This window comes from Gavia stellata, chromosome Z (assembly GCF_030936135.1).
Source record: "Gavia stellata isolate bGavSte3 chromosome Z, bGavSte3.hap2, whole genome shotgun sequence".
NCBI classification, from domain to species: domain Eukaryota; kingdom Metazoa; phylum Chordata; class Aves; order Gaviiformes; family Gaviidae; genus Gavia; species Gavia stellata.
This window is the reverse complement of record NC_082637.1, coordinates 84,124,804-84,196,892: the sequence shown is the minus strand read 5'-3', so window position 1 is coordinate 84,196,892 and position 72,089 is coordinate 84,124,804. Positions and strand designations below refer to the sequence as shown.

The 72,089-nt window shown below is 40.0% G+C and overlaps 1 protein-coding gene and 2 non-coding genes across 4 annotated transcripts; all 3 read right to left on the bottom strand.

Moving 5' to 3' along the window:
• Positions 1 to 41,044: 41,044 nt before the first annotated feature.
• On the bottom strand, positions 41,045 to 43,685 carry LOC104254253 (cytochrome c oxidase subunit 7C, mitochondrial). Of its 2 annotated transcripts, none has more exons than XM_059833774.1 (3): positions 43,521 to 43,685; positions 42,238 to 42,383; positions 41,045 to 41,134 (listed from the first exon to the last, which is right to left on the bottom strand). In XM_059833774.1, the coding sequence occupies exons 1-2, from the start codon at positions 43,593 to 43,595 to the stop codon at positions 42,267 to 42,269; spliced, it is 192 nt and encodes a 63-aa protein (XP_059689757.1). In that variant the 5' UTR covers positions 43,596 to 43,685; the 3' UTR covers positions 41,045 to 41,134; positions 42,238 to 42,266. The 2 variants fall into 2 exon arrangements, with proteins under 2 accessions (XP_059689757.1, XP_059689758.1); XM_059833775.1 differs by having other exon boundaries at positions 42,246 to 42,383.
• On the bottom strand, positions 41,790 to 41,851 carry LOC132320804 (small nucleolar RNA Z39). Its single transcript, XR_009484602.1, has one exon. It is a non-coding gene; the product is annotated as a small nucleolar RNA Z39 (small nucleolar RNA).
• On the bottom strand, positions 42,804 to 42,866 carry LOC132320805 (small nucleolar RNA Z39). The gene has a single exon (XR_009484603.1). It is a non-coding gene; the product is annotated as a small nucleolar RNA Z39 (small nucleolar RNA).
• Positions 43,686 to 72,089: the final 28,404 nt, after the last annotated feature.

Sequence of the window (72,089 nt, the reverse complement as noted above, 5' to 3'; positions counted from 1 at the left end):
GATGAAATTCATTTTGATATCATCTACTTTCTCCCTGCAGTTTCACGAAAAGTGGAAGTTGTGTGTTTCTTGGTGATTTGCTATTGTCTGGCTCTTCTGAAAACTCCAGATTTTAAACAGAGGTGGACAAAAAAGAAAATAAATTTCCCACATGTGCAAAACATAAGAGCTATAGTCAGGTGTTGCATTGTCTGGTGTGTGACTGGACTGCCTTGCCGTCTGAAGTTACTCCATAAACTATCAATTTTCAAGAAGGATTACTCAAACTCCTTGTAACATCCAAAGAACAAGTGAAATATATTTTTATTTTTTTCCTAGCTGATGTACTTACTGAAGTTTCCTGTCTTGTTTCAAATTAATGATATAAAGTAATTTCCTGATAATTATTTTCTTTAAGGTAAGAAGAGAAATAGCAATTTTGGGGTGATATTCGTTTCACTTAACTTTAATCTGAAAGTGAGCTATCTAAGTCTTAAGTTCATAGTCAGAGACTTCTTTACAGTTGATAAAAAGAAATTGATGAAAGCTGGGTTAACTTTTCTGACTAGGAATTTAGCCTGACTTTAAAATATTTTGCAAAGATTTGTCTTATGTAGTATCATACCTAGATTTTTCCATTTTGATTATTTTAGGGACTGTTGTGCATGAATTTACTTTTAAATGTGTAGTGGACCAACAGGGGTTGAGACACATATCCTCAAGCTAAGAGAGCTGGATATGAAATAGTATCCCTTGCATTCTTTCCCAGCTAAACAAAAGTATCAAAATAAGATAGTTTCTCAGTTGTTATTATCAAGATGTATGCCAAAGAATGCTAATGAAATAAATTTAAGAGCGATGAATATATGCCAAAGCTGACCGCGCCAGGTAGCTTTTTTTTTTAATAGTGCCTTGAAATGCTTGTTTCATTAGAGATAAATGAGAAACATGGTGCTTGTGTTACCACTGCCTCCTTCTCCTTCCTCCCATCTCCTGAATCTTTTCAAGTTACTTTGATGTTTATTTTTGGTACAATGTGAAAGGATGTCTGTGCTTTAGAATAACCCTTATCTACACTTAGGCGACATCTGGATTATGATCTTCCCCATCTGGATCAAAGATTTTATTAAGAAAATATTTATTTTGTAGACTTGCTTTAGGAGTGATGTTTCCTACCAAGTCACAAATCCATGTTCTCCAGAACATGTATACATCATATTTGGAAATCACCGCAAATTCCGTATGAACTTAGATTATATCTTTTGAATACTGTGAAGACATTTCTCAGACTAAGGCAACAATGTTTTTGGTACCTAATTAAACAAAATGATGGTATTTTAAAGTAAGCGTAAGCAGGAATAAGGATACATAGCTAAAAATATTTATTCCTAAAATATCTCCTAGCTATTTTAGAAGCCTCCGACTGCAATATTGTGTGTACTGTTCAATGCACAACACTACAAAGAAAGAAGTCTAATTTATACCTAGCTGTGAAGTTCCTGAACATTTTTTTTCTTGCTTTGTCTGTGCTACTATTCATGCAGTGCTCATCTTAACTGGCTTTTAGTTGGTTTCTCTAAAACCAGAGTTCTTTTTGGAATAAAGCAGCAGTCTGCCTATTAACTTCTTCTCCCTTTGGATATGCTTCCAACAGGTCTTATCCTTGGGATTTTGGCATTGTTCTGTCTCTGTCTGGATCAACTAGCTCCCTGGTATGTAATGTGTCCATTTCTTAGCAACTATTTGAGCACACCCTTAATTTCATTAGCATCAGTGTAAGCAGCTCCAGACATCCCCAGGCATGGGAATTCAGTGGTCTAATTTTGAAACATTCAGTATCAGTGAGTTGGATTTTCCTATTGCAAGTGACAAGAGAAGCAGCAGAATTATTGGCAGCAGTTTATGGTCCTGTAAATAAAATAAATATCTTCTCATTGAGACCCATTTAAGTCTTAGAGGTAAATTTTTATTCTCCCAAAAGAATTCATACAGACAGAAGTGGTGGAGAAAAGTGCAAACTTGCTGCTAATAATGTTCTAGACTTTGTACTACTTTTGTGAGTGGAAGTAGAAATCTGCCAGATTTTAAAACATCAGATTGGTAGCTAGTGTGGTATAATACAGTAACAGAGGTTCATTAGAAACAGAACACCTTGGTCATAAAGTCTCAATTTTTTCCTGAAATGAACAAAGTCATGATTGAGAGGCAATTTTTAAGTTTCATTTTGAAGTATTAAAGACTATTCAAGTACAACTTCCCCCCCCCATAGTGCTAACATCGTCATTTGTTTTAATGTTATACCTTTAGCAAATGAAGTGCTGCCTTCAGGGAAAGGACAGGCTGTGCCTTTACTTGCGGAAGTAGGGAGGATGAGAGAAGAAGTAAAATTACGTCATAGATTTTGATGTACTTTGTCTTAATAAATCACCAAACAGTGATTTGAGATGTGAACAAAAATCCAAAGCCTGGTTTTCAAAAGTTTGGAGAATTTTAAGAGCTTTGAAAATCAGACAACTTTATTTAGGGGCTTAATTAAGTTTCACTGCCTTTGGCAGTCTAACACAAAGGTGCTGGTGCTGGGTCAGAATATCAAGCCAGTTGTAAACACTTTCTTATCCCTACTTGTTTATGCTGTGTGACAGTGTTCACTGATGATAATGACTGCTGCAAAGCCTTCCTTTTTGAAAATCAATTGCTGAATATGAAAGCAATTACCACAAATAGATGTAGTCAATTAGCACAAAAGGGTGGAGGTGTTTGAGCTAGAAGCTGCTAGATGATGCAATTCCATGACACGTGCAGTTTCTTACTCTTCACCAGCAAACATCCCATAACCACATAACAAGGACCTATGCAATATGGGAGCTGTTGCTATCTAAAACGGGATGATGAAAAAGGGATCCCTACCCTGATGTTGGTATCTGCTGCTCCTGGTATTTCTTATTGTTGCTTTGAAAGGGACCATACGTTCCTTTGTCATCGTTTCAAAAGTGCTTACAATTGAACAGAGCACACAAAGACATGCTTACAATGTGTTTCAACAGAAATTGTTATTAAAGCCGACTCAAGAACCTGTAGCATAACACAAATCCTTAATACCAAATTGTACAGCACACCTAGTGTAGATGTGCTGACATATATAATAATATACTATATGATTTCATCAGAAATATGAGTAACCTTAAGCATGAGGAAAAGGTTGTTTATTACTCAGTCTTACAGGATTGTGTCTTTACTCTCATCATGAGCATCCCATGGTTTCCAAGTACAACTGCTCTGTGAGCGATTTCTCAACCAAGCATTAAAGAAATTAGAGGGAGGCCATTAGTGTATGTTTAAAAGCACAATCTAGAGTGAAAGCTACTGCAATTTAATTGTCTTACTGTTCTTACGTCTAATTTGCTGCCTAGTGGTACAATCTGTTTCTTAAACTAATGAGTTTTAACGTAAAATGTAGGTCAATCCTGAGAGGCAAGTAATGCTCATTTGTCAGGCAAATGCGGTTCACAGTCTGAACAGCTATTTGGGATTGAGTTGTGCTGTATTATTTTCATTAAACAGAGAATGCTCGTTTCTTTCTTTTGCTTCTTCTGAGTTAAATCTTTTGACTTCATTAATTTTATCCTTGATGGCCAGTAGTTTCCAGCAAGAACTGTACTGATACTCTGATAAATACCGCTGTGACACTGCAACATGCACATCACAGTTTTGTTTTAGGATAATTGCCACCTCTCTACCAATTATTCAAACAGGACAAACCTTACTGCAATCACTTTTCCATCACACTCCAGTTGGAAACTACAAACACAAAATGGTCTGCACTCTGGTGTTGCCCTACCACTGTTTAGACCTAAACATCTATAGAGCTCTCCAGAAAAAAAGTGCAACTATTGTATTAGGTTTATAAAGGACAGTAAAGTACGGCTGATAAAGTAATTAGCAAGCCAAATGTTAATGTTAAAGGAGAAGTTAATGATAAACTTATATAGGATATATATTTTTATATCTGTTTATATATATATTTATATTAGCTTAACAACTGCTGGCGTTGGATGATTTGAAACCTCTGAAACAGATGAACTCTTCAACAAAACTTACTCAAATCTGAATCTTCATTGCAAATGCATTTTCATAGCTCCTGATTTCTGATGAGATGCTGATACTCTATAGAAATTACATTTGGTAGTCAGGTCTTAATTCCTGCTGTGTTGCAGTTCACAACTGATGTAAGAAATCAAACTGTTCAAGAACACGAGTCACAACATTTCTTCAGATATGTCAAGTTGTCTGTCAAGATATCAAAACACATTACACCAGGTTGTTTTTTTTTTGAAGGCGGGTGGTAAAATGAACATTGAACTCTATTTGCTGTCTGATCTGCAGTAGCTGCAGTTTCAGACTGGGGTGTGGTGGAAACAGCTGGATGTCACTCGGCTGAAGTGAATATTACCCCAAAGAAACTCAGCAGTCCTGCATCCCAGCGGGATGTTTTCCCAGATGGTCAGGCCACTGGGAGAAGGTTACATTGCTGAAAAGGTAGACTTTACCTCTCCCTGTGTGAGTGCTTTGTTTATTTTAAAGGCTTTTAGGGTAGCCTTAAAAACACTTGCAGACAACACAAAAACTTTAGGTAGCATTCCTGAAAGTGTTTAAAAACAACTGTGTGTTGAATTTTATGCACAAGACTTTTTCAGAAAGCTATGCCAGCTAAACCTCTGGTGGAGGCGTCGTTTGCAAGATGCTGGATCCACTCATCTCTCAACGGAGTATTGCATCAGCACATAACCCATCAGCTCCAACATCTTAGCACATAAACCGAGTTCACCTGAATTCTGCGTATTGTGCCAAGAGCTGGAATAGTTCATGGGGATTAATAAAGGGATTAGAAATCTGCCGTGCTCTGTGGGGACAGGACAGATGTCTGGCTGCTGCTCATCTACCTCCCAGGAGTCCGAGTGATGCTTATTTTATTTTGATATATCAACCGAAGGAGAAGGAAACTGTGCCAAAATGGACTAATGACATTAACTGTGGTAAGACCTAAAGAGACAGTTTTAAGTGTTGTAAAGATTTCTCTTATATTTTCACCTGTCTCTGTGGGAATATATCTCTGTTCTATTCATTCTCCACTTACTAGACAGTCTGCTGGTAGACTTTCAAAAAATTAGGTAAGTGATGAGGAGGCAGAAATAACATCTTTGAAAATGCATTTTTTCCATCTTCCGGGGACCCCAGTTATCTGTGTGTGTTTTCTCTTTTCTTTGCTGGTCTCTTTTACAAAATATCAGTTCTGTAGCTTCATGACCAACAGGTTTTCTCTTTTAAAATGTGTCTTTTTGTCTATATTCTAAACTGAGACAAGTGAGTTAATTTGAGGAACTGTTTAAATGAAGACTAGCTTCTTTGAAGCTTAGCAACTAGCTTCATGAAACATGAAATTCCTGTCAATGAAAAGCTTCTTGTGTGATATGTTCTCACTGTGATGATGCATTTTAAAGCAGGTTTAGTGTCCTATCACAGCAAGGCAATTATTACAATGTCTCTTCAGCTGATTAAACGCAGTACTTTTCACTATACAAGTGCTACAAGGAGTTGTCCTCTGCTCCCTTCTTAATATGTAAAACTTTCTTCTCTGTTGTGCATTATTTTTTGTGTATTCAAAAGAAAGAGAGCTGAATTTAGGTGTTGGTAAATTCAGTCAGTGATTTGTGGGCTCTAATCTACAACAACCTTATAAGCAAAATTAGCTTTCTAAACAAACATGTCTATTTACAAAAAAACAATCAAACACACAAACACCCCCCCCCAAAACTTAAAAATGGCCATTAATAAATGACAGTGTGCCTGCTCTCATTTCCTTCTAGGAAGATCTTTTATTTTTTGTTTCTTTATTATCTACCTAATAACTGCAGTTTCTGTCTAGCTTAGCCAATTTATGTGGCCATTATTGAATGAGTTAAATTGATGTCTTTCAGGAAGTGAAGATAAAAACTTGTCTGTAACCACACAAGAACAATAGGAAGAAAGTAATTCATTAATATAGAAAGTTCTAGGCATACTCAGAATACTCTCCCATTGTGTGATAAAAACCCACTTCGCCAGCTGGAAGAGCAGAGGCAGAGATACTATTTCTCTCTGACATCTGTAACTTGAGAGCAGAAGTTGCTGCTCAGCCACCAAAGCAATATAGGGCTTAAAATAGGTGGGTGAAGGGTATTTTTACTTCGATTTTCCCAGCAAGTATCCTCTACACTGGTTATAGTTGAGTCCATACTTTCATAGCTTGGGAGGACTAAGTGGTCCTCCTCCCATACCCATATTCCTGTAAGGAGAAAGTAAGGAGTCATGTGCCACTGGAAGAGTAACACTGAGGTCCAGCCTGTGGCATATATCTGGGAAGACCTGTAGACCTGTGTTTTGTCACTGCCAGTGCAAGGTCTTTCGTCTTAAAAGGTTTTTGTGTGGAGGTCATGATACCCCACTGCAAACTAAAGGGAATTCTGTGTTTGGACCTAGGGAGAGACCTGAATGTAGAGAGGACCTGCACCCTCTCCCTCTCTTATCTTTTCTCTCCAGAACACCTAGGAGTCTTATCACTTGTCTGCATGAGTCAGGGGGAAAGGAGGAAATACACAACGGAGCAGGCTGGAGGATTGTTCTTTCGTACAGTTCACCTGCTTCATGAGTCCCAGAAGAAAAATGCCTCATTCGCAGGCAGGAATTAAGCTCTGGGGATGGATGGAAAATGCCTGGGTTCTTGTTGAGATACTGGTTTTATGTTAGATAGCTTTTCTCTGCAATAAGTCAGCGTGACAGACTGTTCCATGTAGGACCAGGACAAACCGTAGATCAGGCTACTCAATTAGTTTTGTTTGAAGTCTAATAGATAACTTGCTTGAAAACAGCATACTATGTATGCTGCCTTTATGTGGATGGAGGCAGGACACAACTGTTTTCAGAAAAAATCGATTTCACCCTCCTCCAGCCTTCTCCCACCCTGATGTCTCAGACATGTTGATGTGGCCCCAGAAAAAGGTACTCCTAGTCTACAACTGTGCTAAAGCTGTTCAAGAGGCAGAGTCCATCTTAACCCTTGGTAACAATTTCATTATTTCCGTTGCATCTCTTTTTTGTGATACCCCTGCACATTTTTTTCTGGTTACTGAATAAGTTCAATGTCTAAGTCAGCTTTAAAATTAAGAGGAAGAGAAAAAAAAGGTTTGGTATAAAGCTTAGCAGAGCTTACAACACCTGCCTATTGCCAGAATCATCATCGGTATTACAGACGTATCTACAGGACTCTGCAAAAGACTTAGAGCTCTTCACACTCACTTGCTCATTATTGTTCTCATGATGCCTTAAAAATAAAAAGTATCTCTCAATCTCTTTATCAAGACTCCAAAGTTTTTAATGCAGGTCATTGGAAGACTGGATTGATTTGAAGCTGTAAGTTCTGTGAACCTTAATTTTTAAGTGTACTCCATGCAGAACACCTGAAATTAAATTTTAAGTAGTATTTACGAAGAGGGAGTAAATTCAAGTCTCAGCAGTGACATAATTAAGGCAGATGAATAGGTTTTTTTATAGGTAACTATGAAATCTGTAAATGAACTTGTCTGGTCTTAAAGCCTTACCTTGGTTAAATATATGGCTCTTATTAAAGACAAATTCTAATACATATACTTTTATTACCCATACGTCCACAGGAAGAGATTGATAGATGAAACCATATACTATGTCCATAAAATCCTGCTTGAATAAGGTTGAACCATTAAATGGAACATTTTTATTAAATCCTCAAATATGAAGCATTTGTGAAAATCACCTAAGTAAGAACTTATTAAAGGTATCAATACAATGACTGTATTACTACAATAAACTGAAAGAACTCCAGAATTTATCCAATTTGTTCTGTATCCATACAAATGGGCAAAGTTTCTCGCACAAGAGTTATGGCGGAAGAAAGGGTTGTAATCAAATGATCCCATTGAAACACATTTTTAGTCATTAGAAAGCATGTGACAGAAATTTTTGCATTTTAACTTTCTTTTTATCCTCCTCAGATCAATGCTGTAACACTCAGAACATGTCCTGCACAGCATCAGTTTTGCTTTTCCCTCTGTTCCACTTTCACCCTTGATTCATTCACCTCTAAAAATGCAATGAGGTATGAAATACAGTTACTGGTTCACCACTGCTTAGTGGTGACATGTCCTTTTTTCAGAAGAGATGCAGAAGGCAAGACAATGCAGATGCAGGAGGTGATGTATTGTTGGTGCTGTGGGTGAATTTCCACCTAGGAAGCCCTGTTCTTCCATCACTGCCTCCATGTATCTCCTTCTGCTGTGCTGGGCAGGTTTGGGGATAGAGGCATCCCTTCCAGCTGAGAGCCCGAGCTTGGACCTTCCTACTGGGACCAATCTTCTCTGTGCTCACTGTCCTGCCTATGATGAACACAAACTCAGTGCTGTTCCAGTGAAGAAAACTTTCCAGTAACGTGGCATCTGTCTGGGCATGTCCCTAACTTTTCCCAACGAACTGGACCCAGTACAATATGAATTTTTTTAAATCCCTTTCGATAGGTCTAAACAAGACTGAACAGGCATGCAAGCAACATAGGTGTCTTCGAGGTCTTGGCCTCATTGTCATAAAAAGCCAAATGCTCCAGCTGAGCACTCCTGGCTGTACAGCAGGATAACACAATTCCTCTAAAGGTCAGAAGCCTTTAAGAGTTCCTTGGGCTAAACAGGAAAAATATGTATAAAATCAATCAGCTTTCTTAGTTTATTTTTGTTAGCTGCCGTTAATTACAGGCAGCAAGCAACTCATCTAGGAGTGATGATAATTCAGGCTCGCAAGGTATTTCCAGCAATTAGATTTGTGTGAACTGAGAGGGTTCAGTGAATCTACTAATTTTCAGGCATTAACTGCACAAAATGTATTTATCCCTTAGGAAAAAATAGAGGCCTGATGTCAAACATGCTACAAGCTTAAAATGTCTTTTATTATTTTCTTCTTCTTGCTCCTTTTCTTAAGAATATTTTAGAGTGGTTAAAACTAAAGGTTAAGAGTAAATTTTCTCCTATGTCTCTAAGTATATCAAAAGCAAATATCATGGATAAATTGGATTTCTGGTAACTTTACATCCTGTGGGTTCTTAGCTTTTGCCTAGCTTTGTATACCTGGTCCAAACAATTTTAAAAGAGCCTTGCCTAACTAATGGAGATCTCAGCAGCCCACCTGCAGCCCCTTTGGCATAGCAGCGCTATGCAGAGTCCCTGAACTTCGAAGCACCGTGGTGGTACCTGCTCTCCCTGCAGCATGCTTCACCTGCATTTGCTGTCCCCACCAACACAAGCTTATGTGTCGGTCTTGGTGGTAGCATCTTCCTCCTGGAGCACTTGTTGGCCTCAGGGGTAATCCTTCGTGCCCAGAGAGAGAAACTGTGCAGCTTTGTCTTGCTACTGCAGAAGGGGAGTGAGAGGGATGGAGAAATCTTTTGTCTGAAGGAGCGGCATGTCCTGGTTAGTGTTGGTTGTGGAATGAGAAACTGAAGGACTTTTTCTCCTCTCTAACTGTTAGAGCTTTCTTCTCTTTCCCTCCTCCCTCTCTCCCCACTACACCTTTCTCTTACTCCCATAGCCCAGTGTCTGTTTTCCTCTGGCCCCTGGGTTTGTGAAAGTTGTACTAATTTCAGTCTCAGTGGCTGTTTTGCCCTTGGTAGTTAGTTTGGCATATGCTGCCAGTCTTTTATTTCATCTTTCTTGTTTGATCGGCTTAACTGCATTCCTGTGGACCTGCATCGCTGATGTCTTACAATCAGAATCTCGTGTTCCAGGAAAGAGTGTACTACTGTTGAAATCCACCTTCTTGAGGCTACAGACCAGCTGTGATGCTGTACAACAGCTTCAGTTGTATGTCTTTATCCTTTCCCAGCTGGCCTCCATGCTGTCTTCCTTGGAGGAAGCCAGCCCAGGGCTTCTCCTGCAAATACGCGTTATGGTGAACAGATGGGAACTATATCACACTTGCTCTCCAACAAATATGTCCAGGGCAGATGTTTTCTTCTATGAATCCACCATTGATAAAATAAACGCACAGTATGACATATAGACTAGTCCTAAATGTAGCACATCTTGTTGGGGGAGACCATTATTGTATGTCTTTTATGTGCAGTAAAACCATGCAGTTTTTTTATTTTTCAGTGCCTTGCTTAATACAACAAGTACATTCAGACTGAATTGGGAGGGTAAGAATACAAAAATGAATGTGGTATCATGGTTGTCTTGGGAAAAATACAACTCAGTTACCTGAATAGATAAAGACCTTCCTAAAAAAATCTCAGAGAAAATCCATTAAAAATTCTCAAAATTACAAGTATTTTTGAAAGATGTACGTACAATATGAAAAAGTATTTATTCAGCTCCATTACAATTCCTTTATCTACTTGTAGGCCCCAGCCTAATCTAAGAAAGGAAGGATAAAGAAGGAACAATCTGAACAGCAATGATTCATTCAGTGCTCATCTTGTCCCTCTTCCTCATGCCCTTGACCTCGCATTACATGCTACAGCATCGGTAACTGCACCACCGATGCTCATTTGATTTTCAGGACATGACAGAGGAAGTGGCATTTTTTCTCCACAAATGTATATTCATGGCTGAAAATTCAAGTTGAAAATATCTTCCCTTGAATTACAGGACCAAACACCCTGAAATGTCAATGACTTTGGGATATTTTACTACACTAACTTTTTCCCAGTGTTGCTTGCTGATAGACAATTTTGATCACCTGGAGGTGGGTGAATAACTCACAGTCATTTCTTCATGTTACAATTTTTGTCTCTCATTTAGTGAACTGTTTGAAAGTGAATGAATTATCAAACCAAACAGAAAAAATTGGTCCAATCCTGCAAGTTAAAGTAATTGCAGCTTTGCTGGACAGGAAGGGAAAAGGATGGACTTGTGTAGCTATAGTAATTTATAGTGGCTTGGACTTCTAATATTCAGAGAGGGAGTCAGGGAAAAGACTCCACCTCCATTTCCTTGAGATTGAATACTGAACTAGTACGTTATATATGTTATATTAATATATCAGGCTGGAGATGTGAGGGAGATGAGACTTACAGATCTGTTACTGCCCATTATTTTAGCAATTACCTACCTCCAGTGAGATCAGACCCTCCCATAACAGTCAAACAGTATCTGCAGCCATGTCTTGCAAGGATATGAACAAGATTGCATTGCTTTAAAATATCATAATACCTTCTTATGCTGCAATGAGAAGAAATGCTAGTAACTGAGTTGTGGTTGCAAAACACAGGGTAATACTGTTTGTCAGTCTTTCAGAGATGTTAAACCACATCCCTATTAGAAGTTCCATAGCTATATAGTACTTCTTGGTGGTGATATGCCAAATCTCCTGGAGCACCTACCAATGAACCATGCATGTCTTATTTTACTGGCTCTGACAGAAAAGGGAAAGTTACAAATATTTATGGTCTGTAGCTGCATTTCAAGTTGAGATACTGCTTTTCCTGATGTGGCCCTATGAGTCATAACACGACCAGCCCAGTGACTCAAAACAAAAAGGGTACCCAATGACCAGTTGAGGCAACCAGGGGCTTTCCTGACACTCTTGGTCTGGGGTGTACCTGGGAGAAGGGCTCCATTTTCCACATTGCTATCGCTACATATGTCAAGTTTTGTCAGGCATTTGATAACTCTCTTCCCCCATGTTTCTCCTCAGTCCTTATCATTCCCACTTCGTGGCTGAAGAGGACTGTCCTCTTACAGGTTGAGTAATTCTTCTCTGGATCTTACATATATTCAAAGCATATTCACTCTTTCTCTGCTTGTTCTTCTTTGAGCTCTCCTCTAGTAAAGGACCCTAAAAAGACCCTGGCCTGTCCAGCACTGTGAGCACACCACAGCTGTGGCATGTGGCTGAAACACTTGCAGAAATGCCTGAAAATACTTTTACCGTGTCATTTCAGGTTCCAGTGCTATGTCTGAGGCATATTCTGTGCAGAGCTGCCATGAGTCTCCTACAAAACTCTAGAACAACAATTCCTCCATTTCTGAGCTCAGTGCTTTGTCCTTAACGATGTTCTGTGTTGGTTTTTGGTTGCAGGGCTCAGTCAATCTCTGCTCTTCTTCTCCTCAAATTTTGCACACACTGCTATATAGATGAATTCACTGTGCTGAGCACGACTGGCCTCAGCTTCTCCTCTTGTCAGCAGTTTATCTCCTGCCTCTGCTCTCAGTGCAGCCTGCAGCTTGCCCAGATCTGCCCTCCAATTCCAGCCTTGGGCGATGCTACTGCAGACCTCCTGCACAGAGGAGGTCCTTGGTCTGATGATGCATGCTGTGTTCCCTTCCTCTGCTGAGTCAGAAAAGAAAAATCTTGTTTGCTTTCCTGCTCTGGAGGACTGTGTCCAGGTGGGGAATCCTTCCACAGCAGATCCATCACTGCTCGTTGTCTACATTCTTGTAAAAAGGTCACAGACTTAGCAGACTTCTTAGCTGTGCATGAAACAAACATGGAAATACCAAAGTGCTGTGACGCGTCTGAAGTTGGGAGTTGGATGAAATCTCCTCAAAATACAAGAGAGATTAAATGCTTAGCTCCCCCGCCTCTGACATATACAGAAGCATTCTGGGGAAAGATGACCTTCAGGCAGTTCCAAATTTGCTGCTGTAGCAGAAGGATACCTAGAGTTGAAGGTCAACCTGTAGATTTAATGTTGTAACTAGGGGTGGCACTTGAATATATAGATAACCAAGCCAGATTTTAACAAAGTCACGGAAGCAGTCAAGATAGTGCAGCATTCAGTTCAGTGCCATCCAATCTATGTTGCTTTTTAGATGAAGTCCATATCCTAGGTCTGCCTGGCAATTCACTTGTAATCTCTCCTCATGTATGTATAATAACAGGTCTTCAGTAGGGACGCTCGTGTTGGTCTTTGCTGTAGCAGAATGCCACAATAGAAAAGAAAAGACGTCTTATCAAGCAAAGTTTTTCATGCAATAATAAAAAATGGGACTGGAAAACAAAGCTGACCTCATGATGTCACCTAGTCAATATTCTGGCCCCAATTATAGCTAAACAATTCCTGACAGATGTTTGTCTAGCTCTTATTTTTCTCATCACAGCATGCCTTTATTCTCTGGCTGAACTTACTCTATTATGAATCAGGCACTACCAAGTCCCCATAAAAGACTGAAAGTTCTCTTTGAATAAAAGACTGTACATTGTAAGACAAATTATGTACAGCAGACAAGGGAGAATTTCAGAAGAGAAAATTTCTGACCTAGAAACTGTTGTCATGACTAAAAGGTTTTCTTTAAAATTAATTTGGGATTTAATAGATAAAATAAACATTACAGCATACACTGAGATTTTAAAAAATGCTTAATAAAAAAAAGCAAAATTTTTAAAAAAAATTATTAGACCATAAATGATGTTAATAATGTGCCCTGTGTCCTACAAAAATCTCACAGGAATAAATAGTTAATGCTTATTAAATGAAGCCCTTGGCTGAAAGACACCATGCAAATGCGTGCTATTACTACTAGAAAGAATCATATATAGGTTTACCAAATTATATTGGTATAACTGCTTTAATGAGCAGGTTTTTTTCTTCACATTTGTCTAGCTTTTGCCTTCCTTACAGATGCTGTCTCTCTCACAGATCCAGAAATCCTTTTCTTGCTGCTGACTGCAGCCTGGGAAACATTTAGACCTCCAGCATACAATGCAAAGCAACACAAGAGCTATGTAGGTTTTCTGGAATGATGTATTTTTGGCACAATGTCGCTCGCCTGTGATGCATTAAGGGTCAGTCAAGGAGTGCATTGTACTTAGAACCTTGTAGAAATTGAAGGCGTGCTGCAGAGGGCACTATTTACTAAGAAAATTAAAATAGGTACACGATTGGGGTTAGGGAGTGAACCACATAAGGTGCTTTGATCCATCTATTTTCTTACTCATTTTAATCAAGTATGAAGTATGGATTCAATTCCATCCCCCCCCCCCCCCCCCCCCCCCCAAGTTCATAGATCTGGGAATGACTGCACTCTGAGTTTTCTCATTTTTCAGGAAAAAACAATACTAAGATGGTATTATCTGACACAATCTTATGTCTGCGACAGGCAGTTTTTATAAGCTGAATTTATTCTGGTCTGCAATAAATCACTGGAAAATGAAGGAAAGTCAAGATATAATCTCACAAAGACTAACATTATACTGTAGTTTTCCACAAAAAACCCCACCACTAATAAAGTGACTGAAAAAGATAAGATGGTCAAGTTCACTGTTTTAATGTTCTCAGAGAAGATGATCATATCACTCTCTGTCTGTACACAAGGTATTTCGTATGTTAATTTAAATGCAGCCATCCTACTGGTAATAATCTACATATTGTAAACTCCCTGATGGATGTTATACAATAAACAAATTCAAAATTTTCATGGGAATTAGAAGGGAGGTGGGAAGATGTCAGGTAAGAGAATGAAAATGTGTTGTAAGACATGGAACTCTCAGTATCAGTATATCACAGTATTCGAGTCAGAGCCTGGCTGCATGCTTTGTCACAGTAGGTAGCTTTAAAAATTATTTATGAGACTTGCAGAACACTTAGTGTACCAAAGAAAGGACAAATCACTTCTGCTCAGTATATACTTATGCTAAATTCTCACTGGTCTGTAGCAAGTTTAAGATCGAGCTTCTCCTCTTTTCTTTCGAGGAAAGCAATAATGTGATAGCAACAAGTGTGAGACATTTAGTGGTTCAGCACCCGTGCATTTGCACAGGGCTGGGAAAGAGTTTTCTCTTCCAGCTCCGCAGCCATGCAACAGCAATGCAAGCTACCCCATTTTGTCAGCAGGAACTGTTTCCAGCAGGTTATTGGGTTATTGCTTGATTGAATTAAAAACAGGGAAACTTGCAATCAGATCAATTTTACGAGTGTTAGTTTGAAAGGAACTTTTATCTCCAAATCAGGTTACATCGGTCAGATCTTTAGCTGCTGCTAATAAACTCTGAGAATGAGATTTGATCTTAGCCTGGAGACTGAAGCAGACTGACTGTCTTGGGATGTTTGCATTATATTAATCAGGAAAATCTGAACGTTGATCCAGTCACAAGACATAACCTCCACAACCAATTTCCACGCTTGCTGCAAGTCCTGTAAAGCAGCCAAAACCAAACACGCAGTTAAGATACCCTGGCCTCACAGGAGACCATGTCACTTGCTTCACGTCGCTGGCAGTGTGATCGGATTAACCGCCTGCATCTGGTGGGTCCTCTGCTTGGGCTGGAGATGGAGGACTCATTTCTTCAAGCAATGCAGTGAGAAGTGCCAGCTACATAACTCATATAATTTGTTGCATTCAGTTAACAGGAGTAATTCAGCAGCTGAGGAAAGGAAGCCAGCACAAAATCATATCATTATGTTACTGGAGCACAATGTAAGTTCCCCACACCTCACAAAAGTTTACTACTTCTTGTTCATCCCTACTCCATCAAATATAGGGATCTACTACACACGTTCACCAATTTCTTCCTCACTTTGTGTTATATGAAGATAATAAAGTGTTATATGCTTCTCTTCATATGAGGATTTCTGCTGATTCTAGTGGCACTAAAAAAAAGGTCAAACTGGCTGGGAAATGTGGTGGTTGTTATAAGGAAAATAAGGTGATTTGCCTCTGATGAGGAAAGGATTTCCTTTTTGAATGTTGCAAAAAGCAATAAAAACTTTTGATGTCCTGACTTGTTAGAGTCAAACATGTCTACATCTAAGAATGTTTTCAGCAGATACTTGTAAGATCATTTTGACACTGACAATGGCATAAATATGGAAATGATACAACAGTAAGGTAGCTGATTTTTAAGCAGTGGAATAAAAGACCCTAAACGCCTAAGAGTGATAAATAAGCCTTTGCACATATGAAAAATAATTTTTCCATAGATACTTTAGAGGAATGGCTGCTTTGCAACTTCCTCCAGGATGAAACCTTTCACATAGTTTATTTGTTGTGTCCTGCCAGAATGAAGGACTTTGTGAGAATGACAGACAGCAAAATGCTTGCAAGATTTCCCTTTGTAACAATGCAACTTCAGTTTTAGTAATAGAGTGCTGATGTCTCCTTTTTATTTCTGCTCTAAACTCTGACTGTCTGTAACAATAGACTTTCTGAGCACTGTGAGTGCTCAGGAATGAGGATAGGAAGGTTTCATCCTGTATAACCACAGCCTAAGCTGACAGTCAACAATATCTACAGTACCTTTTTGCATGTCCTTTCTGTGCTCTATGCAGCTGAAATAACTTGGTCAGGGATTTATAACTCAAATTGTGAATATATTATTACTTCAGGAGGAAATGAACCCATATTTAAACTGCAGAACTAAACCATTGTCACAGTACAGGCAAGGGAATTAAAAGAGGCCTTCGGAAGTCATCTAGTCATTGCTCCTAAAGCAGGAGGTAAGAATTTCATCCACAGCTGTTAACAATGAAGATAGCAGGTCTGCCAGTTCCTGACCAGTGTCCAATAAATGTTAGTTGCATTCAGCCTCGCGTTAAGTTAGCTGGGGAAATCTTTGCAGAGATTGAACAGTTTTATTTGTTGAATGTGAGTTGGCTTTGTATCACCTTTTTTTGTTTTTGCAATCTTTGTAAATAAGGGGTTACGATGATTCTAATTTTTATAAACTGTCATTGAAGCAGCAAGATCGGTGGTATAGAGTCAGTGATAATACCATATTTCCTTTCCTTTTGCAGGAGTGAGAGAAGAACAGACTTGCACAGCCCTAGCTTAGCAGCAAAACCCCCAGAGGTCCCTGGCTTTGTGAAGGCAGACATCCAGGCCATTTTACTGTCTCATTCCAGAAGGGTGGTTGGACATGCTCCCAGCATTTAGCGCAGGCTACTAATTGCCTGGAGAAGAAATTCTGTGGATAAATTTTATATACAATGGCAATAGCTCAAGTTTGACAGTGATATCTTTGACACATTCTGACATCTAAATTACATACTTTATGCTCAGTCTTTTACCACCATTTCTCCCTTCACTTTTAAAAAGTGCATTTGCTAATAGCTGTCCTAGTACTGACACACTCCACTAGCCACTGTTGTTCGTAAGACAGATCTCCTTGTTCTCTAATCTAACGTTATGATGAAAACCAGTGAACGCTCATGGGTGCTGCAGAGCATGTTCTTTTTATTGTATTATGTGCTTTCCATGCAATGTGTGCTGCTACAATCTTTAAGCAGGCTCCTTGCTAAGAACAAGCCATTTCTTTATGCAAGATGGAAGCCCAAGACTGATGAAACACATAGAACCCAAAAAAAGACAAAGAGCAAAACTCAGTGGTTCAGTGAACTGCAGATGGCATGACAGTGTCTTTAAAAAGGTGCAGAAGGAAATGTTATCAGTTAATACAGCTCAGCAGGGAGCCCAGGATAAGATTAGATTCTCTGAAAGTACAATACTAACCTTTAAACCAGATACTAAGTTTGTTTCCTATTATTTTATTAAAGTAAACCTAACTATGATTGCAGGCTCGAGAGAGATGAAACAAAATCTAGCCATAAATAATTTCTTATAACCATTTGTCTTAGCTCCCTTAGGTCTTCTACTGCAGTCAGGTTTGCTATAGCAAAATAGCAAAACATACTCTTTTGTTGCCTGTGTAAGAGCAGCACCAACACATTCACTGGTTCCTGAATTGAATCCCTCGCTGGAGTTAAGAGAACTCATTTTGCTAATTTCAGTCAGTAACAAAGCATTATCTTACAGAGGAATCAGTGTGATTTTTGGTGAATTGTATCAAGAGATGTTTTTGCTGAACATTTTTTAGTGTCTTGAATCCATAAATAGATTTTCTTTATGGAATCTCTTGAGTTGTATGTGCACCTTCAGCATATCTGCTTCCGCAGTTTAAAAAAAAAACCAGCAAATTTATTTTATTTTATCTTTGTCTTATCCACACTGCTCTTTGAGTAGTGAACCATACTGCTTTAGCCATTCAGCATGGCAAACTGGTTGGATTGGCAAACGCAGTTCTTGGCACACTGTGACGGTTCCTTCTCACCCAAGCCTGGACCAGATATGCAGGCTGCAGTTTGTGAAATAGAGTTGCAACTTGTAAGAGCTTTGAAGTGGTTCCAATTATTCCATTTCCAGCCTTGCCTCGAATTGCTCCCCATCTTATATCCCTGTTCCTCAGCATATTTTAACTGCACTTAAGGCTAAAAATAATATAGGGAAGGATGTCATATAACACTAATGTTTTTTCTAAATAATCAGTGATAATGTGAGAAAAGCTTATGAAAGAGAAATGTTTATGGATTATGTGACTATATTGATGTACTAACCACCTATCCCATTAGGTAAGTGCTTTACTTCAGATACATAAATACTGCCAGAAGATATAGCATCAGATGTTATCATTGCAGTAGCAGAAACAAAAATTGCCTCAATAGCCTTGCCTCCTGAGAAAACAATTTTAACTGGAAATTAGTTAATCCTTTATCTGTATAAGAAAAAGCATGTTGGCATGCTTCTGAGACTCGCATATTTTTGACCTAAAAAAAATTGAAGAACATCATTGGAAATCTGGAATATGAATTTGTGCTCAGGATAATAGTAGAATTCTTCTTGCATGTTGCAGAAGGATCCTTCCCAGTCCTGTTGGCAGTATGTCTGCAAATAAAACTGCCTGGTTCCATGTGTGTGGATAAAGTGTGTTAAAACTAGAGGAGATGGCTCTCGATCTCTCGGATGGTGATGACAGGTCTGGAATTCCACTGTCGTATTGTTAGGAGAAGAGACAGTGTAAACTGAGAGAGGAATATGCCTCATCAGGACTGTGCAGGGACATAGCAGCAGAGGTCTGCACAGCTTGTTTTGTGAGAGGTGGGGCTGTATACTGGTGTGGTACCAGGCATAGTACCTCCATCAGCTGTACCAGTGTACCAACACCGAAGGCTGTGTGTTAAAGAAACGTTGGCGGTACTTGTGTTTATGCCCTTGCAAATCATGACATCCCAAATCTGTGCTGCTTGTGCAACTATGCAGGCATAGCTACAGAGATTCTTGACTATAGGGAGATTAAGGATGATTTTAAGCCATCAGTAGTTTCTAACATCATACCTCTTCTTCTCGTTATACATTAGGACATCCAAGGTTGTCTCATAAACTACAGCTAAAATGATGGGTACTTCTGCCATCCTCATCTAAATTACATGGGGGGACTGACAAGTAAGCAACAGTGCTGTTCTTGCAGGTTTGCACTGCTGGTTAAGTTTACCCCAAAAACCTTGCAAAACCCCCTTCACCACTTCTTCAGACTAACCGTCTCCTTCATGTGGTTGGGCTACCACATTTCTAAAACCCAAGTGACTATATATGCTCTATTTTAGGACTTCATCTTCAGGTAGGCACTTGGTGGGGCTTTTTATTTTGTTGGTTGGGATTTTTTCAAGCAACAGCAAAAAATTTCTTGTGTTTTTAAAGCTGAAGGGGATTGTAGACTAGCAAATAAGGTACGCATGCATGGGGGCATAAACCTAATGAACAATCCAGTGCTAGATACATAAGTTTCAACCATTGGCAACTGACACAAAGAAACAGACAAAAAAATGGAAACAGATGAATATTTCTTTGTGGACCTGTGCGGTGAAGTGCTACTTATTTTTAGAAACAGAAAAAATAGGTGCAATGTGTTGGGTTTTTTTGCTCTTCTCACTCCTGAACCTCTTTCCAGCTAAGCCTAAATGTGGACAGTGTTGTTTCAAATGAGAATGTCTGAAAACCTTCAGTGGCAAAACCCAGGGACTTGTCATGGAAACAGGTGTGAGATATTAGCTTCAGAGCTTTGTAACCAGCATCAGCTCTTCTGCTGACAATATATAGAATATCCCTGCACAGGATTTTGAAATACCAGCTCCTTTAACTTTTTGCCATCCACGGTGTAGAGGTAAATGTTATTCCCACAGAATGGGTGTAAGTGAATCCTCAAAAAACCTAAAAGCAGTAGAAATGGGACCCAAATTCCTGGAAGTTGTTTGTAGGTTTGAGTGTGGTAAACTTGTCCACATTATTCAGAGCGTCTGTAGAAAACCAATTTCCTACCTCTTTTTTTTACCTCCAGGTCTGTCTCAGGTGCCTGTTACATATATATAATTTTGTTTGTAGACAGCATGTGCTGTTAAGGAAAAACATTAACCTATTTCAGGCGATGAAAAGGAACAAGTGTTCATTTACATGGAAATACTCATAGGAAGTTGGGAACTGGTCAAGCTTGTAGTTATGACCTTCCTTATTCTGATGTCCAGGTACCATTTCCTTTCATGGGTTTTGAAATCCTGTTTTAGTACATTACCACTATGACAACCTGTGCGTTGTAGCTTTAAATTACTTTGTAGGCTGAAATCTACTGAATGAAAATAGAAAATCAACGAAAAAAATGTTTGGGTTTTTTGCCAGGTGCTTGCAAATTAATATGTTTCCCTACAGGCTAGAAATAAAAAGCATCTTATTAAATCACATCATAAATGACCCATGTAACACAGTTTATTTTGCATTACCTGTGTAAGGAGGCACTGAGCCAAATAAATCAAAGTGAACAAGGCAATAATTGTTCCTCCTTTTATATCACCTAAAATATGGGAGTAATGAAGGAAACGTGATTAAAGTGAGAATACTTTATTAGTAATAGGCTTTTCTTTCATTGTTTTTTAGAGAAATCATGTTCGCTGTGGATATGGAAGCCCTTTTCCCTGTATTTTCAAGCTGACATTTCATATATTTGAGAAGGATAATACTGTACTTGTAAAATAAGATCAAGCACAGAATGTAGGTGGCATTTTTTAGAGTACAGATTTTATGAGCTGGATTTGTTTTGAGATTTTTTTCATGTCTCCTTGCTGTGAGAAATCATATGTTCAGGAAGAGGTCAAAACATCTCTTCAGTGCTTGTATTAAAAATTCTATGATTTTCCGGAGACTAAAGACCACCATAGATTCTTTCTTTCATGTGCCAGCTAGTTTTATTGAAATAAATGGAATTACTTAATGGAGGTTATGTGGTGAATCTGTTTCTTAACTGAACTGTGTACTATACCCATTAGTCTTCAGTAGGATTAAGATTTCACAGAGTAGCAAATTAGATTTAATCATTACAGCTTAAGTAAATGAAATAGCAATATGACCCAGAGTAGAAAAATGGCCTTAATTATGATTAAAAATATAAAACAAAGAGAAATATATCTTCATGATCAAGATTAATCATGCACTTGCCAGGTCTGAAACACGACTGAATTTTTAAAGGTGCATCTTAAAGGACCAGTTGTTTAAGACAATATTCCAATCTGCTTGCATAGGAATGTCCTTACTGGCTCAGACCAAGGGTCCTCTTAATGCAGTGTCCTGTCTCTGAGGTAAGCCAGCAGCATGTGTTTCTTGTGTCAGACACACAAGAACGTAAGAAATAGGAAATAATGGAACTATATAGAGGTACTAAATACTGAATTATATACAGGTCCTTTCCCAGGGTACCTCCCCGTGGCTTTCTGTCTTGTAGTCAAGAGTTCACATTGTATTTGGGCCATCATGTTGATTTCATACTGAGGGACCTGTCCTCTTTGAATTTGCCTAATCTTTTTCTGACTCTTCCACACGTTTCATTCCTCTGGAGCAACGTGTTCTGCAATGGAATTATGCAATCTGCAAAAAAATATTTCCTTCTGTTTGTTGAGGCTACTCTTAGTCCATTACGAGAAGAGGAAATGCTGACTATTCACTTCCTGCTCAACAGGCCATTGCCGGCAGTACTGGAACCGAATGTGTCAGTTAGATATTAAATTCAGATTTTGGGCTTTCAAGTCATCCAGACATTGGACGGGGTCCGAAGGCCCTACCACATAAACACTGGACAGCTTGCTGGTCTTCCTAACCATAGCACTGCGATATCCAAACCATAACTGGGAACAAAAAGACCATGAGTACACCTTCAAATAATACTTCTTCTCCTGAATGACTATATTTACCATGAGACCTAAGTTGTTGCCTACATTATCCTTGTGTCACCTATAGCTGATATTTATAGCTATTCCAATTTTCTAATTTTCTGGTAAAAGCTATTTGACTTGCTCCTTACTGGGATTTCACATTCACTGAGTTCTGCATTTTCTTCTACTTCTTATCTGTACTTTAACTACTAGTCTTGACTCAAGTCAGCAGTTCTTCCTCAACTCACAATCTTTCCCATCAACTACATTTTTCCATCCATGGTCTATGGATGATGCTGTTCTGCAAACATAATTGTATTGCAATTATATGGATTTTGAAGAAACACTGCAGATTAAATCTGATCTTATTCTGAAGGTTTTCTTCTTTACTTTTCCTGTTGAAATTATTTCAGATTCCATTTGGCCAATTATTCTGATGCCAGGAAAGAGACATGTAACCTGTATGCATCATTTTTTCCTGATCTGTCATGGAATACCTTGATCCCTCGTGCTGCCATCCATCTCTGCAATTGTGTTGCGCAAAATACTGTAGGATGTGTCTGTATGAAGCATGCTAAACATGGCAAATGCACATATATGAGCTAATCATGTGAACGCGTGTTCCTAGGCACTGTGGGCCACCACCTCACAGTGATGCCATGTTCTGCCTCGGAAGTGACTTCTGCTTGCATGTCGATACCTACCATGTATTTGCAGCAGAAAAGATCAGGCCAACTCAAACTCTAAAACAGGTGGAATAGGCAATGAGAGAGCGTAGTAATAATCCAGTGCAAAGCCTGGTTATTCGATTAGCTGAGTGTCATCTGAAATTCAACCTCATTTCCCCAAGGGAGTCCTTCAGGAATGAACTGGATACAAAGACCTGCTTGTCCTCTCTCAAGGGAGCAGTGATCAACCTTGGCACAGAGGGCTGTAATCCATAATTCCCCTTACTGGCAGGCGTGAAACAAACTGACACTTCATAGAGTTTTTTTTGTCATCTTTTCAGGATGAGAAAAATCATTCTGTAAGTAGTATAATCCTCACTGAGCCTTGTGGCTCTCTCGTGTGCCAGAAATGAATGGAAAGGAAGAACAGCGCATATCCTTTCTCCTCCTTTGTAAAAGGTCTTCCATAATTTAGACGTCTAAAGCACCTAAAATTCACCTTTACTCAAAGCACATACCTGCTTAGAATATTGTTTTCTCACCCCAAATCACCCCCATAGATTACAAATGAATTTCTGGAGCCAGCTCGCAGAATTGGCTCAGGAGTCAAATAGTTGGGAGAGGAACAGAGGAAAGAGAGTTGGGCCAGCTCCCACCAGCTGTCCAGAGACATGATCAACCCATTCATGCATCTGTGCTAACTCTAACCTGCCAACCAGTCTGTGAAATACGCTGATTATTTTGATCTCCCATATAATAGGATTAGTTTTCTTGTTTTAAGGAGGACCAGAACCAACTCATCAGTACCAAGAATATTAACACTTTGTCAGGGTTTTTATGGCCAAATGAGACTCTATGCACTACATTCTTGTGTTAGGTTACAATAGCCATCGAGAAAAAAATTGAATGACCAAGGGGTTGTACCCATGTGTTAGCACCATCTGGTGAAGCAGGCATGATCCTCTCTTCCATACCATGTCTGTATTCACTCCTAAATGTCTCTCTCTCTTTGAAATTAGCAATTACTTTGGGTACAGGCCAACAGGAGAATAACGAAGGATATTGAGAACGGTTTCAAAAGATCAGTTTTCAGCTAAATAGCTTTGTGCAAAATGACACATTCCTGGGCTGTCCTAGCAGCCTTTTGGTGTAGGTCAGTGGCGATAACAAGCAGCACTTGCCATGAGTCATTTCTGACAGGATTCAGGACTGGATCAAGGAGCCTGATGCAGGAAGCCAAAATATAATCAAAAGGGTGTTAAGTCCTTGCGCTTTTGGCAGACAAGCAATACCTGCATGTCACTGATGGCTTCAATCCACAATTGAACTGTGTATGAATTTTGTTTATTGCCACTGAAGATGGCAGAAGAGTAAATGCTGCCTTTGTATGTTGTTTGTTGTCTTAAATCGGTAGCTTTAAAGGTGATTATTCTGGCTTGCTCTGCTTATTTTGATAGGATGAGACTGGGGGTTATGAGCATTACTTCAGTAAAAATTATTTTGTGTTAAAGTCAGTTGTAATTGGAAGGGTTAGAGTATATCTAAAACCAACATTAAACAGATTGTGCTAAATATGATATGTTATCTTAATCAAATATGTCATCTGAAGGGTAACCGAATATGGTCATAGCTTTATTGTCACTACATGGTCATTTACTAGAAACCAGTAAACTACGCACTGCTTGTTAAAATCTGAGTGACCTTTTCAAGTCTGAGTGCTAAGTATATTAAATGAGTCATGTTTCCTTATCTGGCATGACAGATGTTTGATTTTGTTGACATTTGCAGGAATACACAAACAATTACAACTACAATTGCTTATTCATCAGAGAATGTGAAGTTACCTGATGGTGCATGTATACTGGTGGGTTTTGTACAATAAATCTTGCTGTTGTTTTTGGTCTCACGTAAGTTTATCAGCATTTAAAAAGAATAAGCAATGATTGTTTTCTTCATGGAAAGGTCATTTCTTTCTGACAGGTGATGTTTTAGACACTAGCAGTATCTCAGGGAAGCCTGAGACACTTAACAAATTATTTCCAGACATTACAGAGAAATCAAGCATTTGTGCAAAACTACATGAGAAGGCATCTAATTTAGGTACTCTTGAATTTTATGAGCCTCACCAAATTAAGAAGTATTCTGCTCTTTTGGATGCTCTTTGAATAGATGGGTAGTATCTGCTGGATGGTTTACTGGGAATTCTTTCCCTTTTCTTTGGCAGTGGTCCAGAACATCTAATTTTTTGGCAAACATTTGAGCATTTATTTCAATCTCAGAGGTGATTGATTAGCTCTGGTGTGAGTGCATTCTGCAGTGGAGCAGGGGATCGTGATGTTACAGGGGGGTTTCCAGTGCCGAGGAAATCCCAGGGGAGTGCAGAGACCCACTGGGAGCCGGCAGCTTTCACCAGAGCATCTGACGAGGTGCGGGCAGGCCAGGAGTAACAGCTGCCACCCCCCAACTCCCACAAAAGGCAGCCCCAAGGTAGCAACCAGAAGCACTGCAAACAGGACTGGCAAACGGGGCATAGCGCAGCAATTTGCTTGGGAGGGTGCACAGGGAGGGCACCTCTTCCAAGGAGACCTGAAGGACACATAACCCAGCAAACGGGCACCGTTCTGTGACCATCTGCACAGGTCAAGGGCACTCATCCTACCTGACCCTCAAGGCAGAACGTAACATCAGGGAGGCTGAGAAGGAGTTAGATAGCTGGTTCCAAGTGCAGTCTGCAGTGGACCCACAGCCAAACAGCCAAAAACTCCCTCACCGGCTCACACAGAAGGGAGGTGGGCCAATAACGTAGAATGGATGGTTGCACCGGCAAGGACCAGCAGGAGGAAGAGACTTCCCCTGAAACCTGAGGTGCTCTTGCAGGACCACTTCACCGCTCTGAAGACTGAAGAGGAAAGACCCGTCACACCAGGAGAGACACTGGAGCTCAGTAAGGCAGCCCAATTTGCTCCCCGTATAACACCCAGCTCACCTAAGAAAGGGTGACGGGTGACAGTAGCAGGAAACTCTCTTATGAGAGGTATGGAGGCACCCATGTGCCGACCTGACCCACTCTCTAGAGAGGTGTGCTGCTTACTGGGTGCTCATACCAGGGATGTCACTAAGAGACTACCAAGCCTCATACAGTTCACTGACTATTATCTGCTGCTGTTGTTTCCCATCGGAAGTTAGGCAAAAATGCTGGGAGTCCTGCATGTATAAACAAAGAGCTCCTGGACAAACTCAAACATAAAAAGGAAGCCTACAGAGGGTGGGAGCAAGGACAGGTATCCTGGGAGGAATACAGAGAAATTGTCCGTGGAGCCAGGGATCAGGTTAGGAAAGCTAAAGCCCTGATACAATTGAATCTGGCCAGGGACATCAAGGGCTTCTATAGAAAAGCTTCTATAGGTACGTTGGTGATAAAAGGAAGACTAGGAAAAGTGTGGGTCCTCTCCGGAAAGCAACAGGAGACCTGGTTACCCAGGATATGGAGAAGGCTGAGGTACTCAATGACTTTTTTGCCTCAGTCTTCACCAGCAAGTGCTCAAGCCACACTGCCCAAGTCACAGAAGGCAAAGGCAGGGACTGGGAGAATGAAGAGCGGGTCCTGAGGGAACTGGTGGATGAAGTTGCTAAGCCACTGCCCATCATGTTGAAGACATGACAGTCTGGTGAAGTTCCCACTGACTGGAAAAGGGGAAACATAACCCCCATTTTTAAAAGGGGAAAAAAGGAAGACCCGGGGAAATACAGGCCTGTCAGTCTCATCTCTGTGCCCGGCAAGATCATGGAGCAGATCCTCCTGGAAACTATGCTAAGAGACATGGAAAACAAGTAGGTGACTGGTGACAGCCAACATGGCTTCACTAAGGGCAAATCGTGCCTGACAAATTTGGTGGCTTTCTACAATGGGGTTACAGTGTTGGTGGGTATGGGAGGAGCAACTGACATCATCTGCCTGGACTTGTGCAAAGCATTTGACACTGTCCTGCACAACATCCTTGCCTCTAAATTGGAGAGACATGCATTTGACGGGTGGACCACTCAGTGGATAAGGAATTGGCTGGATGGTCGCACTCAAAGAGTGGCGGTCAGCAGCTCCATGTCCAAGTGGCGACCTGTGATGAGTGATGTTCCTCAGGGATCAGTATTGGGACTGGTGCTGTTTAACATCTTTGTCGGCGACATGGACAGTGGGATTGAGTGCACCCTCAGCAAGATTGCTGATGACACCAAGCTGTGTGGTGCAGCTGACACACTGGAGGGAAGGGATGCCATCCAGAGGGACCTTGACAGGCTTGAGAGGGGGGCCTGTGCGAACCTCGTGAAGTTCAACGAGGCCAAGTGCAAGGTCCTGCACGTGGGTCAGGACGATCCCAAGCACAAATACAGGCTGGGCGGAGAATGTATTGAGAGCAGCCCTGAGCAGAAGGACTTGGGGGTGTTGGTTGACGAGAAGTTCAACATGAGCCAGCAATGTGTGCTTGCAGCCCAGAAAACCATCTGTACCCTGGGCTGCATCAAAAGAAGCATGACCAGCAGGTTGAGGGAGGTGATTCCCCCCCTCTACTCTGCTCTCGTGAGACCCCACCTGGAGTGCGGCATTCAGCTCTGGGGCCTCCCACACAAGACGGACATGGACCTGTTGGAGCAAGTCCAGAGGAGGGCCACAAAGATGATCAGAGGGCTGGAGCACCTCTCCTATGAGGACAGGCTGGGAGAGTTGGGGTTGTTCAGCCTGGAGAAGAAAAGGCTCCAGGGGGAACTTACAGCAGCCTTCCAGTAGCTGGAGGGGCCTACAAGAAAGCTGGAGAGGGACTTTTTACACGGGCATGTAGTGATAGGACAAGGGGTAATGGCTTTAAGCTGAAAGAGGGTAGATTTAGATTAGATATAAGGAAGAAATTCTTCACGATGAGGGTGGTGAGGCACTGGAACAGGTTGTCTAACCCTGGGAGTGTTCAAGGCCAGGTTGGATGAGGCTTTGAGCAACCTGGTCTAGTGGAAGTTGTCCCCACCCATGGCAGGGGGGATGGAGCTAGACGATCTTTAAGGTCCCTTCAACCCAAACCATTCTATGATTCTATTAATTTTACTCCACTTACAATAATTATTGTAGCGACACAACAATGTGAAAACACTGCCTGTTGAGACAATGCGGTGTGGGAATAATTGCAGTCGTTCGGACTTTTTATGAGACCACTTGAACTGAGCAAAGAAATGAAGTAAGAATTAGACAATATTTATTCAGATATTAAGTGCTATGTAAGTAATCATTCTGTGCAAAGAATGAAGTTTTAGGAAAGTTAGGGTTTATGGCTAAGCATTACAGAATAGGAGGAAATGTAATGGGAAAGTTTTATGAATGGTTTTAATTTCTTCATTCTGTGCATATCCATTGCCAAGTAACAAATACTATTTTTCAGTGTAACAGAGAGCAACTCTAAGCATTCAGACACTTCTGTAAATTCTTGTTACATGTACACCACCATACACATACATAAAAAGGGAAGAAACTCAGTAAGCAGGAAAACACGCATCAAATAGAGCTGAATAAAAAAGTGGCACAAAAAGCTGTCATGATTTTTCACATTATTTTGTTTTTTTACCACTTTTACAAAAGTTTTACAGTCCATTTGAAATTCAAAGTAATTTCTTAATAAGCTAGACTTTGAATATATCCAATTGCTATTTTACAGCTTTCCCGGCAAAACAAAACCTACAGCACTTTTTGCTAGGACTTCTCTATTTTTTTAAAAGTATGCCTGTGTTTCAAGAAATGCAAATATCTTATCCAAGGTCTGAAAACACTCAATAAAGAAAACCTGAACTTTCCAAAGTCACTTAACTACTTCTTTTCTAACTGTCTGCTTTATGTGACATTAGCACTGTCTTCCTTGCTAGCTTGAAACCACATTTGCATTAAGGGATGAGAATACCATAAAGCTTTGGCTCTTTTTTGGGTTTTGAATGCTTTCTAAATTTACTAACTTTTGAAGATAAAAAGAAGCTAAATGTGACAGAAGAACCTGCAGAAGATTATGATAGAGAGGGATGGAACAGTGAATGTTTTTGATACCCTGCAAGAGTGACAGAGACATTATGAGGCCAGATGGTGCATCGCATCCTAAAGTACTTTTCCATTTTACAAGAAGACTGGAAAATTTTGAAGTATCAGCAGTTGAATGGGATTGTTAAATAGGTAGCTAATTACTAGCTCCAACGGGACGAGTGTTGAAGTTTCATAGGATACTTATTGCTAGAAATGGAGAAACTGTAGTTTTCCAGAACAGCTAGTGAGATGACACAAATTTTTGAGAAGGAAAATGTTTGGGGTTAAGGGTAAGCAACAACATAGCTTTTTAAATATACAGTCTGAAATTTTTCTAAATTATTTTTAGTTTAATGACTTCTAATTTTTGGAAGTATGACTTCCTCAACTCTGCATTGACCTGGTGTTCCCCACATGGGTTGACTTTTTCTGAAAAATTGGCCTGTCTGAATCATTTGAGATTGGGTACTCAGAACCATGTACCTTGGATCGCTGTAGAAAATATGAGCCAGAATAAGGAGATCCATTGCTGCTGTCTTATTTTTAAAGTCTTCCTGTAATTATAGATGGCTTAATTCAGTAACAGTTAACGTAGCATCTAAACTGTAGGTAGGAATCCTCATTTCTGTTTCTTCAGGAAAATAAAAACTATTCTGTTCTTTGGCACACAGCTATCAAAACCCATTTGCCCATTCATGTGTCTGTTCAGTGCATGTTTTGGTGCTAAAACCATGAGCCTGCTCTCTGCCTGCCCGGGCAGTGGCAGGGTGTAGTTTGCGCCTGCACTGTTCAACATGGTACCCCCACCACGCCCCAAAACAGATCCATCCACGCTGCCCATGGACCTGATGGCTGTACCTGTACAAACTCACTGATGGTGATTCACATGAAGACAGGCAGTAAGGAGAAATACCTGGGAAAATTTAGGTCCCAATTTTTCTCTGCTTTTTTTATCTGGCAAGTGGACAAACGCGCTTCCATGGGCAGTTTTTCTTAAATGTGATTTGTTGCAGATGTGAGACATTTTAACTCTGACTTAGTATCTCTCATCCAGCAGCACCCCCCACTATTTGGGCCTTAGTGAGATGGTTTGAACTCTTGTTTTTTTTCTCTTTTGTCGCTAGACTTACCTTGAATTGTCTTCTATTACTGTTTGGTCACTAATTTTTCAAAGGTCATTGATTTCTAAGGGAGACTGAAGGTTTCATTTAGTAATCTTGCCTGAAAATTGCTAGGGGAGTTTAAGAAATGAATGTTTTCAGCCCCTGATGACATATTGTATTTTCACTCTCCTATAATTTCAGAAAAACATTTTAGAGTATGTATCTGACAGTAATGCCATTTTCAAAAGCAGAACCTGCGGTTATTTTCTCTCCTGCATGACCTGATTTAGTGGGTGTTCGCATGGCTACGGGAGGGGTACCTATATTTAGCTGGAGAAAGAAGCAGTATGTGGTCACCTCCCACCCAGTGGAGCTTTGTACAGAATATGAGAGACCCAGGTTCAGTTTCAAGTGATCTCCGGTGGTTTCCCAAGAACGTGCTTTAATCCACGCAGTTTCAGGTACACTGATGAGGGTGCGCTCTCAGTACCACCCGCTGGAGCTATTGCACTTTTCAAGGATTATTTCAGTATCTGTTGCACAGGAGGGATGGTTGGGGCATTTTACTAGGAGAGAAGAGTCCTGAGTTTGTGTTCTAATAAATGAAAAATATTAATTATATACAACTGTATTTAAACACTCACTGGAGCAAGTGCTGATCTCGCACATAAAATTAGGTTGACTATCAATTTATGGACTTTATATAATGAAGTGAAAACTGAACCATGAAAAACCTTAGGACATAGCCCCTACCTTGGGCACGGTTCTTCCCTTGAGACCACAAGTGAGACCACAAGGCCCCAGAGAAATGGGAGGGTCTAAGTCCTATGCTTGTTCTTGGTACTGTACTGGTGCTGATGCTCTGCTTGGCTTTCTGGGGTTTCCACATCCCATTCTTAGGGCTGCCTACATAGCAAACCTCAGGAAGATTAACTTGAATTAACTTCTCAAAAAATGATCTAAAGTGCTATTAGTTAAGTTTTTGCTGACCTATTTAGAATTAGAGAAACTGGCAAATTGTTTCATGTAAATTGATTTCAGAGGTAAATGTAAATTGAACTGGTATAGGGCTACTTTAACTTGAAAGCAGTGCCAAACAGAGAATTAAATAAAGTTTAAGTAATTTTGAAGTCACACCTTCAGCTAGTTAATTGTCCTGTAGATAAGCTGTCAGGTGCCCATACTCTCCTTTTGCATTATGTACTGGGCAGAGGTGCTTAAACTGGGCGTAACAAGTTAAATGATGCAGTATCTAAATCCTTTTGCAGACTACCACCCCCTTTGTGTTGCCACTTCAGAATATGAAAAAGAAGACCTTATTTAGGGGTTGCCAACCTTCCCCCTGCCCTCTACAAAAAAAAAAAAACCAGCTCCCCCACACCCAGTTTCATAAAGCTAGCACTAAAATACTCCCAACTGGGCTATAAAGAGGCATTTATAGCTCCTGACAGTGGGTTGAGATAATAGTGAGTTAACAACTTAACTGCTGCTGTTTGGCTGAAAGCAATTTTCTGCAATATTGGATTCAGAGGACAGCAGCACATCTGGAAAAACGAACAGGAAAGAAAAGTGACAGCGGTGGGGTGAGGGTGGGGGGGGCTGATGCACAGCCTGCATGGTTTTGGAGCAGAGTGATGCGCACGTTTCCAGAAAAGTTTCCAATTAGCTGTCCCTAAATCTGAAATGGCAGTGCTTCAGGCTGTCAGAAAAAAAATCCTTAAGACAAGGTTTTAAAGAGATGGATTTTCTTTAGAGAGGCACATCTTCTTTAGCTTTCACTTTCAATTACCTGGATGGCTCATGAACACATGTAAAAAGAATTGCTCATTCATATTAATGACCCATATATATAAGTTTACTCCTTTCGTTCCCCAACAGCACATCCTGCCACTGCTTCAGGAAACAGCTAATAGCTTTGGTTAACTGCAAAGCCCCATTTAGTCAAATACCCATGCTGACTGATACAGCAGGCTAGCGGCTACCAGGTTTTCCCTTCCTGGAGGATGAGATCTTTCTTCTTGCCTTTACCAAACTATATTTAGTCCAGAATTATGGAGCATTTTTTTCTGCTACACTTACTCTAAAGAACCCTCAAGCAATTCTGAATTCTAATGGTGCAATCAAAATTTTAGAAAAAAGAAATAAAACATCAGACCACGCTCTTTCCTCTCAGCTCTCTCCTTCCACCACCTGCCATAATTTTCACAAGCACTGTTTTTTCACCAGCAAGGTACATTTCCACATTTTGTTGCCGGCTCTGGCTTAGGTTCTCAGCAACACTATTTATACACTGACATTTTTCAAAGAAAGAGCTGCATGCTCTACATAGCTAATGGAAAAGGTGGCACAACCACAGAAAAGAATTTAATATTATTCATGGAATACTGAAAGAGAAAATGGAACAGTGGATCACATTCATTCCAGCAAATACTATTATTTTCAACTCATTTAAATGCAAGTCAAACTTATTGAGCATATCATCCTAGAAAGCAACGAACATTTATCTTCTTGCTATAATCAGAGCAAACAAAAGCTGGTTAGGGAGTCAGTCAGAGGTTGGTGTTCACATTTTGCAGGCCATTAGCACAGCTGCCTCTGATAAAACCTATGGATACGGCAGAGGAGGGGCAATTCTAGCTTTATGTTTTATTTAATTGGACCAATGATTAATTGCATGCATTTCCATCTGTACAGAGGGTCTTATCGTTGCTGTCTTTTCATCTGGATCTGCCATAAACAAGTCAATGCTATTCCAAAGTCTGTGTTTCCAGTACTGTATACCCTAAACTTACACCATTCTTCCCATTTCTCTACCTACCAATGTCTTTTGTGATAACTGAAGATGTAATTACAATACATGGAACAATAAATCAACGTGCTATTGTGTTCCTCTGATACCCATTCCAATTTCCAGTTAAACAATCCAGAGACAATCTATTTTGCCCCACTCTATATATTTTCACACATGAAAATGATGATTACACATACTTCTTACGGCTTTTTAATGTACCCCACCGAGGTGATAACAGGCAGGAATATTTTTATAGCATTGGGCAGCAGCATTGTATCCCAGCTCTGCTATGATTTAGTGGGTGTATCATTTGACCTTTCTATAATTTTATTTTCTTGTTCAAGAAATTGAGAACAATCAATTTCTTTTACATGGAGGCAGAAAAGTTAGTGATTTCATTCTTTCTTTCTTGCCTCTTTTTTTCCCTTAACAATTCTATTTAATTTTTTGAATAATACCCACTGATACTGCTACACTGAGATTCTGGAAATCAGCCAAGGTAATGAAATGCAATGTATATATGACCTTTCTCTTTAAAGAATAAAAATAATCTTCAAGTGTTAGCCAGTGCAATACTGTCCAAGCTCTCATCCACTGCTTATGTTCAACAAGAATGGCTGCTAATTTGGTTGTCATGACAACCACATCTCTACTTTCATATTTTCTTCCTCAAACCCTATCTGTTTATAAACCTCCAAATTGTTTCATGTTCCTATGTTAACCTCAAACAGAAATAAAAATCTCAGGCCAGGAAAAAAACCCAAAACAGAGAAGAGTAGCTGACTTATATCAGAAAATATTTTGAATTCTTACTCTATTATTTTATTAGTAATAAAAATATTATTATTTAAATTTTGTAAGTAACTTATACTCTAATTATTGTATAGGGCAACACAACCCTTCAGATGGCCATCAACAACTTAAAGCAAGAAAAAGATTAGCCCAGGCTTCTCTTGTAGTAGTATGTAATCTATTATGTAAAGTTGCCCACAATGGTTCAGAAGTGTGGTTCATCAAATCCAGTATCCTGTCTCCAGCATGAGTTAATAGCTGATGCTTCAAGGTACAACTGAACAAAACCTGGAATTTCTGTTCTTTAGGAAAAAAAAAATCTAATACCCATTGTCCTCTGAAAACTGGATCTGAAAAGGATACATTGTAAAATTAATTGCTGAACAGAAATTCCAGAAATAATGGATTTTAAAAAACAATGTATACAATATTTTTCATCAAATCAAAGTATTTACCCCATTTAAGGTAACTGAACGCAAGTCCTTCATTTCCCCCTCCCATTCAGTACTAAATTTCATTCCTGTAGGGTAGTACATTGCTTTGTGAAGGAGCAGTTAAAAGTCAAAGCTCCATTCCATACACCACCCTCCACCCCCCCCCCCCCCCCCCGTTTAAAACAAACAAACAAATATACAAACAAATTAAATAACAAACAAAACCTCCTTAGCTGTCTATCCCATTGCAGAAGTCACAGCCTGGAGGTGTGAACGGTGAATTCTTGTCACTGGGACTAGTAATATTTTTCAGATGTGAATGATTTTGAGAGGATAGCTTTTTCCTCTCATTGTTTTCTAAACTAAAGAGTTCTAATAGCTTGCTCCCTCTTCATGTTGAAACCTTTCTGTATCTCAAAATATTATGGTTTTTTCGTGTCCTTCAGTATTCTACCTGGGCAGAATAAGAAAATCCCACGTGGTGTTCAAGGAATGGCATAGCACTTGTACGTATACAATGGCACTGTGATATCTGCAGTTGTGGTTTCCATTGCTTTCCGTAGAAGAGGTTTACATCCTCCTTGCCTTTTTGATTGCCACTGTACACTGAGCAGATGTTTTCGTTCAGCAGTCCGCAATGGCTTCTTCTGCTAGAGTCATCATGATTCATTCAGGATACATCACCTCCATGAGAGTTAAAATTGCCCCACTATCACCTTGCAGTTGTCAACACTGAATTTTATCTATCAGGTTGTTTAAGAATTAGATATCTCTGTACATCTCCATGATATATAATAAAAACACATAGAACAAATACATTTGGAGTGTTGCTTTGCCATCCTATTGGTGTCAACATTCACCATTTGTTATTTCTAAAAAATTCTAACCTCTACACTCCCTCTCTCCATCGAAATACTTCATTTGAGAGCCTCAGAGCACTTTGTAAGGATTTTGTGAATGTTCAGCTGTGTTTATGAAATGAGACAAAGTAATGTTCCAAAGACAGAAAGATCCCCAAACTGGAAAAATTCCAAATATTAAAACACAAGGACATCTAAATCATGTCTGCTTAGATTTAACTGAGAAACTGCTTGAAGGCTACTGATATCTAACATAATTAAAATGCTGAAGTGTGAACCTCTCCGGAAACAAAGTGAGTTTGAACCAAAAGAGAATTTGTGAAGGGGAACATTATAAAAAGGAAACTGGAAAAAAATCAGGGACCGTAAAGGGTTTTCCTTAAAACTGGCATCTAGCGAGCAAAAAATATTATTATTTACACAGATGTGTTATTTCCCAGATGTCCTTTAACCACCATCTTATTTCCTTTGTCCAATTTTAATGACAGAGGAGCACCACTTACATATTGCTTTTTGCCTATAACATCAAGACTGTAAAGTGGTTTATTTGTCTCTCTTGTTTTTTCAATTGATTTACCTTCTACCAAGTCAAGGTGCCCTAAAGGGAACGCAAAAGGCTATTTTAAAAATAAATATTTCATTGGGTACTCAGACTATTATATAGCTGAGTGTGATGGAACATACTCATGTTTTGAACAACTTAATTCTACAACTTCTGTTTTTTAATAAATCTGATCTGATCTGATCCCACTTATCACCACTAAATATCAGTTCATTCTTATATACGTATAGTGACACCTCCACCTCTGGAATTGCTCAGGGCTGGGTATTTCCATGCTAATATCCGTGGTGGGAATGTGTTCAGAGAGTTTGTTCCCGGATGAGATTCTGGTTCCTTTGAGGTCAACAAACACTTGGTGTTTAACAGGGCCACAAAGTCAACTAACCCATTCCCAAACATGTGCTGGGGGATGACAGGGTAGGGCTTATCAGGCTGCAGAGCTGGGCTACTCCCTTTTATGTGAAGTAAATAGAAGACTCAGTGGTTCAGCACCTCTTGAAGTCATGCACTAGTATTTCAAACTGGACATTTTTTTAAAGTTGTTTTATCCACATGTTGTGGTTTAAGCCCAGCTGGCAACTAAGCAGCACACAGCTGCTCGCTCACTTCACCCCTGCCCCGCGGTGGGATGGGGGAGAGAATCAGAAAAGTAAAAGTGAGAAAGCTGGTGGGTTGAGATAAGAAAGGTTTAATAAATGAAATTAAATAAAATATTAATATTAACAATAACAATAATAATAAATTGTAATGAAAAGGAAAATAACAAAAAATAAAGAGAAATAAAAGCTAAGCGAGGCAAGTGATGCAAATGAAAACAATTGCTCACCACCCTCCAACTGATGCTCAGCCCAAGCTGCAGTCCCCCAGCCAGCTTTCCCCCTAGTTTATATACTGAGCATGACATCATATGGTCTGGAATATCCCTTTGGTCAGTTGGGGTCGGCTGTCCCGGCTGTGTCCCCTCCCAACTTCTTGTGCACCCCCAGCCTACTCGCTGGTGGGGTGGTGTGAGAGACAGAAAAGGCCTTGACTCCGTGTAAACACTGCTTAGCAGTAACAAAAAACACCCCTGTGTTATCACCACTGTTTTCAGCACAAATCCAAAACACAGCCCCATACTAGCTACTATGAAGAAAATTAACTCTATCCCAGCCAAAACCAGCACAACACAGGGCTGTGTCTTGAGACCAGCATAAGGTTTCCCATCAGAGATCAATTGGCCTGCCCTAGCGTTTTGCTGCCATGGATAGGTTTTCCACCCTGTGGAGCTAGGAACGGAAAAGAGTTGAGAGATGCCATGAACAGTGGTTAGTAATAGGTGTATTTTAAAAATTTACCCACGTTTCCCTGGCTTACTTATTTAGCAGTCAATAAGCAAATAAAAGAGTTGGAGGACTTGAATAGGAAACCAGAGAAAAGGTAAAACAGAAAAGATTAAAACCAAAATTATTTTTGGAGTAGCATTAAAATAAAAAAAAAGGTTGAAGAAGGAAGGTGCTCTAGGCTCTGACATACCCTCCTATAATCCAGCTTGGATGTAAGCAGTGATCTTCTCATACTAGCAGAGAAATAAATACAATCTGGAGTTGTGCCTCTGTGAAATTAAACACTGTCAAACATATGATATTAATGAGAGGAGCCACATATCTCTCGATGACAACCAGTATTTTCCACCCAAGCAACCAAATGAAGAATTTTAGACCTTGCTTTATTGAACAGTGATGAGATTATAGAAAATCTGGTAGTAAAAAATGCCTTTGGGTAGAATGCAGACTGTCCCAGTTTGCATTAATGGAAAGATAGATCAAAACAGATCTGTAAATGTGTTTCTATTATAGAAGTGAGAGTTTTGAAAACCTAAGGGAACCAATTACTTAAGTCAGACAGAGAACTTATGGACTTGATAATTGATGGGGATCAAAAATTACTGAAAACTGCCCAAGCAAGTCATGCAGAGAAGCAGTCCAATTCTAAAGGGATTAATTACAGCTTTGGCAGCCTGTAAGAATAACACAGAGTTTGCGATGAATGTAGAATATGACTACTCATTACAGGATGCAGGTGTTATATTAAAAATACAAGGTAACAACTGGAGAGCTGCACAGATCAAAATCAGCAAGTGTACCTAATCTATATTCAAGAAATCTTGAAAGAATTAACTGGGCAAATTAGATTAAAAAGGCGACAAAGTTGTACTAAGCTTTCTTTTTAAAGGAAAGATTAATTAATAAAGGGACACCATGAACATGGGTTTATCAAACGATAGTTTATGACTAACATGATACATTCAGCTAACTTATCCAAAGCGGGGCTGATGTGGTTTAATTTTTTTATGACTCTCACTGGCACACATAAGTGGGAACATACCATAGGTAACAGCTGGAAGACAACCATCAGCACAGTGGAGGTTCAGATCATCCCCCGGAGTATGCCTTACAGTTGCAGTAATAGAAATTAAGTAAAACAGCTGGAGATGAGAGGTTTTGGGTATTGTGATTCACATCAGTAATTTTTATAAGTTGGTGGCAGGGTTGGAAACAGGGTCATAATTTGAAAACTTCTTATAACTAGTAGCCCCCAGGACCTCTCTGCTCCTAAACGACTATGATCCATCAATGTAATGACACTGTGAAATAAAGATGACTACAGCTTTAGAATACATCATGAAAGCAGAAAGCCTCTAACATTTAATCTAAAAAAACCTGTTTTAAGTTTAACCACACGTGCTCAGAAATATATTTAAACAGAAAAAGTACAGAGAAGGGGATGATATTCAGAAAGGAGACCTTATTTTAAGCAGACTAAAGAAACTGGTTTGCCTAGCCCACAAGACAAACCTTTAGATATGATGCTTACTCTTTTCAGGTACATCAAGGACTTGGGAGTAAGAGGGAAAATTAACCAAAAAACCCAAACCGAGTTATTTAACTTAAGAACAAACACAGTGAGCTAGGTACAAATAAATACACAGTAGAAGTTACATTTGTGATCCAGAAGAGAAATGTGATTCTGTAACCGGCTTTTATTCAGCCTTGCTGTGGTGGGTTGACCCTGGCTAGACTCCAGGTGCCCACCAAAGCCGCTCTATCACTCCCCTCCTCAGCTGGACAGGGGAGAGAAAATACAACAAAAGGCTCGCGGGTCAAGACAGGGACAGGGAGATCCCTCAGCATTACTGTCACAGGCAAAACAGACTTGACTTGGGGAAATTAGTTTAATTTATTGCCAATCAAATCAGAGTAGGGTAATGAGAAATCAAACCCAATCTTAAAAACACCTTCCCCCCACCCCTCCCTTCTTCCCAGGCTCAACTTCACTCCCGATTTTCTCTACCTCTTCCCCCTGAGCGGCGCAGGGGGATGGGGAATGGGGGTTGTGGTCAGTTCATCACACGTTGTCTCTGCCGCTCCTTCCTCCTCACACTCTTCCCCTGCTCCAGCGTGGGGTCCCTCCCACGGGAGACAGTTCTCCATGAACTTCTCCAAGGTGGGTCCTTCCCACGGGCTGCAGTCCTTCAGGAACAGACTGCTCCAGTGTGGGTCCGCGGTGGGGTCTCAGGTCCTGCAAGTAAACCTGCTCCAGCGTGGGCTCCTCTCCACGGGGCCACAGGTCCTGCCAGGAGCCTGCTCCAGCATGGGTTTCCCACAGGATCACAGCCTCCTTTGGGCATCCCCCTGCTCCGGTGTAGGGCTCTGCGTGAGCTGCAGGTGGATATCTGCTCCACCGTGGACCCCCATGGACTGCAGGACACAGCCTGCCTCACCATGGTCTTCACCAGGGGCTGCCGGGGAACCTCTGCTCCGGCGCCTGGAGCACCTCGTCCCCTCCTTCTTCACTGACTGCAATTGTGCAGTTGTTTTTCCCGTTTCTTAACTATGTTATCCCCGAGGTGCTACCTGTTGGTAGCTGTTGGGCTCAGCCTTGGCCAGCGGCCAAGCGGCGGGTCCGTCTTGGAGCCGGCTGCATTGGCTCTATCAGACATGGGGAAGCTTCTAGCAGCTTCTCACAGAAGTCACCCCTGTAGCCCCCCCAGCTACCAAAACCTTGCAATGCAAACCCAATACACTTGCCTTGTGCAACAGACATTTGACTTGCTAATCTGCATCAGGAGGAAACCCTGAGACTTTTTAAGAGCTCCCAAAAAAAGGGCAGGTTTTTTTACAGTACCTAACTTCTTCCAGGAAATCCCAACGCCTGGACCAAGAAACCGTCACCTTTTCTGGATTCCCTAGCTGTCTCAGCATTCTGTTCCCTTATCACCTACGGTGCACACACATTGTTTGCTCTGAGACACATCAAGTCTCTGCTGCGAGGCATTACTCTGCAGACAGAAAATACACACATGAACAGTAAAAAACAAATTATACTGTATAATTACACCTCAGTCATAGTAATAAAGCAGTCTTATTATCTCAACCCATTATAGATTCAGATCTTTCCTCTGAATCTTGCTTTCTTATCACTTTTCTGCAGCCTTTGCTGGTCCTTTGATCAAAATCACCATGCTTCATTAAGCTTCCTTTTGGCTCTACTGAAGAAGCTGTAGCAACATAATTATTTTCTCTTGTCCCCAGCTCAGGCTCTTGAAACACTAGTCATCAGCACTTTAAAGGCACCCCTAAAAAAACCGAATCTGTAACGCCCAACAGCTATTCTGTTACAAACATTATTTTATTGCCTTTAGATACACTTCTGCTGATGGTATTTGATGACAAACTAGTATTAGTATAGATTTGAAGTACACCAACAGAATCTGAACTTCTAGGGAACAACCATTCAGAGTTCATGGATTGACAGATGTTGCAAGCCACATGAAACGTACCATGCTACAGCAGAACAGCGTATTTTAGGGGAAAAAAGTAAACCAGAAAACCTCACTGAAGGAAAGCTACTCAATACTTAACAGCATTATTTGCAAGGGTGACATAATCATTCAGGGTTATGCCAGTACTTTTCACACCCTGTGTCTTTAGCCAATGAGGTCATCACAGCAAAAGTGGATGCGAAAATGACTTTCCCCTCATGCTGTCAATAGGGTCACTAATTTAAACATCCGACTGTCATATTTAAGTTGGCAGAAGTATCCTGACAGCATTCATCACAGCTCCTAGATTACCTTTAATTACACAGGCCCCTGTGCTGACTACAGCTACAAAACAAAAGCTATCAATCCTTTCCAAACAGCTACAAATTTGCAGCAGAGTTTTGATAAGCTATAGAATATTATCAATACTTTTTCTGGTCAGAGTTGTAGTTATTGCTGCTGTACTTGTCTTCCAGGCTACCTCATCATCTGAGCCTGAAAGTTAATGAAATCTGCAGGGCAACACACATGTTCCTGCTGAGAGCAACAGTAATGCAGCACACTATGGAGACCTTGTAACAGCAGTCCTTTAGAATAGCTGAGTGTGGAAGCAAAGCCAAATGAAATGTACTCAACTGATCAACCCAAAATAGTGAAGATAGAAATTCTGCAGTGTGGATTACAGCGACAGTACACCCACTGTGGGGCTCATTATAATCTATGCCAGGTCATTATTCTGTGAGTAGTCTGAGGAGGGTTTGAGAAGACTGCATAGCCAAGTAAAGCAATTTAAACATCTATCCAGCTAGAAATGTTAAGCCCAACTTCAGTTTTGAAATGCAATTTTCCTAACCCTCTATTTTTACATGTAAAGACAATTAGTGTTTAATTTAAAGTCAACACACTGCAATTTGAAGACATTCTCAGTACACACCAGTTGTCAAAAGCACTTCAGGAGTTTCACAAAATACACAGCTCAAGAACTTCAGATTTAAGATTTTATTTAGACATATCCAGCATGGAATTGCAGCTATCCTTTTTCCATTGAAAGATGCTGTTTACAAGACTTCAAGTCTGCAAGAAAAAAAAAGAATTAACAAATTGAAGAACTCTGTTACCTTTGAATCTACGAAAGCTATAAAGATATGCTTTAACTAGAATTTGGATGAGCTTTGCTTCATCCACCACGTGCTTTTGTAGCAGGGGCCTTCACTTACATGAAATCACAGTTCAAAATGCTGAAGTTCAATACAAGTGTCCCCATCTTTTTTTTTTTGCTCCTTATCTAAGGAGTCAAACACATCAGACTGGCAAAGGAATTACACAGGTGACTTCCATTTGTTCCAATTACAAGATTCCAGTGAGAACTGTTATTTCCTTCCAAGAAATACCCAAGTCATTCAAGCTCCTCAGAAAGATTTATTGTTTCTCAGATTACAGAATTGACAGTACCAGGTATTTCCGAAGTGGAATCAGATTAAAATAAACTGAAGTTGCCTTTCAACTGGAAACGGCATGCTTGCACAGTCTGAACTATGTGTGAGGCTTGCTTTGTCTGTTAAGGTTCATCAGCAAGCATCAATTAAAATCACTTCTGCTGCTAATGACCTTATTTTAAGAGAACTTTATCCTGTAAATGGTTAGGAACATTGCATGTAGATGGTGTGATTGTTTTGACATGGCTGAACTGAAGTTCAAGAAATCTTGTTTTCCCTTGAGTTTTAACTGGCACATCAGAAAGCGTTTACAGCATCACGGTTTCTCATACTGTTTTGTTCACATCACACATGCCAGTTATTCCTACAGATTATGTGAAGTGTAGCTTTATATTTCCTCAAATAAGATAAACATGGTTTTGGTTATAGTTATTATCCAAACCAAATCAGTAGCCCTCTTCTGTGAGTTATCCCAGCTGCAGACTATCAAGAAGCTGCAGTCAGAGAGGTGTGGCCTTTGGGGAGTCAAAGTTCGTAAGTCAATAAGAGTGCAGCAGCCCTGTGAAGCAAACAAACCTATTCATTACTTGAGTTTAGATGCAACTGTAGACCTCAACTCTAAGCACCTGGACTACAAAAGGCTGAAAACTATAGTAATACCTTTAGCTGAGGTTCGGCTCTTTAAAGCTCAGTTTTAACCACAGATTCCATTATGCTATGAAATCTAAGAAAATCAGTTACCCAGTTACCACAATTACAGTCTGTCCTCTTCATTTCTTAAGCAGCTGGTGTCTGACTATAACAAAAGGGGCAACAAATCCACTTCCAAAGAATCCACACATTAATGCAAGTAACCGCCATTTATTGTCCACAGAAAATGGAAGGTTCTAGAAGAGAAACATGAATTTTAGTTTTGCAAGCAATACAGTAATTCCCCATCGACTTCAAAATGGCGAGAAGCTCAGAGCACTAACACATGGAGTCAAACTGACAAAACAGATATTCAATCCCAAAACAATTTCCCTTCCTCTTAAGAAAGGAAACATGGTAATTACAATAATAGCTTGGATGTGACCTCTGGAGGTCATTTTGCCCATTCTTCCCCTCTCCCCTCCAAATGAAAGCAAGGCCAGTTTGCTGTTGTCCAGTCAAGTACAAATGCCCCTGAAGGTACAGGCCCCACAGCCTCTCTAGGCAACTTGTTCTGATGTTTAATTACCTTCCTTGTGAAGATTTTCCTCATGTTCATTAGGTATGTAAAACTAGTTTTTAGATGTCGGACTTAAGAGAAAGTGTTAAGCACAAGGTACATCAGAAAGCGTTTACAGTATCGTTGTTTCCCCTCATATTGCAATGCTCATTATCTGTATCACTTAAGCAGAAGGTTGCAGGGAAGGGCACTGAAGCCATTCGCACCACAATTCGTTTTGCTGTGGCCATAACAGCAGTACCACAAGACCCCAAAGCCCACCCAACACCAGCTGGAGAACTGGCAACAAAGCAGTCATCCCTCTGCTCTTCACGACGGCATTCAGTTCACTAGCGCCTTAGAACCCGATTATGTGCAAAACCCTTCGCGGGGGCTTATCGAGTGAGGAGCTCACCTTGAGCATGCCCGAGACAGGACGGGCCTGCGCCTCACCCCGGCGCCTACGGCGAGCCAGCGCAGGCTCGCCCTGCGGCTTCAACGGCACCCTTACGGCCTCACTCACTCCCGATTTCCCCCGGTCCCTCACCCGGGAGCTGCGGCGGGACTCATCCCTGATCTAAGCCTACCGCAGACTGCCCGTGGGCCCGGCGGGAGCCGCCAACGCAATGCCCTTCAGGGACACGTTACTCCCCCTCCCACTTCTCCCCGCAAAACCATTATCGTGCCCCGCGGCGAGCCGTTACTCTCCCTCCCCGTCCACCCCGCAGGGCGGGCCCCCCGCCCTGCGCCATCCCCCCGCCGAGCCCGGCCGCAGGCCCCTTCCTGCGACCTTCAGGCCACACCGCAGCGGGCCGGGACCTCCTTCCCACTTTACCTTTCCAGGGCCGTCCTCATAGTGGCTCCTGCGGAGGGCGGAGGTGGTAAACCTGCGGACACCGGCAGCCAGCATAGTACCGACAGGGCAGCCCAGCGACCCTCTCCCCTGCACGACCTTCCCGCAGCACGGCCGGCGCCTTCTGGAAGCGGGAAGCGGAACCGGAAGGGGGGGGAACGGCTGCTGCCCCGGGGCATGCTGGGAGTTGTAGTGCCACGCCGCGAGATCACGTGACGCCTACCCGCGGCCGGCGGTTGGGCGCACTCTGCGCCCCAGAGGCGGGAACGTCCCGCCGGTCTCCACCCCCGCCCGCCATTTTGTTGGCGGCGCAGCGTTCCTGCGCCCGTGGTGCGGGCGGAGCGTGTCCCTTAGGTGCGGGCGGGGGAATGGCGGCGTGCTCTATAGAGGCAGTGGAAAAGTTCAGGCGTGAGAAAGGGAAGCGAAAGCCATTACGGGAGTCGGGGTGAAAAGCAAATAGCCACCCCAGTGTTACCTCAGGCGGATCTTGCGAATAGTACAGGTCACCTTGTAGAGATCCTGAATCTTCACTTCTTTGTAGGGTCGCAAAGTGGTGGAGGCGTTGTTACAGAACATCTCGAAACACCAGGTCACAAACAAGTGAAAAAGAATGGAAAGAATGTAAAGAAGATACTTAATAACAAATGCAGCTGGTATTTTGACATACTGAAGATAAATACTGTCTCCACTAACTAGCAGTAATGATTGATGCAGGGATGAATTTTAGAAAAATAGAAGAGAGTGCCAAAATAATGCCCTAAAGTTAACCTGCCTCATTACAATCTCATTATAATGTTGAAAACCACACTTCCCAGTTAGAAAAGCCCCCAACCCAAATAAGCCCCCTACTCTCTGAGCATGCGTGGTGAATTAAAAGAGAACTGTATCTTGAAGTAAGAGAAGTATTAACCAATAGTTAATTTAGGGGTAGGATCGGTAGGCATAACTAACTTCGTTAACTCTTTCAAATACCTGTCGTGATTTTAACTGGGTGTGCATGTTAGGAGGAGAAATCCCCCATGCACCCGGCACTGCAATAAACCAATGTCGGCTTTCGAAACTATCATTTGGTTTGGAGAGTTTTCTTCGTTACAATTTTCGGTAACAGTGTGAGTCGAAATCTGTGCTTAATCTCGACAGTGCTGCAGAGATAAAGGTCACCGGGCGTCCATTTAGCTGATGGCCAGTTTTAAAAACTGTAAGAGTCCAGTGAATACGGGCAAGACAAATGGTGAAAAGTTGTGTGGTACTGCCAACTTCCAGGGGTAGATTCTGTTGTAGTTTTCTTACAAAGTTGCACTTCAAAGAAACTGGCAATATGGAGAAAAAAACCAACCACACTACCCTTAATGTTTGGAAGAAGAATAATAAAAAACCCCACAAAGTTATTTCTGAAGTTAGGGTATCTATCAGTTTTCTTACATACAGTATTTAAATAAAAGCTCTGCATTTTATTTTTATTTGAGTAAAAGAGGAGTTTGATGCTGCCATCTCTATTGCAGGGAAACAATTTTTAAGTAGCCTTTCTTCATCATTATGTAGTATCTAAGGGAGGATTTTTACGCTCACCAACATAACACATTAATCAAGGCAGGTTGAAAGAACTGAATTTAAGCAGTGAGGCATAATTACATTAATTTTTATTCAGAAAATCTATTTTGGAAAATACAGTAATTAGGAACAGTAAGGAGTTACTATTATAGATTGTTTTGGAGGCAAAGTCTATTCAAACAGACAGAAAAGCAACATGAAACAAAGGTTTTTTTAATGTTTAAAGTGTATCAGATGAAAGTATTCCCATAAAGTGGAATTAAGTGCAAAGATTCATTTGATTTTCATGAATTTCTTTTATAAATTACAAAACAATATAATAGAAATTAATTTGTACAAGGTGCACTTATAAACACTTCAGAAAACAGTTATGGGAGTAACCAGTAGATTTGGACTGGAGTGCTTTCCTACACCTGACTTTTAATGTGAGTAAGTTAAACTGCCAGAAAAATGCAGCAATAACTTTTTATACTTCTGACTTCAGCACTTCCTGAAGCTGGAGGGCAATCTGAATTAGTTCAGGTACAATTTTCTGGGACATATCTCCGAGTTTCATGGATTAATGTAACTCTTAAATTGTTCTAGATTCAGAGTATAATTTAGCTCCATAATTCTAATTGAGTGCCTTGTAAAAACAGGAATTCTCAGCAACTTTTTTGACCCCAAATGCTTTTTTCTGTGCTGTTTTGTTGACTGTACAGGGACAAGCCAATTGGAATTCTGAGTCAGATAATCCACATCCACGTGTTTATTGATGTCTTCATCGGAACTTCAGGAGGTTTGTAGTGCTGGTGTTTTCATTATGGAAGCAAAATCAACACCCCCACATCGGGGTTATTTTTATTCATATATCTGCTTGTTCCAGTATTTTTATAAACTCTGCTAAAATGTCCTGTACGGATCACAGTTTCACAAACCTGTACTACTCCTTGAAAACTCTCAGAATAAATGGGTATTGTATTTGCCATGCAAGGAAATTTTAGGTGGGAGCTTAGCCTCACTGTTAGTAACTCAGCTATTTATCATAGCTTTCTCTTAGAGGTTTTATGTGAATGTCGTTTGGTCCTGCTTGTTTCTTAGCTCTTACTGTGTCCATAGGTACACCATAGCCTGTTCATACAGATCCTGTTCTGTTGCCCTCACAAAAAAAGACTGTGACATGCAACCAAACTAGGTTTCTTCCAGTGAATATCAGTGCTAAGAATCCATTTATGCATGTCTGCAAATGGCCATGTCGTTTCTGAGTGCTTCTTTATTCCTTAACCATTAATAAGTAATATAGAAGTCTAGGACACCGTTTGCCCCTGTTTGTAGATTTAGTTGCGATTCCTTTAAATAGTTGTTTTTCAGATTTTTTTTCCTCCGTCTAGTTACATTTTTAATTTTATGTGTCAGAATTTACAAATCTTTTTCTTCTTCATTTGCTAATTCTTAAGTGTATTGGAGGATGCTTTCCTGTTTCTGCTAAACTTCCCGTGCTGTTTAGGTAGCCAGGCCTCTTCTTTTTCCCTCTTTCTCAAGCCTTCCCTAATTGGAATTAATAGCGCAATAGTGCTCTGCTTCTTGTATGGTAGTCTGCTTTATCATCTTTTTAACAAGTGTTCTCATTTTAATGTAGCTGTTCTCTTCCAGTAGTGGATTTTATGGTGTTTGTTGCTGCTGAAGAGATGCTAAATAGAGGTATAAAGATCCATGTTACACAGTGGCACTTCAGTGGTGAGATTTAGTACCAGATGAAGATCTTTCATGTTATTCGGGACCAAGTAAACGGTTCATTTTCTTCTTGTGGTCTCGTAGCCAGCTGATTCACAAAGCAATCAGTGATATGGTTTAAAAATTTCTTCTCTGCTTAACTTCATGAGGTAATTTTTGCTCAGTCTACTCAGGGATCATTTCAATCACGCAGTGGAATTGCAGTTCTTGTCCTAGTGCTATTGTAAATTTTTTTAGCATACCACAGCTGGTGTTGCCCTCCTGGTGGGGAGAGTGGTGTCACAGTAGTATATTGCTGCTACTGGGCTTGGACCTGCCACCCGTACAGATTTTGTGTTACGCAATAAGACTGTTAATTACAAGGACAGATACTAAGCAGCATATAGTAGAAGATATTACCCCAGCAGTATCAGAGTTTACTCACTGTCTTTCCTATATATATTGAATCCTGCTACTACAGTGTTTTGTTGATTGACTTAATTCTGGTAAGTTTCTGATAGGCTGATGTGTCATTGTTTCCTTTTCAGGGCTATACTGCATATTTCCAAACAGATTAATATTAGGAGGGACACAAGCAGTATATTCAGTATCTTGACTTCCAGAAATCTTCTAGATTGACTCCTGCAGTGATATAGTTACAGGCTTTCATTAGCAGTAGTAGTTTACTCCTTGAACTGACGCTTTGCAGATGTTTTCTGTGTAGACAGAAATAGAGATCACAGGATCACCTAATCACAGAATCATTAAGGTTGGAAAAGACCTGTAGGATCATCAAATCCAACCATCAACCCAACACCACCATTCCCACTAAACCATGTCCCACAATACCACATCCACACGTTCTTTGAACACCTCCAGTGAGGGTGACTCCACCACCTCCCTGGGCAGTCTATTGCAATGCTTCACCACTCTCTCAGTAAAGACATTTTTCCTAATATCCAGCCTGAACCTCCCCTGGTGCAACTTGAGGCCATTTCCTCTTGTCCTGTCGCTAGTCACTTGGGAGAAGAGACCAACACCCACCTCACCACAACCCCCTTTCAGGTAGTTGTAGAGAATGATGAGGTCTCCCCTCAGCCTCCTCTTCTCCAGACTGAACAACCCCAGCTCCCTCAGCCACTCCTCATAAGACTTGTGCTCCAGACCCCTCACCAGCTCTGTCGCCCTTCTCTGGACACGCTCCAGCACCTCAATGTCCTTCTTGGAGTGAGGGGCCCAAAACTGAACACAGCATTCGAGGTGTGGCCTTACCAGAGGTGAGTACAGGGGCACGATCCCCTCCCTGCTCCTGCTGCCCACACTCTTTCTGATACAGGCCAGGATGCCGTTGGCCCTCTTGGCCACCTGGGCACACTGCTGGCTCATCTTCAGCCGGCTGTCGATCAACACCCCCAGGTCCTTTTCTGTGGGGCAGCTTTCCAGCCTCTCGTCCCCACGCCTGTAGCGTTGCATGGGGTTGTTGTCACCCAGGTGCAGGACCCGGCACTTGGCCTTGTTGAACCTCATACAATTGGCCTGGGCCCATCCATCCAGCCTGTCCAGATCTCTCTGCAGAGCCTTCCGACCCTCGAGCAGATCAACACTCCCACCCAACTGGGTGTCGTCTGCAAACTCGCTGAGGGTGCACTTGATCCCCTCATCCAGTACCACAAGGACTGAAAGAGAAGAAAGGAGAAGGGGTCTTGTAGATTGGCACTCAATCCCCTCATCCCGATCGTTGATAAAGATACTAAAGAAGACCGGCCCCAAAACAGCCCTGGGGAACACAACTTGTGACCGGCCGCCAACTGGATTTCACTCCATTCACCACAACTCTCTGGGCTCGGCCATCCAGACAGTTTTTAACCCAGCGAAGAGTGCCCCTGTCTGAGCCACGATTCGCCAGCTTCTCCAGGAGAATGCTGTGGGAGACAGTGTCAAAGGCTTTACTAAAGTCCAGGCAGACAACATCCAAAGCCTTTCCCTCATCCACTAGACGGGTCACCTGGTCATACAAGGAGATCAGGTTGGTCAGGCAGGACCTGCCTTTCATGAACCTGTGCTGGCTGGGCCTGATCCCTTGGTTATCCTGCACATGCCCTGTGAGCGACCTCAAGATGAACCTCTCCATAATCTTCCCCGGCACCGAGGTCAGGCTGACAGGCCTGTAGTTCCCCGGATCCTCCTTCCGGCCCTTCTTGTAGATGGGCGTCACATTGGCAAGCCTCAAGTTGTCTGGGTCCTCTCCTGTTAACCAGGACTGTTGATAAATGATGGAGAGCGGCTTGGCAAGCTCCTCCGCCAGCTCCCTCAGCACCCTTGGGTGGATGCCATCAGGCCCTGTAGACTTGTGGGTGTCCAGGTGGTGTAGCAGGTCATTAACTGCTTCCTCCTGGATCATGGGGAGTTTGTTTTGCTCTCCATCCCTGTCTTCCAGCTCAGGGAGCTGAATACCCTGAGGATACCTGGTCTGGCTGTTAAAGGCTGAGGCAAAGAAGACATTAAGTACCTCAGCCTGTTCATCATCCTTGGTGACATGGTTCCCCCCCACATCCAGTGAAGGATGGAGATTCTTCTTGGCTCTCTTTTTGTTGTTAATGTATTTGTAAAAACATTATTTGTTATCCCTTATGACCGTGGCCAGATTGAGCTCTAGCTGGGCTTTTGCCTTTCTAAGTCCCTCCCTGCATGACCTAGAGAAATCCTTGTACTCCTCTACAGTCGCCTGCTGCTTCTTCCAAAGGTGGTGAACTCTCCTTTTTTTCCTGAGTCCCAGCAAAACCTCCCTGTTCAGCCAGGCCGGTTGTCTCCTCTGCTGGCTCTTCTTACGGCACATGGGGACTGCCTGCTCCTGCGCCTTCAAGATTTCCTTCTTGAAGAAGGTCCAGCCTTCCTGGGCCCCTTTGCCCTTCAGGACTGTCTCCCAAGGGACAATCTCGACCAGTGTCCTGAACAGTCTGAAGTCAGCCCTCTGGAAGTCCATGGTAATGGTTTGGCTGACCCCCGTCCTGACTTCACCAAGAACTGAGAACTCTACCATTTCATGGTCGCTAAGTCCCAGACGGCCTCCGGCCTTCACTTCTCCCAGCAGTCCTTCTCTGTTCGTAAACAGCAGGTCAAGCATGGCACCTCCCCTGGTAGGCTCGCTTGCCAGCTGTGTCGGGAAGTTATCTTCCACACACTCCAGAAACCTCTGGGACTGTTTCCTCTCAGCTGTGTTATATTTCCAGCAGACATCTGGTAAGTTGAAGTCCCCCACAAGAACAAGCGCTTGTGATTGCAAGGCTTCTGCCAGTTGTTTGTAGAATGCTTTGTCTGCCTCTTCGTCCTGGTTGGGTGGTCTATAACAGACACCCAGCAGGATATCCTCCTTGTTAGCCTTCCTCCTCATCCTCACCCATAAGCATTCAACTGAGTCACCTCGCTGCCTCTCCTTCCTTTCCTATGCTTCCTGAAGAGCTTATAGCCACCCATTGCAGCACTCCAGTCATGTGAGTCCTCCCACGATGTTTCTGTGGTGGTGAGCATGTCATAGCTGTCCAGCTGCACAATGGCTTCCAGCTCCTCCTGTTTGCTGCCCATGCTGCCTGCATTGGAGTAGATGCACTTGAGCTGGGCTATTGATTTCGCCCCCAACATCAGCACGCCGGCCCTAGGCTCATCTCTAGGGAGCCTGGTTTCATTCCCTTCCCCCTTCAAATCTAGTTTAAAGCCCTGTTCTGTAGGAAGATGTGATAGAGGGTGGTAGATCTTCAGGAAAAGGAGTTACCTGTTTTACATCGGGTGAATAATTTTCAATGAATGCTTATATTTGTTCTTCAAAGTATAAAATAGGAAATGAAGTGTGCCATTCCAGGTGTTTGAGAAAACCATGCAGGGAGAGTTTAGAGAAACAGGCTCAGTTGCCATTGGTTGAAATTTTGGCAAAGAAATTAAAGATACTATCTTCCAAATTATTAGAAATATGATTTACAGTAATTGTCATGAGGATAATCAGGTAGCAGGGCAGATTATTGTAGGAGATGGTAAATGCTCCACTGGTGCCTTTGTAAAAAGACTAACTTGCACACAAATTGTGGGGCTTACAAAAGGAATTACTGGGTGAAATTCCCTGGCTTATATTATGTGGAGGGTCAGAACAGGTGATTGTAATGGTACCTTCTGGCTTTCAAATCTATGAATCTTTGAATCTAGGCTTTTAATTCACATGCAGCTTTTTATATCTACAATTCACCTGTTACTCTAATTGCTTAGATTTGCCAGGTTATCATCTTCTTCATCTTCAATAATATATTACATTTTGCTGCTTGTGGATATGACTTGGTGACGAATTCTTTCAGATACTGCTTTCTTACTGCTACCCACTTTTCTCCACAAAGAACATTCCTCTTTTTTTGAACTGTAAAGCAAAAATGTAAATAAGAAAAAACCCAGGTAACTAAAGAAGATAATGCTTAATATCTGTCTTTTGTGATCTTAATGAAAGAAAGAAGCATAGAAAACTTAGTGGACATTTTAGCAAAATACACAGGGCCATACAGGGCTATCCATTTCCAAGCTGATCATGCCAATCACTGAGATATAATGATAGAACCAAGATACAAGTCATACTAACTTTTTCAATCCTGTTTTATGAGTGAAGGAAACAGCTGTTTTTAAATACTGAAATTATATGTGGTTAAGTTCAGATGTATGTACTTCATGAAAAGTTTTTAATAGCATAAACTCTGTAAATTTTTTGGTAGTGTCATCTACAGAGGTCTCAGGAGACCAAAAAGCTATCATACAAGACATGAAAATGCTGTTTTTCTGGAGAAATTATCCTGCATATTTGTTGGCGAGATAAATTATTTTGTGGAGCAGCTAAAATTAGGAGTTAACCTCCCTCTGGTCATAAGGTCAGGTATTAACCACAAGATTAAGTAGTTGTTAAATGCTAATTAATGAAGGGGAAAGGCTGAATGGAAACTCTAAGAGGCATTATATAATGGATATTAGTTACATATTTTTAGCCAAACTACGGGTTAACAGAAATATCTCTAATAGAAATTGGGTAATTTGTCAGTGTCTTAGTCTAATTTCACAATTGTAGAAGTATGTTTTTAATAACAATAATTTAGCTTGCCTTATATATGACAGGTCTTTTTTTTTTAGCAGAGTGAGTATTCTGAAATGTAAAAGTATAAAAATAATCAGAGAACAATATTAAAAATAACATGGTGATTATCAGCCGAAAAAAGTGGTGTTAGTATGTGAAGCATCTGTATTTAACACAATGAAAGGCTGAAAACCTAGAAATGAAGGAATACAGGGAATGTTAGTTTAAAAGAGTTCTTACATTAAGACGATACTTTCTTTGCTTCCAAAGATCCCACATAAGTTGCTGGAAAATAAATTGTCCTGTGGAAACAGCTATAGCACAGTTCTAGACATGGATAGTATAAGGATGCTTGTGGGAGAAGGTTGTTAGGAGAAGTAGTATCTTTTATTATTTTATTATGGATATAGTTCTTAAAACCGGCCAAGCTTCCATATGTGCAAGCCTTCTTCAAGGTGTGAAATTGATGGAGTTATTTTCGAAGGTAAATACAGACTGAAAATAATTTTAGTAAGGTATAATTCGAAGGACACGTCCCCTGCCCCGTTTTTTTTTTTTTTTTTGAGAGGATTGGTTCACAGATCCAGTTCACTATATAGTTTGTGCTGGTTTTGGCTGGGATAGAGTTAATTTTCTTCATAGTAGCTAGTATAGGGCTGTGTTTTGGATTTGTGCTAAAAACAGTGTTGATACACAGGGATGTTTTAGTTACTGCTGAGCAGTGCTTACACAGAGTCAAGGCCTTTTCTGCTTCTTACACCGCCCCGCCAGCAAGTAGGCTGGGGGTGCACAAGAAGTTGGGAGGGGATACAGCCGGGACAGCTGACCACAACTGACCAAAGGGATATTCCATACCATATGATGTCATGCTCAGTATATAAACTAGGGGGAAGGCTGGCCGGGGGACCGCTGCTTGGGCTGGGCATCGGTCGGAGGGTGGTGAGCAATTGTTTTCATTTGCATCACTTGCCTTTCTTGTTTGTTGTTGTTTTCATTACAATTTTTATTATCATTATTATTATTATTATTTTACTTCATTTCATTTATTAAACTGTTTTTATCTCAACCCACGAGCTTTCTCACTTTTACTCTTCCGATTCTCTCCCCCATCCCACCTGGGGGGAGTGAGCGAGCGGCTGTGTGGTGCTTGGTTGCCAGCTGGGCTTAAACCACGACATAGTTGCACAAAAATTTATGCTGGCCCACAGAAAGGTGTGGAGCAGTTGTAACAATAAAAAGGTGGAAATGGAGGCAAAGAATTAGTGCTTTTCTTGGCAGCAACATCAGTTTATGTTGGCAAAAAGAGCTTGTCCAACTACAGCTTTAGTGCTGAATACGTGTATATTATTTGGGATTAGGGTACGAGAAAATTATTATATGCGACAAATCAAATTCTTTCCCAAGTCCCAGATTTCTAATGTCTAGTGCACTTACCGATTTTAGTTCCCAGGATCATCCTTGATCATATTCAAGATAAGATGTTACTGTGGTAGATATTACAGTGTTTTGCAATTTTATAAGCAGATTTCAATTTATCATGATATTTTATAAACAAGAGGATAAAATAATTGGAGATTTCTTTTTGTACTGTAATATCTTTATGTCCAAAAGACTTCCTGCCACTCCACTGTGAGCTTTGTTTTTTGTCTTTTTGTCAACGACTGCTCCATAAATGCAACTTACCTTTTCTTTAAAACTGTGTAATTAACATTACTAACATTTTACAGTTAACATGTTAACAGATTATCAATTAACATATGCAGTTAGACTTACTGTTCTCAACCTGAATTGAAATACTATGATTTTTCTGTCTGTTTGAAACTTGAAAGAGAGCGTGTGCATCCAAATTTGGCCTGTTAGCTCCAGTTGTATAATTTGTTTACTATTAGGATTGTAGGAAGAAGTAACACAGTACCTATGTAGTTCATACTCCTAAATCATCATGACTACTAAAGTGCTATAGGTATTTCTTCACGGCATTCCTGCTTATTAAACAGTACAGTCACTTGTAAGTACTGTAGTGTGAAATCTTTGTGAAAAACACAGGTAATACAAAAAGTTGGGTGAATGTTTACAGATCGAATGTTACTCATGAAAGCAGATTGAGCATAGCTGTAGCTGGATGTGCATAGTGACAAAACTACAATTTTGGAAATGCACCTAGATAAATTTATTTTCACTTTATGAGGAATATTTCAAAAATTGCTCCTTCATATAAATGATTCCTTATGGATGTGAAGTCTCATTTGTATGTACAAAAACATGTTTCACAAGCTGGAATGAGTGACAATAACATTTTACCCTGGAAGAATTTTTTTTACATTAATCTCAAAGCACTTTGCAGCATTAATTAAATCTCACAAAAGTCCATATAAAATAGGTAATGGAAGGTTTATTTTATGGAATCTATTTTAGAGGCTTCACAAGAATACAGCACTTGCATAGTGAGTAAGAGCTACTTTGCATTATTTATTTTGTCTTGACGTCTTTTTCTAAAATGGAGTATGTAAAGCTCCTTATTTATTATCATAGACACCAAGACATATTTGGTTTATAATTACAGTGAGAAGCATTATAATTACTTGCATTTTGAACTATCTCATTGTAACAGGCATTGCTTGTTTGCTAAAACTTGTGTTTGAAGGAGCTTTTTTGTGTATAGGAATATGTAGGAGCCCTGCAATGACCGTATTTACCCTAAACTTATTTGCAGATGCAATACTCAATTTACATAGGTAGCAAAAGCCAAAAATTCCCTTAATTTTCTGCCCTATTTCTGCTTATTTTTTATAAAGTTTAACAAAGGATTTTTTAAATATAATTCCTTTTTTGTTTTTTATCAGGGGGGTTTCAAGTCTTCTTACTGGTTTCTCCAGCATCAGGGCAGTGTGTGGTTGAAACTAGGCAAGGGGGCAAAAAAGACTTCTGAAAATACACTCGCTCTAATATACCTGTGATGTATATAATTTGCATACTAGTCAGATCGTTTTCTGCCAGTCTCCTCCTTTACGATTCTTTACTTATGCACAAGCATGTTTAATATATTTGTATTTCTGAAATATTTTTTTAAGTTAGTTTAGATAAATTGAGCCATTTTGATCAGCTTTCTCTCTGTAGAAGGAAGTCCTTTGTTTAAATGTATTGTGCAAATGGGAGGTTAGTCCTCTTACTGTTTCAGTTTTTTCACATTTGTAAATTTTTCCTTTTATGTTTAGTTTCTAGCTGTGTAAGTTCAGAGCAATACACATTGACTGTCACCCTGACTGAGGAAAGTACTGAATAAAACACTTGTATCATTGTTTAAAAAAAAAATATTTTGAGAATGTGTTTTTTGTCCCTTAATCTTTGAGAGAAATGCTGTGGTGTAGAACTCATTTTAATAAGATCAATGTTATCACCACGGAATTAGGGATATCACCAGGGAATGATAGATATTGTGAACATTTCCTAGAGAAATATATTCTCTACGGTAGGCTAAAATCTGTGATATGTTGGGTTAACTGAAAAGCCTATAAAGAGTCCATAAATGCTGTTGAGTTTTGAAGGGGGTGTTTAACCTATCTAGGAAGTTTTTTTTCTATGGATAGTTAAAAGACCAAATTACATTTAAACTACATTCAAATTGAGACGTTGATGTACAATGAATTGGAAAGGGCTTGTTTGTGAACACAAGTTGTCCCACTTTGCATGTGGTAAAGTGGTATCACATACATAGCATGAATGCAACTATTATTGACAGAAAGAGTGCCTTACATCAATACAGGCATTCCTGTAGAGCATATTGAATTATGTCAACAGTCTCTTTCACTTCCCTGCTTGTATACTTGTGTGCAGGCTACAGCTCATTCAGTATATCTATTTTAATTTAAAAAAACCCCATGCTTTTAAGCAAATTAGTGATACTCATTTAGATACTATATCTAAGGTAAGCCTTGGCAAATCTGAATAAGAGATCATAATGAAAAATAGATTAAACTCCAAACATTCGGAGATTCTAGCTTAAAAGTAGCTACCTTTAAGCTACTTTGGTGGTAGAGTATTGTACTAGAAGGAAGTATTGTACTAGAAGGAAGCCAAAATTTTGCTCAGTTTCTTGGGTTTTTCATATTACGCTGGGGTTTTTTTTGTCTGGCTTGCAGCCTAAGTAAGGCCAATCTTATTGTGCTGTCTATGCATGTTTGTATGCCTCCTTTGCTAAGATTTGAACCCTCTGACCATGCATGAGAAAGAAAAATTCAGGAGCATTTGCCTAGTGTGATAAGTGGTTTCGTTTGGTTTTTTTTGGTGTGTTTTTTTTTTTTTTTTGTCATGGTAACCATGTGCTCTGGGTGATTTCCTGGGGAGTTTGGTGGGCAAACATTAGCCTTTCAGGGGTGTGTGAGGGAAATGCACTTGGACTTGGCAGGGTGATCCCTTTGAGCCTGACAAGGGGGATGGATCTGGCCGAGGCACAAGGGGTTACAAAAGCAGTAGCTGAAGCAAGTGGAGTAGCTTGCAGTGAGAGTGTGTGTTGACAGACATATGAAGAGTATCATGTTAGTGTGGACTGTTTGTCTTGCAGTCTTTGCGTTTTTTGGTTTGGTTTTGGGTTTTTTTCCCGTCTCCTTTGTTTTTTTCTATTTTTAGTTGGCCTAATAAAGATAGGGTAGGAAAAAAGGAGGGGCTAAATTGTTGTAAGCTTTGAAAATGTGTGTGGTTTTCTTGTTACTTGAAGTCTTGCTGGCTGCTGAGTTTATTCCACAGTCTGTAATGTGAATAATCACCTGCCAAAGCAGAATACGTTTGTTCACCTGATGTGAAAGTAATGGTCCTGGGAGGCAGATAGAGCTCTGGCATTGTAATGCATAGGTGAGGTAACAGCGTAGAGAGGAGGCATTAAGGCTGTTGGTTGTCATACAGGGACTGCAGTGTAGATGTAACCTAGAGGTGGAATATCTAGGGAGTGACATGCCAACTGAAGTGCCATTGGCTTAAACCTCAGTTCATCTCTGAATCTAGACCGATATTACTGCATAATGTTTCAGAGAATAAGGGAAAAGAGAGCTGCAATTAATTTGAATGGGATGTCCAAAAACCTCAGTTGCTCACAGGTGCATTGTCACTTGCTATCGATCAGTCAGTGTTTCTGTGAGAAGACTGCATTTCAAAAGAAATACATCAGTTAAAGGGAAATGAAGGTGAAAGGAGGAAGCATTTTTTTTGTACTTTTTATGAAAAGAATTTTATTAAAGGTCAAATTGCATTTTCTATAACTTATTGGACCAATGCGATTACACCTCTATTTACTATTGTTTTAAGTACTTTCACGGTACAATTTCTGGAATGACATTTTCAGAAACTTGTAGTTAGCCATAAGCAATAGCTCTCTGTATTATTAACTTTCTCTCTAATAGCAGTAGATTGTTCAGCTGTTAAGCAAGTATTGGTCTCATTTTTCTTATTTATATATTGTCAGACTGTAAATTCACTTGTGACAGTCTACGCACAACAGCTTTTAACTGTATCTTTTACAACAAGGATACCTGCCAGTGGAATTACTTCTGACTTACCTTGATTAAAGAACAGTAGCTGAGATTTCTAAAACCCATTCTGAGATACCTTAAGCAGACGTGCCAGTGTTGACAGGAGGTGAAATTACATAATTTTAATTTTGACGTCACTGATGATGTAAAAATAATGTAATATCTTAGTTCTCAGAGCTCAAAGCTGAAGCTTCCATCAGAGCCTACTTCTACTAGCATGTTCTCTCGATCTGCAACAACTTTTTGAGGAAGGTGGTTAGTCCAACTACTGGCATTCTCAAGGAGAAGTAGTGAACTGGCCTGTCCTGCCTATGGGCAAGTGGAACTCTTCTGACAAATTGTTGAAATATGCTTTGATTCTGAGGTAGCGATGGGGCTGGTTGGACTGTGTGCTTGTGGTTACCCTCTGGACTGAGAGGCATTAAGAGGACAAGGCTCTGTAACCTGATGATGCCCTTTTATTTAAAAATTTACATATATATCAATATACAAAATATACATATTTGCATATGTATATATATAGCTTGAAGAGAAGCAGTCTTTACAGTTGTACCACACCGTTTAATATGAGGGAAGTCCCAAGAGTCTCCTTTTTGTTTTCCAGAGGTAGTATTTCTCCCTCCTGTAAATATATCACCTTAAACTATGCATATATCTTATAATATTTTGATTCATTAATAACACCCCAGTTCAGTCAAGCTATTTTATTTACTAGTGAGCCTTTCAGTCCCTCCACTGACTTGTTCACTGATCTCTCCTCTAAACTTAGTTTTTCAAGAATGTTTTTGTAATATTCTAGTTAAATTGAATGTGTCATCTACCAGTGATCATTATCATGAAATATTAACTGTTCAGAATGTTGAATGTGAAATATGCTGGTGGCTTCTAGTTTATATTCATTGTGCATCAACATTATCACCTTTGTTTATGAGGTCAACAAAGAGCTAACATCTGCCAAAGCACAGATATTTTTTGTTTAAGAACTGGCTGTGTTTGGTCAGCAGTCAGGTATGCTGAAGGGACAATGAGTTTGGTCTTGGTCTTGCTTATGAATTTGTGATGTAATTCAGGCAGTACTGACTCATTAAGTATGAACTTAAAATCAAGTGACAGTGAAGATGATTCACATCGTCTTCATAGCAAGCACTAACAAGGTCATTGTACGAGAAAGTCTGCAGTCAGACTTACCAGTCAAATGAGTAAGCCGGGTAGGAGGAAGTATTTCAGTGATACACTTTTCATAGTGAGATAAGCAGAAGATGCTGCACTGAATTTGTTTAGTAGAATGGCATTTTCAAAATGTTTTGAACTATTGCCTAACCATAGGTTCCTAAGTTTCCACAACAAAGTTTGTGCAAAGCTGCAAACTGCAATCGCAGCCCAAGAGCTAACTAACTGATTTTTTTTTCTAATGGGAATGTCAAGGTAGTAATTTGCACACTTTTTGGCAGTGAATCTGTTTCTGTGATGTATTCAAACATTTTTGTGGAAGGTAAGCTAGATTTTGAGACTGTGCAGATTCCTGCTCTGGCATGTACTGTGCATGTTCTCCTCCTCCCCCTAAAACAAGATGTCTTTTTACTAGAAGACCATGCTTGCTTTGTTCACTGTAAAGCACAATGGGATAATTGCATACTGTATTAGGTTTATGTGGCAAGATTTTGGTAGCGGGGCCTGCAGGACAAGGTCCTGAAATAAGCAGTTTGTGTTATGAAAATGTAAATTTGCCATTCTTACCTCAGAATACTTGCACCTGACTCTCTGTACACTCCATTTGGCTCCTCTCAAGTTGCCTGACAGAGGGTCCAGGAATGTTCTCCAGAAGTGAAAAGGCTGTTTGCAGTCCCGAGACTGTGGGTTTAGTTACAGAATGCTACATCTGGGAGAGATGGGGCAGCTTGACAATGAGACAGGGTGCAAGTCCAGCAGGAAAAGACAGTGAGGACACAAAGTGTGTTTTGGTTTCCTTTGATGAATCTCCCTGCCTGTAGGTAGGAGCAGGGTTATGGTTCTAGCCAGCAAGTCTCTCTCCCCCTAACCTTCCCCAAGCAGGAAGCCAGTCAGTTCTCCCAGGCAAGCCTGTGAACCAGCACACAAAGTATGAATGTGGATGCAAGTAGAAACTGAAGCCTGAGCTTTCATGACCATAAGAAATACTAATGTCAGAGTATCAGGCACTAAGGATGCATCCAATGCCTTGCATGAAATCTGTGCAGAACCTGGAACTCCAAAATCCTTATTCAGAGCTTTACTTGAACATTTTTAATCTTTTTAATCAGGTTCATATTTGTTGCTGAGATTAAAAAAATCCTCTTAAATGTTGGAAGAAATACACTCTGGTATTCATCTTGGGTGGACTTACTGTCATTTTTAATCCCCCATGGCTCCAAACTTTATCAAATGCTTGATGTATTTATCAAAGACCATGAATAATTGCTATTGCTCCAAAGGTATCTTTTTTTTTCATGTCTCATCTTTGTCTTACTCTGTGTCTTAAAGACGTGTGTAAAGCTTCTCTGAAGAATTTCATAGCTTCAGCATCTTGTCACTGGGGCCCAGCTCCCTCCTTTAAAATAGTTCATTTTGTATATGGCAATTGAATACATTTTGTATAAACTAGAGATGGGGATAGCAGTGGATTTTTTTCTACTGCACATACTCAATTGCTTCATGGAATTTCATTTCACAGTTGGAAACTTGACTCCTGACTAGAGTTGTATGATACTGACAATTTTTGCTTTGACTGTTCAAGTGTAAAAATGGCTAACTTTGGAAGAATACAGCATATTTAATCCAGCTCAAGGGTGTTATGTTACTGTAGAACAAGTGATTCTTGTCTATGAAAATAACCAGACTGAAATACTGGAAATTTGAAACAGAAAAACCTCATTTTCCTGTAGGTACTCGGGTTGAATCAAGGATTATTTATGCCCTGTCTTGATCAGAATGTAAGATGAATAATGTTGAATTCTTATTTAAAAATACACAGAAGTGAGTAGATTGATGGTTCTTTATACTCACCTGTTTCCTACTACTCTGGTAGCACATAACACAGTTAAATCTGGCTAAACTGGTTGTCTTATGGTTCCCTAGAATGGGGAGCAGTGCCTAAACAGCTGAGGCATCATTTTTTGCAGTGGATGTTTTGCTAGATTCTGCTTTGGTAAGGCAAACACATGGCTGAGTAGCTATTGCTGAATCTTGCCTGAATACTGCTGTTATGCTTTTCAGATAAATATGATGCATGGGTGGAAGTGTGCTTGAAGCTGCAATTCTGTGGGTGAGAATTCTAGGCCAGATAGGTATGCTTGTAGGAATAAAGGGGCAGAGATACAAAGTTTCTATAGGAAGCTCAGTTTTCCCACAGTTGTTTTTTACTTACATGCATAATGTCATACATCAGCTTAACTTCTCATACAAAATGTTTTTATCACCAATAGCACTTTCTCCTAGATTATGTCTGGTGTGTGAGAATTGCACATGTAGAATGAGAATATAGAAACTTATTGTCTCTTGAGGCTGAGGGTGTGTGCCACAACTTCATCCCAGTTCTTGCCTCCGCTCTGCATTTCTGGGATTTCTTTCCTGTGGAAACTACTTGCAAGTCATATGACAAGACTCAAGAGATGTTCTGGTGTTTATTCTTGTTCCCCATATCCGAAGTCTCTTTCTAGTCTTGTCTTGGCAGACCTCCTTGGGCTATTTCATCTTCTGGTGTTTTCCAGGAGTGCCTTAAACTGCAGTACTCTGTTTCCTCGCTTGAGTACTTGATCCATGGACAATGATTTTGGGGAGAAAGCAGGAAGGAAGCAGAGGGCTAGGGCTGGAGGCAACTACATCAAGAAAGGATATTTGGAAAAAGATAGATGAGAAAGGTACTAGTGAAAGAAGTAGGTGATTGGATAGTGCATATCCCTGAGATCAACAGCATCAGCTTGTGTTCTATGATACTGTTCAAGCTTGGACATAGCAAGGCTCTTTGGTGTACAAATACATGGTACTGCATGGTACTCAAATATATACTGAAGTGCTTTCCAAACTGGGATTCACCTTACAAGTGAGCCCATATTTGCATCTCATGCATCTGATTTGGTGTCTAAATAAAAGGAAGATATTAATACATTCTTCTGTCATCATAGTCTCCAAAGGGCATGTGAATGTTGTAAGGAAATATCTATTAAATCTCCTGGAATTACAAGTGGCAATATAATAAACACTTTCAGTTTTTATTTACTGTGCTTTGTTTGGTGTTTATTCTTTTTCCTCCTACTGAGACTAACATATTTGTTGAGACCATAAATATTTTTTCACATCTGTCACTCTCTTCTTTTAATAAAGCATTTAAACAGTAAGCTGGTGTCCTGGATGTTGTGCTGGGTCATACTTGTGTTGGTGATACATGTGGTGATGATAATGTATACTTACGGTAGTTTGTAGTTCTTAATATTTTTGGATGGAATATTTTTATGCAAGTCTTTGTCCTCTTGAAATCTTGGCCTGCTAACTGTTCTTAGCTATCCTACTGTTCTCTGCAATTCCACCTTCCTCATTTTTCATGGCTTTAGTTTATGGACTTTCTCGTAGCATTTTCTGACAATTTAGCATTTTTTTTCAGAAGTTTGAGCCAAGATTACACAACTGTTCTTTCAGAACTAGTCGTGGGTTCAAGTCAGCTAATCACTGAAGAAGATCACACAGCCCTGTACTTTAAAGGAAATTTGAAGTCCCTTGCTCAGGAGTCCCATAGCAGCCTCAGCCTTAGGGGGCTTTCTCCTGAGTAAAAACTGCCCTCAGCAACATATTCTAATGATTCTCTTTTTCTGACAAATTATAAATAAATACATTAAAAAAAAAAAAAATCCCATGACAATTTTTCTAAGCAATATGTCATGGTTTCTGGCTAGATTTCTGTTTGCCTACAGACATTTTATAACCTTCTTAATTTAACTGAGACTTAAATGATAATATATCAGAAGAAAATGAATTGTTCTTGTTTCTGGTCACCGGATGTCATTCTAGAGGAGCAGGAAAAGTCAATCCTTTGTCTGTGTGCATGTAAATGAAAAGAGAACGTATACGTGTTCTTTGGTATGGTGCAAGGGCTCTGTTAACATTCTTTTGATGATCATGTTACTCTGATAGCAAAGCTACATCCTGGTTATTTAGCATATGCACCTTACCATCAGGACTTCCAAAGGTGCAGGTGCTTTATGAGGAAGGCGGTGCGTGGTAGTGGTTGACATGAGACTGTAGTTACCATGAGTTCGGCTGTGTAGGACTTGGGTTGTCACTATAGTGGCACACAAAATGAATGAAGCAATTTGTAACAAAAAAATAGCTTTTTTTCTTAACACAGAATATTTTGTTTTTATAGTCTTCTTGTCTCAGTACTTTGCCTTACAATAAAATGTGATGAGTAGTGGGAATTGTAGAGTCTTTATGCAATGCTGTATAGAGAGTTAGAGCTCACAGAATTGATCTAAAACTTAAAAATACCACAAACTTTCAAAATAACAATTTTGCATTGATTTCAATAGGACCAGAATTGTTCTGAAATTTGGCTTGTCAGTCAGTCCAGGACTCTATAGATTCTCCTTGATAGTTCAGGTGACAACCTCTGAGACATTACTTTCGGTTTTAGTGCTGGAACTGACCGTGCTTTATTTAGAGACTAACATATCGGAGTGAGCCTAACCAGATGAGGAGTAACCTATAAACTTTTTTCCCAAACTCGCAGTATGTGAGGAAGCTTTACCAGCTGCTTGGTATACTGATTGGCTGTAACTGCAGTTTTAAGTTTGTTATTACTCTTTCTGTGAGTTTTCTCCAAGCCCTTGGTTGTTGCATAGGTCAGTAATCTGTGTCCCTGCTACAGAGTGCATTCTTCTCTTTCCCGTTAGCAAAATGAATGGTTTGGTTTCCTGCTTCCCTGATACTGGTGTTGAGCCTATCTCACTTGGCTTCAGCCTCAGTTTTGTGCTGGTAGTGTGGTTGTCCACATGTCTGGAATGGTTAGGGCTGTGGGACTGCTATGAATAAAGTCAACAGATAGCTCAGGCAGTATGAGGAGACAGAAATAACACCTTATATTTATGTGTGAGGGAATGATAAATTAAATTAAGTATGTTGGTGGGTATGTACATAAATTGGTATATATGCTGTATGATTGGATATGGCTATAAAAAACATAACCAGGCAGGAAAGCATCTTGGATATTTCCTGCCAGAATCTTTCTTCTTAAGAAGGTATTCCTTTGCTGAAACTGGAGCTAGAGAAATTTCCTGGGAAAATGTTTGAAATACCTTACTAATACTTTCCTACTGGTAAGGTTTTTTTATTGTTTGAAGTGAAATTCTGCATCAATACTTTAGATGGTATATAACAGAGAATCTTGAAATAAGGACTTTATGCCCTCTCTTTAGCTTTGTAGGGAAGAAACAAAAAATGAATGTTATGTGACAGGAAGTCTTTTAGTTTGGCTTAGTTTCATTTTAATTCAAGATTACTTATTTTTAAGGTCTGTAAAAATGTCTTTGCTTTACATCCATGTCAACCAGAAGTAAAAAGACTTCCACCAGGGCCTATAGTGCCTACAGAGATGCGTTAGAAAGATCCGTGAGGTTACAACCTCAGAGCTACACTGAGAGTAGCAGCTTATGGCAGAGCATTTTGACAGCTGTACTTCCCTGTGAAGTAGCACTGAGTACCATGCAACATTAAGACTCCTAGGGTTTGGGTTTTTTTTTTTGTTTTTTTTGTTTTTTTTTTAAATCAAACACCAAAACTTTAAGGATGGTGCAAATAGTTTAAAGAGAAACATCTTGTACAATGGGTAAGAGACTCAAATGTAAGCCTGGAAGGGTAAAAGTAAGTAACTGTAAAATTGCAGTTTTGGGGCTAAACTACATATACATTATTTTTTCTGTTTCAAAACAGGGACAGAATGTTGTCTACTTCTCCAGAAAAATGAGAACTCCTAGGTAGCACAAAGAGTTCTAAAAGTAAGACAGCGCATTTTCCTTCTGTTCATGTGGATGTTAGATAAAAGTGGAGGAAATCTAATGTCTAGAAAAGATGTAATTAAAAGTTGGGAAAAAAAAGTTACTGTGGGCCTCAATTCAATAGAAGAGTTGTTTGAAGAAAGATAAAAAAACAGAATCCTAATACAGAATAGGAGGAAAAATAGTGTAAAACATTGATCTGTGAAAATTCATAGAATACTTGATAGCAAACTCAGAGAGATTCTAGAGCTGCTAAGATGAGAAGCCTGTCTGTTGCCTTGTATCTTACTTTGACAGTTTTATCCAAGGAAAGCAGATAGAAAAAAGTGACCTGCGCTCACTGTAGGTGGATATAAATGACTAATAAATGAGAGAGGCAGTGCATGTTTATTTGAAAGTTCCTGTGCCAATGACTTAAGATGGAAGAAAAATTCAGAAGGAATTTTCAAAGCCTTCCAATATTTCCATTTTTGTCTTAATATTTGACTCAGAGTTAGGATAATCAGAAACAAATACAGAGCATATGTTGTCTGTTAAAAAAATATGTATTTTTTTCCTTCCTCCCACATAAAATGGGCAATGTGGCAGTTGTTTTCCCTCCGCAAAGTGCATATATCTTATCTCCTTACCACTGAAGAGATGTGAGGAGTTCATGTCATCTACCTCCGGGGAGATGAATTTGAAACTCTACCCATACTGAAAATAAACAGTTGTTCCTTGAGTTATCTTTAGTCAGCACTGTTTCCTGCGGGTTTTGCTCCTAAACCAGCTGCAAATAGGAACAGGGTAAGAGCCACAGATTAATACATACGATGTTAATGATTTTGTTTGCACCAAGCCAAATTCTGTTACTTTCTTCCCTTTCATAGGCTATATATTTATTTGGAAGACAAACATAAGAGGTCAGGTCCATATGTTTAGCTCTTTTCTCAAGTCACTTTGTCATAGAGGAGGAAAAATCCAGCATGTGAGGTTGGTCTTTATATAGTAATGTCTTTTAATAGATGAAGGAACTTGTATATGGTCTCTTCCACAGAAAGACCTGTCAGAATCCCCTGTGTTAGACTGAATTACTTAGGGGAGAAATTTATAATAGGTACCAAGTGTATTGGGATCTCTAACATTCAGAGCTGCTCCGGTTTGTGTATTCCCAGTGTTCACTCAGCCTGAGAAGCTGTTGCATTGCCATGGTGCTGAGCCAGAGCTGATGCTGCAGTACAAGTAGAAAGCCTTGTCATTGTGACCATTAGCTGGAGCAGAGAATACAAATGAGTTTTGAGAGAGGCAAAGGGGGAGATGGGGAATGAGTGAGGTGAATGTTAAAAATTTAAATAATAAGTGTCAGCTAACTCAGTTGGACTGGAACAAGTTAGGAGATGCTGACACAAAAAAGGACGCTAGAGAGTAGCTGATCATGAGAAAATGCGGGAGGTAATCTCTCCAGCTGCTACAGCAGCAGCCAGGAAAAACCCCATACTGAAGGACCTCTGAAGGTCATTATTTCATCAAGAGCTAACTAGCTTATAAATGGTGCTAACATTTCTATTGTATGTGCAAATGTTGAAAATGTCAATTACTACAATGAGGAGTGCAATTTACTTCTGCAAACTGATAAAACACAATGGGGAATATCCAGTTAATATAATGATTTCATTCAGCCATGGAATGAAAAGAAATTTTTCTGCTCAAGATTAGGAGTTGGATTAGATGCTTTCTTATACAGCGACAAAGCAATGATACTGTTAATAAAAAAGGCTTTCTTAGATGAAATGTAATTTGAATTGTAGTAGTTGTAGGTTTCCTTTAAATATTTTAGTACCTAATAAATATTCCAACAACAGTGTAGATGAATTTTAACAGAGTGTCTTGCTGGTACTACTCATGCTAATTTACAGGATTTACAGCAATCACCATTCCTGAAAGCTAAAAAAATAGTGAGTTATTTCATGAACACATAAAACCAGGCCTTTGAAAAGATTTAACAGGACGCTTAAAATGAAATATTTGGCTCAGATATAATTTGAGTTGGATACAAAATGAAAGTGCACTGTCATTCCTGACATTCATAAAAATAAATTATAGTGTATTGTTTCCTTCTCTTTATTTCTGAATACAGATCAGTTTGAAAGAAACTAGATACTTCCATTCTCTTGTTTCTGAGGGTGTTGGGAGGTTTGCTGTGTGCACATCCAATTAACCAATTAACCCTGGAACTAAAGAAGCCTGTCTCATAAGTTTATGTATGGTGAAATAGAACGATTAGTAATTTAAGTAACTGGAACTTTTTGTAAAAAACATATTCATAAATCTGATTCAATTTTTACTTGTATTTCCATATGTTCCATAGGACATCTAATCTGCAGCCATTTCAGCAGGTATCATATATGTAGGGATTTTTTTCTTTTAAAGGGGACACAGAGAGATAGCACATGAGGAGGAGTTCACAGTATTTCAGTTTAGAGGTGAAAACTTGAGTGTAGTGAAATCAGTGAGAAAAAAATCTATTGATTAGTGAGGCAGGATTTATTTATCACTGACAGTTGGCTCGAAGTTCCCTTTGAGGGTTTAAATGAAAGAATTTGTGTGTGCTCTTCCCTCCCACTGATGTTTATTTTCCTGTTAAGTTTTCATGCATATGGATATATATATGTACATCATACGGTACTTGGTAAATACTGCTTTGCTTTTCATGTCATTTAAGGATCCTGTACTGACCACCGTAAGACGTGAATTCATAATAATTTTTTATAATCAGCAGTAAGAAAAGCACTGTAAGTCTATGTTTTGTGATTTTGTATCAAGTCTCTGATAAATATTCTGTACTGGAATAAAAAGTGTTCTCTCAAAATTATGTGCTTTTACATAATTACATATATAAATGGCATAATGACATACATAAACTGTCTGAAGTTCAATGGGGAAAAAACTTTCTTGATAGTGGTTTATGTGCTGGCAGTTTATAATTAAATGAATTGGTATCTTTAGAAGATACAGAAGAGCTGTGTAAGGTACTCTCAGTACAAATCTATACAAATTAAATTGTCTACCAATGTCATAGTCTTTGTTGAAATTAGGTGGTTCAAAAAACCAACCACTGGCACATCATGTGGTTTCCCCACACACATCCAAAATGTTCTTTGATAATTTTACTCTCAAGTAGAGAATTAAAAGTATAAAAAGTAGTAAACTAGTTCATCTTGATTCCAAGGGACAAAACAAGTGAAAGATGGCAGTGTGGATTAAGCCAACCAGGCATACATGATAAAGCATTTAATACGTAGTTGTAATTGTGGAATTGTAAGCATGAAAATGATAAAATTTCTCTCAGCCTCTGACTTTAGCCATGGGAATAATTTAGTTGTATACTTTAGCTATTCTTTTCTTCAGGTATTCAAAAAGCATGCTCTCTGCTGCAAGGCAGCTATTCCACACCATATTAGAAAATAAACTGGATGATTTTGTTACAAGTGTTGTCTTTTTAATAGGAATATACTGATAAAGGTGTACAAATTCTCTTAATAGACACCCAAGTAAAGATTCTGAACTCAGTGATATTCTTCAGAATTATGGTTTCACAACTAGGTGGTAGTACATGTCCACTGAAATGTACTTGATAATAACGTGATAGCAATTGGACACTTCTTCAATTTCACTTGAAAATTAAGGTTACTTTTTCTGAGAAAGAATAGAAACCTGGAGACTATTTCCATTTGTATTCTTCAGCTGCTCTGCTTGCAAACAATCTTGCATGTAAGCTGTTTTGAATGTTGCCTCATGAGCATGTATCACCATAATCACAAGGAACTCCTAAATTTATGCTGCACGTACTACACTGGGATTTTGCAATGGCTTTTGTACAATTTAATTAAACTGTTCTTTTCCATCTCATTTTGATACCTATATATATACCACTGCTGTGTCAACACCTTTTCTTGCAGTTATTTGCAAGTGATACAGAATAAGCATCCCAGAAGCACATGTACATTGTGGGATGAAAGAGAGAATCTTACTATTAACTTTCCAAGTGGTAGAGAGGCAACTGAGTGGCAGGCTGGCTGTAAGCTGTGTTCATGACTGCTTCTGGTCTAAACATGAGTGTCTTCAGCTCATGCTTCACTGAGCCTTGCAACTGCAAAATTTCGTAGTCATATCAACAACTTAGTCCAATCACACCAGTTGCTTGGTATTCACTTGCTTCAACCGTTGGCAGGAGCCTCCTTTTTGAAAATGAAACGAGCAGGCTTGAGATCAGAAGGTCATTTCTGCTGTGGTGTGCTGAAAGAGCAGACAGCTTCAGGGTAGGAAGCAGCGTTCTTGCTCCTCTGGGGTCATGAGAAGAACATGCTGCTTACCGGACTGTTTACCTAGAATCCCTGATGTACAGGAGAGAGGAAATAGGTGATGTATGGTAGCTTCATTTGCAAAAACTTTCTTAAAAGATTCACCAAGTGTAGCTTAACTGCCATGCTGTCATGGAGTTTTGCTCAGGCAATATGCAAGAAATTATTTCTTGGTCATTTTAACCTATTTCAATTATGTTGTGGATCTCAGCTTTTATATCATGAGGGAGGGGAAGGCAAAGAACTATCAGGGTGTGAGAGCTAATACAAATAAAATTCTTATAATGGAGAGGAAATTAATGTTAAAGACAAGAGAGAAAATATTATCACCAACTATCCTTAAATGCCCAAATCCTTCTTTGTAGCTTGATTTTTTAAATGTTTGTTTTGCATTTACATTTCACAGTTCTCAACAAAATTAAGTGTGACTGAATTGATATTTCTAGCCTGTTTTCCTTAGCCAGAGGAAATTCAATTAACAACAAGGACAGAGGAAAAAGATAACAAATAATTATTACCCCTCTGTTTACCTTTTTTTCATGTAGATTTAGCTTAAGCAAAACTAGATTTCAAAGAAAGATGTTGGACACTTAAGGAGCCTGTAAATAACATCTCCAGCTGGTTTAACTGATTTTGTGTTAAACAAGTTGCGCTTTGCAATTTTATAACTGTAATGGGTCTGTTTTGCTAATTTGTTGGAATGATGCTCCATTTATGCTTTACACATTTTTAAAGCTGTTATTTATGGTTTAAATATTTTCAACATCAGGGCTATGTTTAAGTCTTTATTTTTATAGACTAGCTTTGGTGTCTTAGCATAACATTGATAATATGCATTCCACTGGCTTTTTGCTTCTGGAAATGAAGTTTGAATGACTTAAAAAATAAACAGAAGAATAGAAAATGAGATCAGACACAGCATGAAAAAGGAGGAAGCTTTTCTTGAAGAAGGCAAGATGCAGAAAAATGAGAAAATAACAAAAGCCAGATTCCTTGGGCTAAAGGGAAGACATCAAAACCATTTGTATGTAAGTGTAATTGCCCCATGACACAAATAATCTGTTTTTAAAGATGCGACAAAAATTACTGGCATGAGGAACTATTCCCATGTTTCATCATATCCTTTTGGATGTTTTCTTTGTCAAGAGTGTATATTACTGACATTCTTATATGTGGCATTAAGTGTGAAATTATTCATTGTCATAAACACCTTAAAATTATGCTTGTGCATAAACTGGACTAAGGTAATGGAAGATCTATGTGGTCATTAAGGATTTCACTGGTTTATTTACAAAAGTAGACTGCAACCATATTCTTGTCAGTTTGCATGCTGGGAAGTAATATGACTACCATTTTGATTACAGTGGGTGTGGTATGAGTCTTAAATGCTGTAGATCAGTGCACTGACAGTCGGGCAGTCTGCATTATGCTAGCTGAGACTTTTGCTCACAGTCTTTATGCTGTGTTTTAAGATCATGTACCGTATTTCTTATTATAGCTGTCGCCATTTTCTCAAGAAATGGCTACAAAGGAGAAATGGACAAAGTGGTTGCTGAGATTAATAAATGAGTCTGTATTGTACACACTATAGGACAAGGGAGGGGGAAAATAACATGTGTCAGGCAGGAATAAAGGCAGCACCCGAAGTTTGCAATTCTGGTCCCACTGAAAACAGTGACTTCTTATAGCTATAGCTACTAGTGCTTTTTGAAGCTTGCCCATGTGACAGAAGCTCACTTGTTAACATGTTGGGAGGAGACCCCTGTGTACGTATCTCGCCTTTCTCCCTTTCCCTCGTACCCTGGTTTCTATAGGAAGAGAGTCTGAGTGCATGGGCTGGAAGTGAGATCTGGTCTGGTATATGTGGACATAGTCTGCCAGGTCTTCAGTCTGAATGAACTTCTTGGAGGTTATCATCTGCTCCCCAACTGCAGAAATTTTTTTTCTTTTTTTTAAGTGAGGACAAAAAGCCTGTCAAGTTGTCTGCAAATCGTTTGCAGTCATTTGGGAGTTACATGGTAACTCATCCGAGATACGAAGGGCAAAATTCTGGGGATTCCATAGTTCAGGAATCACAGAATCACAGAATCACAGAATCACTAAGGTTGGAAAAGACCTGTAAGATCATCAAGTCCAACCTAAAAAAAAACCCAAAAACAAAAAACAACACACCAAAAACCAACCCACCCACCACCACACAGCACCATGCCCATCAAGCCACATCCCACAATGCCACATCCACACGCTCCTTGAATACCTCCAGGGAGGGTGACTCTACCACCTCCCTGGGCAGCCTATTCCAATGTTTCACTACTCTCTCAGTGAAGAACTTTTTCCTAATATCTAGCCTGAACCTCCCCTGGCGCAACTTGAGGCCATTTCCTCTTGTCCTGTCACTAGTCACTTGGGAGAAGAGACCAACACCCACCTCACCACAACCCCCTTTCAGGTAGTTGTAGAGAGCGATGAGGTCTCCCCTCAGCCTCCTCTTCTCCAGACTGAACAACCCCAGCTCCCACAGCCGCTCCTCATAAGAATCTGAACCTCTGAAAGAATTTACGAAGACCAAGGGAATTTTGCCAGATTAAGGGACGAAAACTGATTGCAAGTGACTGTCTTTTAAAGTAATTTTAGCAAGTGTAGGAGAAAAACAGACTGGGAAAAGATACAACTCCTGGACCCTTTTGAGTTGATAAGAATTTTGCCAGTAGTGGCAAGATCTTACTCAAAACATTCAATTTCTGAGATTATCACCACCTAATAAAAGAAATACGCACCTCTTAGATAAACTTCTGTTTGCAGAATACTGATAGTTTATTTTCAAAAGAGATACATTTTGATGGTAGGCATAATGCAGGCATACATCCACTTTTTCTTTCAAAGGCCATTAGAGTTTAGAATTTATGCCACATAAGGTCTAGAAATATGTCATGTTGTGTAGGACCTTGTTCTACAGATAATTCCTTGGAATTCCAATATTAATTACAGATTGTCTGAATGGTATATTTTTTGTCATTATTTCTGTCAGTAAGTTCCAGTAGGCAAGCATAATGTAATGGTATTGGCATACTGCTAGTTGCCAAAGAAATTAAGAATAGTAAACTAATCTTGAATGTGTATTTCATATATTACAAAGGGTAAAGCTTTGAGGTGAAATCCTTGTTCCACTGTCAGTGGGACAGGCAGCCAGTAAGTCAGTAGGATTTTCCATCAGTTTATTTTCTGATCCTTTTAAAAGTCTGGTTTTGATGCATGATTGTTTACCTAGATGCCTGAGGAAGTGATAGTGATACTGAATAGCTTAGGTAGTATCTTGAAAATGTGCTTCTCCAGTGTGGCTGGTGGTA

Excerpts from the sequence above, each read along its gene's own strand:
- LOC104254253 (XM_059833774.1), bottom strand. The coding sequence starts at position 43,595 with ATGCTGGCTGCCGGTGTCCGCAGGTTTACCACCTCCGCCCTCCGCAGG. Across the intron at positions 42,384-43,520 it reads ATGAGGACGGCCCTGGAAAG|AACCTTCCATTTTCTGTGGA; the intron begins GTAAAGTGGGAA and ends TTTCTCTTCTAG.